At 43.7% G+C, this 72,089-nt stretch overlaps 1 long non-coding RNA gene and 1 pseudogene across 1 annotated transcript; one reads left to right on the top strand and one right to left on the bottom strand.

The window, feature by feature from the left end:
• Positions 1 to 28,254: 28,254 nt before the first annotated feature.
• Positions 28,255 to 44,812, bottom strand: LOC123142331 (LRR receptor-like serine/threonine-protein kinase FLS2; annotated as a pseudogene).
• Positions 44,813 to 69,154: 24,342 nt separating this feature from the next.
• Positions 69,155 to 71,720, top strand: LOC123140796 (uncharacterized). Its single transcript, XR_006470068.1, has 4 exons — positions 69,155 to 69,550; positions 69,703 to 69,848; positions 70,330 to 70,383; positions 71,566 to 71,720. It is a non-coding gene; the product is annotated as an uncharacterized lncRNA (long non-coding RNA).
• The last annotated feature ends 369 nt before the right edge of the window (positions 71,721 to 72,089 follow it).

The following is a 72,089-nucleotide window of genomic DNA, read 5'->3' as shown; positions in this document are numbered from 1 at the left end:
TCTACTAGTGGAAGTACATATCTGGTAGCTTACGATTGTTCAAAAAACTAAGACCATGATCGTTCCTAAATGTGAGATTTCATTGTGAATTTTTTGGTACGATTGATTCTTTTGTTCTACTTCAGCTCACTCTTAAATATTGGCAATCCGTGTCCAGAGCCCTTCGTTGGCAACTCACTGATGTAGACACTCACGTGGATGCAGCCGCTCAGCCCCAGATTGATTTTTCTGTTAGGATTCTCGGTATGTATTTAGTTCGAAAGCATCAATATTATTCAGTTTACTTTACTTGAATGTTATTTATGTAAGTGTTTGAGCCAGAACATCTTATGTGGGTGTCTTCTCGTGATATTTGTACCTTACAAAGATTCTGTGTTGATTCTTGAATTTTACCGGGGGCTTTCCTATTTTTACCATTTGATTATTACCATTGTTGTGTGTCACATTTGTTGTAAGTTGAGGCTTAAAACATATATGGCTTGCCAATCACACCATGATTACAAGTATATATATGTTGTTTGCTGTTAGAAAAAATAAATTTGACGTCTATTGATCAGTGCATCACAGTAATGATTTCTCCTGTCACATGCCATTCCTTTATTAGCTTATTTGTTGCATTTGTATTTCACGTCACTTCCTAATTTACTTGTAACACAGATTAAATGTGCTTTGACAAATATAATCATATATCAAGGAAACATCCACGTCTAAGTTGTTCTAGATATATTTTATATTGGTTTATAGCTCGCTGATAATACCATTTTTTTAAATTATGATATAAGAAATCTTTGCCTTCTTGAACCACTATACAATGAAGTTTCCTTTTTGTTGGGATAGCATTATGACCAACTAATTCGATAGAAATTTTTACCCAGAGGATGCTAAACAAGGAAACAAAGTACACTTGCTAAATTTAATTACCTACGTCAAGGATATAGGGGGGGGGGGGGGGGGGGGGGATTCCTCTTATAGATCTCCTGCTTCTATTGCACTAAGCTTTTGGTCACCATTTGTTATCTTATTCCAGGATCCATGCTATGCATGCTCATACATTTTTCCTCCTGAGTCTAATTGGATGATATTACCGAGCCATACATGTTTTTTTTCCTGATGTTTATGACTTGGCAGTTCGGATTAGTTGTAATTACTACGAACATTGTTGTGCACGTAGTCATACCATGTATCTGTGAATCTTGATATTTTCTTTAATTACTGAATAATATATGTTTATGTTTATGCAAATGTAATGTGTTCTATGTGGCCATTTACTTACAAAGTTTCTTATAATTTTATTGTATAAATAGACAGGCGCAGCAACGCACGCAGTCAGTGATCTAGTACAGGCCACTCTGCTAGTGCAGTTCAGTATTACAAACCCAACCATCGGCATGAAACACAATAGAGCTGGAAACCAAAATCAGGTGCCGGGTCCATAATGACCAACGAGTAGCAAACCAAATAGCAGTTACATGCATACATCAGAAAAAGTTCATATGACAAGTATATAGACAAAAACACACACTTCTACAAGCTGCTAATAAATACTTTTTTGCCTTTATTTATTCATGGAGCACAGTAATAGAGTGCCACCGGCATTATTCAGTTTAGCACATCACTCAACCTGCAGTCGCCTTGGTGTTTATATGGCCTCAAATAACAACAACAAACACGTACACCTTGTCACATAGCTTGTCAAAGAGGCGAAAATAGGCATGTCTCCACACCCTTTTGAACAGGAAAGCACAGAACACAAGCCAGAGTCCGACCACAAAGCCAGACGTTAGCCCAATGTAGAAGAACATCACTGGGTCATAAGAATGTTCACTTCTCTGCTGATTCCCATGCTCTGGTCGACTGTTGCCTGAGCAATTCCTTTGAAGAGGAGGGCCGCAAAGCCGACTGTTGCCATCGTACATGGACGGATCTTCTGCGTACAGAGTGACCAGTTGACGGCCTGTTGGAATTCTTCCTGCAAGATTGTTGTATGACAAGTCCAAGGAGCTTAGATATGTCAAATCTGAGAGGCTTGTTGGGATTGCACCGGAGATATTGTTCCTTGACAAGTCGAGTGATTACAGTGATTTCATATCCCCAATCTTCACAGGAATTTTCTGGCTCAGGTGATTCCATGATAAATTCAAACTCAACAGTCCGTTCAGAGAAGTTATCTCATCTGGAATTTCACCAGTCAAGTGGTTGAGTGACAAATCAATGCTGACCATGTCAGTAACTGCAACATTGCTAAACTTCAGTTCTTGCTTCTTCATCACCACAGACAAAATATCCACTACCGGCAGCGTGCTAGCTATAATGCCTTCAATCCAAATCGAGTCAAGTCTCAGCAGATCACAGATGTTTCAGGGTCATACCTATTAATTTTGACAAGGACGATGGAATTGATCCTGATATATTGTTGCTCGCTGGATTGAATTGCTGAAGTAGTACAAGACTTGTGATGCTAGCCGGAATGCCCCCATAGAACATGTTATGGTTTCGTTGCAAAAATCGCAAGTTCACTAGGTTTCCGATCCATACTGGTAATGCTCCATCGAACTTGTTCATTGCAAGATCAAGGAAAATCAAATTTGAACAGTTTCGTAGCAATGGCGGGAAATTCCCGGAGAAGTTATTGTTACTTAAGTATAGGAATGTTAAGTATGGCATTGAAGGACACCTGGGAAATTCTCCCACAAACCTATTCTTGGACAAATCCAAGAAAATTAGGTTTTGCAACTCACAAATAGGTATAGAAACGTGACCAGTGATGTAATTGGAGGATAGACTTAGTACTGTAAGATCTGGAGCTCCAATATCTGATGGCAAAGGTCCTAACAACTTGTTCATGGACAAGTCCACTTGGAGGAGGCTTCTCAGCAATGTTGGTATCTGACCACTTAGTTGGTTCGAACCGAGGGTGACTGATTGCAAACTAGTACAATTCACTAATCCAGTTGGTACAGCTCCAGTAATGCTGTTATTATAAAGGTAAAGGGACTCCAAGCTGGTGAAGTGCCCCACCATATCTGGCAGCATTCCTGCCATATTGTTGTGATTTGAGCTCAAGAGCCGTAATTTGCTGGACGAACATGGTGGGAGTTTCGTTATGAAGCCTGTCACGTTCGCAGATGCAAGGCTCTCATCGAGCAATAGTGTATGTAAATCACATAGATTTTTCCAGTCCACCGTCATTGTGGCCGAATTACCATTGTTGTAAAATTCCAGGCTCTGGAGGGAAATCATAGCTCCTAGCGCATCAGGGAATGGACCATAAAGATAGGTTGAATGGAGTCCTAGGTGCTTGATGCTTGTTAGGTTCCAGAACCGACATGTTTCAATTCAATGGCCCAAATAGTTAAGGGAGAGATCAAGCTGCTCTAGTTTTGTGAGGTTTACGTGCGTAAGCGACTGGTTTGCATTTGGAATTGAGCAATTGACAAGAATAAGGGCCTTCAGAGATAGTATTGTGTTGGTCACGAGAAACACATCCACGCTGCTGAGATTTATATAACTCATGTCAACTTATTCCAGGAAATGGAGATGAGTTAACCATGAGATGTCTGAGATGTGTATATCTTGCATGGAACTGAGCTCAAGGTGTCGCAAGTTTGAAAGGTTTCCAAGCTGAGGCGGCAGTATACCCGACATGCTAGTTTCGGAGAGGTCGAGATACTCCAACTTTGAAAAGTTGAAAAACGACTTGCAGCCAAGACCTTGAATCTGTCCAAGTGAGGAGGAGTGAGGTGCCCCCCCCCCCCCCCCCCCCCCGCGGCCCCCGCGTCGTCCGCTTCGGGCGACTCGGGCGGCGACTAGGGTTTCCCCGTCGCGCCGCCGCTCCCTCTCCCCTCCCTCCCTCGCCGCCACCTGAGTTAGCCGCCGGATCCGCGCGTGCGGCCGCCCGTGAAGGTGGCGGCGAGGCCTCAGTCGCTCCTTTCCTCGAGGAGGACCTCGGATCTGGGGCGGCGGCCCTTCTTGGCGAGGCGGCGGCGCTTTCTCGGCCGGCGTCGTCTGCGGGTGTGCTCTGGCCGGCGGCCTCGACCACGTGGGTGGTGAGGTGTCGGCGGGTGGCGGCGGCGGCGCGGAGGTCTCCCCTCCTCGTCAGATCTGAGGGTGGCTCCTTTCCCCTGTCTTCCTCGTCCCCGCCGCTTCTCGCCTGCCTCCCTCCGAGCGCCGGTATGATGTGGGTGGGTGACTGGTGGTCTGGTTTTGGGCCGCGGGAAACCGTTGGCCGGCGTGGCCGGCCTGGCAGCAGCGACGTCCCCGACGCCGTCTCCTCCTTGGAGGTGCTGCAGAGGCCCTTCCCCTTTCCACCCCTGTTCCTCCTCCCGGGTGAAAGCCCAAAATCCGGCTTGGATTGGGCGGTGATGGCGCGCTGTGCGTCGTGTTCTTCCTTGGGGGCGCCGCCTGGGGAGGGTTGCGTTCAGGTGAGGGGTTCTAGGTCGGAGCTTGGGTGGCTTGGGTGGTCCGGTGACGGCGGTGTCACTAGGTTCGGCATGGCTGTAGGCGTTCGGCTGCCTGGCAATGCTTCTCGGTGGCCTGTCGGTTCTCTTGATGCCTCTGCTGCCTTCTTCAGTAGCTGCACCTGGTGGTTTTCCTGCAGCTCTCAGGCGTTCTAGGTTGTGGCGATGCGGCAGTCGCGGAGTGCTCGAATGTTCTAGTGGTGAAGTGCTGCGGCTGCTCCAGGTCCCGAAGCTGACACGTCCCCTGCTCTAGGGTGAGCGTCTCTCAAGTCCGCCGGGTACGGCGCCTTGCGAGCCATGGCGAGAGGGAAGGGTCCCTCTGCGGCGTGAGAGACGGCGGATGTGTGGTGGCTTCTACTTGGGTGTTGGTCGGGCTCTCTCACCACTCTCTGTTGCAAGCAGGTCCTCGTCGTGCTCGTGTGTGCCTCATCCCTAGTTGGCTGTTTGGCTGTAGTCTTCGGCTTGGACAAGCTTCGAGCTATGTTTTCCTGTATTCTTTTTGTGCTTGTGCGACCCGTTGAGTTGTAAGCCTCCTAGAGTGTCCCCTTGTATCGTTTGGTCGTGGGGGTTTGTGTGTGTCTGTTTTTCCTGGCCGGTTGATAGCTTTGTTAATTCAAAGCCGGGCTCTCTGCGAGCCTTCGTTCTAAAAAAAAAAGTTGAAAAATCGAGACACTCTACCAGAGAATTGTGTGCTATCTTATAGCGATCCACTCTGGAGCGAAACCGTATCAACATTCCCCCCCTCCGAAACTTTGAAAGGGCACCAAGGATGATGAAGAACCCCTCCTTGATCGTTACCCCCTCCGGCAGAGTGCCGAAAAAGGCCTCTAGATTGGATCCCGTGGTTCTGGAACTTGTGCCAACGAAAAAAGCATTTCATCGACTCCCCTTAGGGTTTTGGGATTTTAGAGTATTGATAGAGGCGGAGGTAGGTCAAAACGATGCCCGTGGGCCCCACTACCCACCAGGGCGCCGGGGGCCTCTGGCGTGCCTTGGTGCCTAGTGGGCCCCCCTTTCATCTTCTGGTTCCCTCTCGAAGCTTCCAGGGTCTCTTATTGCCAGAAAAAATCTCGAAAAAGTTTTACGGCATTTGGACTTCGTTTAGTACTCATATTCTGAAAGTAAAAAATAAGCAAAAAGATGGCAACTGGCACTAGGCACTAAGTTAATAGGTTAGTCCCAAAACATGATATAAAGTTGCTAGTAAATGTATATAAAACATCCAAGATTGATAATATAATAGCATCGAACAATAAAATATTATAAATAAGTTGGAGACGTATCAGCTATCGTTAGAAACAGAGAGCCATGCATGCATATACGAAGCATATATCTTTGTGTCACCTACAAAAAATGTTCAGAGCAACTTCAGTGCATGAAAACCTCGCTAGAAGGAAAAGTTTAGTGCATTTGAACAGGGCCGGCCGTAGGCCATGGCAAAAGGTGCGGCGGCCTAGGGGCCATCTTAATTAAGAGCGCAATATATCTACATACTTAAATAAAAAAATGATATTAGAACAAATAACCAACATAAACAGGGGGCATATGCCCCCCTCCTCAGGGCACTTCACCATGTTCTATTTGTTTAATAGTTATTTATAGTTGAGTATATTAAATCATTACTAGCTATGCCCGCACGGTGGCATCCCGCGCCCCATTGATATTTGGTGTTGAGATTTCATACGTGATACTTTGTCTTGATATTTCATACGTGAAAAGTGATGACTCTGTGTCGGTAACTTTTAGACTACTGGCCATCATTTCTTTGCTCAGACTTTCGGAATCGTTGATTAACTAGATTTATTTGTTCTATGAGACCATAGTTTTTTCACCTTTAAGTCTAACTAGTAGAGTGCCCCGCCCACATGCGCGGGCTAGCATTTTTAACCCTTCTATGTCATGTAATTTTGTATCATGCTATTGAACCAAAATAAGCGGTTGGGAAGTATGTAAGGTGTTCTTTTGAAATGACTCTTAATTGCATTTTTTAATATATAAGGGTCATGAGTAAATTAAAATGGAAATTCTATACAAACTCATTTGGATGGCTGAACGACAACTATTATATACTTCAATTAGATTTTTGGAAGTAAATAACAAATAGAAATAAAGATTTAGATACAAATTACTTATAGGTTAGTGAACCAATGTAACACATTTCCTTCGTTGCCTTCTAAAAATTTTGAAATCTTTTTATGTCGCCCTAATCTCTTAGTCATTGGTGGGTTGATGTCCCGCTTCTTCCATGGCTCCATGCGCTGCACAATTCAAGGGACACCAATAACTTACAATATAAGAAAAGTTTGTACTTTTACATAGAACTTACTATTTTCAACTATTGTTCCACAAACTCTTAGTTGCAATTGCATCATCTGTATTTACCTGTTGGTCAAAATTAAATCTCGAGTATGTGGTTATCTCATAGTGGAAGTACTACCTTCGTCGCTTTTTTGGGACGGAGGGAGTAGTTCCTACATTTCCTAAAAATATTCAAGTATGGGTAGCATGTTAATCTATGTATGTTTAGCATTGTATTTTCTCCTCTTTCCCTTATTACCTATATTCTTTCCTCTTTGTGCGTAGAAAAAATATCCATTATAATTTAAAGCGAAGGGAATAATTTAATATTAAATACACGACTTGTGAATAGAGGAACTACAATTTCATTATCTGCAGACTAAGGCATAGCCTAGTGGTGGGAAGGGGCTGATGCCTTCCCACCCACCCAGGTTCAAGGCATGGTACTTGCAATTTGGGTTTGTTGCACCAATTATACTGTAAGGGTTCCCTTACAGTCTTTCTGTCAAAAAAAAAACAATTTCATTATCTGATTGAAGAATTATAGACTAGATGAGATTATGCTTCTCTTAAGTTATATGGCACATCTGAAGAAATCCACATAAAGACCATGACCAGAAGCCTGGTTCTAGCAAGGCAATGATATAAATGACGATGTTTCATTTTGCATTAACCTTAAAGTACATTTGTGCATGATTGGAGAGTATACAATTATACATATATATTCTCATGGGAGTCCAGGTTAAGATGTCAAAATTTTGTCCCCCCTAACCAACCGATATTACGCATTTAAAAGCAAGTTCTCGCCAATTCCATGTGTTATTTCTAGTTTCATTGCCACTATGTAAGGGAAGAAATGTCGGTCCTTAACAATTCAATTATAAAATACATAATATATTATGTGTTACTAAGCGGTAATGAGGTGTGAATCTCAGGACCATGATGAAAAGTAATTGGAATTTGGAAAATACCAACAATGGTGCAATCTAAATTATGTCAAATTCATTAACGCTTCGTTTGGATGTCTCCATTGGAGAGCTCCGTATTGAATTGGCCTGAATTCCAAATCGGTGAGGAAACTGAAATGGGACGAATACGAATTCACCTGTTTGGTTGTCCAGCGAATTGGCCCTTGAAATGCCTCTGAGATTTCAATACAGAATCTTGTTCGGATGACAAACTTTGGAATTGCATAGCTACATTACCAGGTTATACCTTGTTCTACATCACTCAAAAATGAAATCTGATTATGAATGAATATATAGAAATAAAATAATTAAATATTCTAGAAATGCATCAGGAAACACAAATGGTGATACAATGACAACAATATTTTTTTACGATAACATAACACAAAATTCGAAACAATAACAAATAGCATGTACTCTCAAATATGGTCTCGTACATGACATAAATCACAACAATTTAGAACATAGGTCCAAATGCTTGACATAAACAGTGCATGGCAGTACATACATAGTTCCAAGTTCAACAAGGCAGTACATGCATAGTTCCAAGTTGAACATGACATAAAATAGATGGTTCAAAGTTCAACAGGACATAAAAGAATCAATCTTCAAGGCAACATTAGCAGCCATGTCTTCCTCATGGTAATGGGCAGCTCCTTCAGAGCTTGAAATAGGCGATCATTGAGTACTAACTTCCCGTAAACATCGAAGCATATCTTGCTCAGCTAAATCAGGTATCAACCTAAGTGCATCAAGTATTCCAGCGGGTGTGGTAACCTTTGGTAGGGGAATGGGCTCAGTTGTCTTGAAAGCATCAACTAAGTCCTTCTTCATATCTCCAAGCATGCAAAGAATAGCATCACCTGTTTGCTGCCTCTTTGGCACTACTTCTGGAGAGACTTCAATTGGTTCTTCTAATGGCTCTGCAGCAATCTCAGCACCTGCCTTCGCACCCTCGCCATTAGCATGATCTTTTGAATATACGATACATATGGACTCCCAGTTCTTGATTACTTTGGTCTTGTAAGACTTTATCTCCTTGCTTGCCTTGTTAGCCTGCACAATAAACACAAACTTGTGAAGCTACTGCCTTGTTATTCTACATATGCAAACTACATACAGAATGTGTATTCATGATGCATGGTTACCTCCACATATTTAGCCCAAACATCATCACTATCCATTGATAGCCTATTATTGGTCCAATCCCAGCCGGAACCACTTTGAGAAAGGATTTTGCTAACAACCTCATAGTGATGATCCAAAGTGCTCATCCTTCCACTTATGTTATCCTTTGTGATATCCTTATTGCACTTGTCCTTCACATTCCTTATGGCATGCGTGTACACATGTGGTTTCCATCCATTTTGGGCATGGTCACCCTTGTTGTGATGCTCAACTAAGACTTCAAGCAATGCATCATCCATCTCATCATCCCATGTGCAGTAATTCCTCCTCCTTGTACTTACTTCTTCGGCCATGGTTCTACAAAGAAATAAAAATTGTACATAATAGAAAAAACAAATACAATATTAAGTTTGAGAAATAGCGTGAAACATAATGTCATTCATTAGTTGCATAAAGATGATGCATATGCAAAATACCACATGCATCATCACATTAGCCAGTAGCTAGCTATACAAAAGAAGAACACTGCAGCTAGCTATACAAAAGAAGACCACCGCAACTAGCTATACAAAAGAAGACCACCACCGCAGCTAGCTATACAAAAGAAGACCACCGCCGCAGCTAGCTATACAAAAGAAGACCACCGCCACAGCTACATATCATACTCTCATCCTATTCCATATCTTGTTCTCCTTGCGCCACAAGGTACTCAGCAAACATATCATCAGCTAGTTGTTGCCTAAAGTTGGACCATTCAGTAGTGACTTGCACACTTCTAATGAAGTTGTCATCATCTGGATCATCATTTGGCGCATTTGCTAATTCACTATCCACTTCAGGCAATAACAAATCATCCATGACATGCTGCCTATCCCTTGCAAAGTTGTGCAACACACAGCAAGCACTAATAATTCTGCAATGATATTTTAGTCCATAGTAAGCAATTGTCATCTCACATAGTAATTTTATTTAACAACATATTTACTTTTTGTACCTAATCCTTTATGTCAAAGAAGGTTTGGGAACGCAAGATGGCCCATTTTTTCTTGAACAAGCCAAATGTTCGCTCCACTACATTCCTAGCACGAGAATGGCGCAAGTTATATAACTCTTTAGCTGCTTGAGGTTGTTGTGCACTTCCAGCCCATTCTTTTAGATGGTACCGAGTGGACCTGAATGGAGCTAGAAATCCTTCTCCATTGGTATAACCAACATCAACTAAATAATATTTCCCTATATCAATAAGTTAGTTAGCTAACAATCAAATCAAAGAAACTACATGCCAAGAGTAAGAGTCATACCCTTAGGTATAACAAAAGCATCTTGGCGGTTTGTCCTCATTGCATCACGCAAAACTCTCGAGTCTGAACCCGAACCCTCCCAGCCAGGTAACACATAAAGAAACTTCATGTTCCAATCAACAACACCTAGCATGTTAGTGGTAATGGCTTGCTTTCTGTTCCTATACCTTCCTTGGTCAGCCACATCAACAAGCATGTCAATATGACAACCATCTAGTGCTCCAAGTGCATTACCAAACCACTTTCATTTGTAATCATCGGGAGCTTGAGCGGTAGCGGAAGGTAGCTTAATGAACTCCCCATATAGAGAGAGTAGGGCTGTTAGGACAACAGAGAAGTGTGTACTAATGGTCCATAAAGAATGCTTGTAGGTGCCCCGCAACATCCTCATCTTGATACTATGGCCAACTACAAGTAAGAACATGGCAACTTTCTCTTCCACGGTCACATATACACTATCATGAAGGCCACATCTCTCCCGTAACATGGTGCAAAGGTCATGAAAGTTTCATTTTGTTAGACGCGATTGATCATAGCATGCCACTTCAGATCCATCATACATGGTTTTAAGCAAATTTCCTAAGCCTATGCGTGTCCTCATCATCATTAAAACTTCCCAGGTCCCTTGGTCCCCTATCCCTTTGTGTAACAAATGCTAATGCAAGAGCACATGTTTCAACAAACAATTTAGTCAAAACAATTCTTTTCCTCTTCCGTCTTTTATTTTCTTCATTTATCCACTCAATCAACTCCAATTGATCTGACATTGTGTTGTACAAATTACAATTCAATTGTCTAGTCGTAAGGCAATCATAGAGACATCACATACCCAAATGCATAGAAAAAACAGAGGGGATTCAGCCATATACCTTCAACAGGCCTGCAGATCGATGAACACTTCACAAATCTGCAGTGTTGAACAAAAAGAATTAGTCTTGGTGCAGCTGATTAGGGAAAAAAGATAAACAGACAGTTAAGGTTTCAGAGAGATAGACAGAGACTGCTGGTTCAGACTACAGAGAACAAAAAAATTGTGGGTTCAGGGGTTCAGAGAGATTTAGAATAGAGGGAAGCTATAGTGGGGGGGGGGTGCTGCTCTCGTGGATGTACAGGCAGGTGCCCGGGACGCAGCAGGCGGGGACTATGGAGGGAGCCGCGAGCATGGGAGGAGGTGACGTGACCCGGGAGGACGAGTCACAGCGACCCGGGATTGCGGAGGGAGCCGCGAGCTAGGAACCGACCGGAGACGGGGGAGAGAGGCGCGACCCACGAGCAAGTCGACCGGAGACGGGGATGAGGCCGCGACCTAGGAGGAGGACCTAACCGGAGATGGGAACGGAGCCGCGACCTAGGAGGAGGACGGAGGAGGGTGGCGCGACCTAGGAGATGCGGCGGACGAGGATGGACCAGGGGAGATGCGGCGGCGCCGGAGGTTGCTGCAGTAGGAGGGGGCCGGGGAGGGAACACACGTGAGCGCCGCCGCCAGCCTTGTCGACGCCACCGCCAGCCTTGTCGATGCCGCTGCCCTCTCATTCCTTCTCTCCTTATCTGTTCGGCAGGGGGGCGGGGGAAGAGGCTGAAGTGGTACGTTTTTGCAGGATTGAGCCATTTCAGAGCAATTCGCAGCGGGAGGCCTCCGTGTTGTGGGCGGGTACTTTGGGTGGAAGCGATTTCGCCCTAAATTTGGTTTCAATACGGAGTGCCAATTCAGTGTCCAACCAAACATGTGAATTGAAAGTTTACCAATACGAATTCAGATTCCAGCCTTCCAATGGAGACATCCAAACGCAGTGTGAATGTATGAAGTATGACTTTTTTTTTTTAAAACCCACCCCTATATTGATCAAATAACACGAGTCATACAATTGTTCATTACACAATTAGCCACGCAGGGCGGAACAGTATTACAAAGCACACCATTGGACCTGCTATCAAAACTAAATTTAGCTATCTCATGCGCCGTCATATTAGCCTGCCTGTCAATCTTAACAATCTTGAGATCCTTAATAAACTTAGCAGTGCTGATTGCTTCCTTTTTTAGATCCACCAAAGGAGACCTGTCAAAGGTTTCTTTTGCAAGAAAAGATGCAGCAAAAGAGCAGTCAGTTTCCAAAATAATTGGTTTGAGAAGAGTGATACCAATATATATCCCGGCTAGACACGCACGAAGTTCCGCTTCGTCCACTCCGGAGCACACACGAATAAAGTCCCATGATGAAACCAGGACTTCTCCCACATGATTCCTTGCGATAACCCCAACGCTAGCTGATCCTAAACTGTCCACGAAGCTAGTATCAACATTTATCTTAATATACTCTGGATCCGGAGGCTTCCAAAGAGCACGATCATTTTTTTACGGACTAACGAACTTCTCTGCACCAAACACCCCCTTACCCTTTTTGCTTAAATCCACTTGCACCTAATTGTTGGCAGTCGTGAATGTTTTCCAATAATTTTCCACGAAGATTACAGAGGCGGTCACAAATTCTTTCCCTTTTCCAAAAATCAGGTCATTCCTCGGGTGCCAAGCTCTCCAAAACATAAATAAAACTTGCTCATGAACCGGCGACCCCAGTTGATCAAGCAGGATGAGGAGCCAGTCCGGCCCCGTAAATCTGAACAACTCCTCACCCGGAATATTCCACACTTCCCCCAAGGCGATACGCATAGCACGCACCTTAGGACATGTCACAAGGGCATGGACAATACTCTCATCCTGAACACCACAAATAGTGCACAAACCCAAGACCGTTTGATGATGGTTTACCCTATTTACCTGTACAGCCAAACTGTTAGTCGCTGCTCCCAAGCAAAAATTCTAATTTTCTGCGGGACTTTAGCCTTCCAAATAACATCCCACATTCTTCTTTCCTTATTAACCGCACTGCTGGAAATTCCTGTCTCCTCGCTGCAATCCTTGAGACTTAACGCCAGCTTGTACGCACTTTTAACAGAGAACACACCACTTTTCTCATAGTGCCAAGCAACAAGATCCCCCTCCCCCACGGACTGAATGCGTAACTTTAAGATCTTCTCAGCATCATGGTGAAAAAATAGCTGCCTGATCAAATTTTCATCCCATGTTTTAGTCCCGCTCATGAATAATTCCGACACCCGTTTTAGTCTAGTACGCTTCTTTTTTGCTATAGCTTTTAGGCCCGAATTTCTTGGAAGCCAATTATCTCTCCAGATGTTAACATTGTTGCCATCGACCACTCTCCATATGACCCCTTTTTTAATAGTTCCAATCCATGCATAATACCCTGCCAATTCACCGACGTGGCTTGTGGGAAAACCGTATCCAGTATGTGACCATTGGGATAATATTTTGCCTTCAAAACCATAGCACACAACGAGTCCGAGTACACTAATAACCTCCAGGCTTGCTTAGCTAATAGTGCTTGATTAAATAACCTTAGATCATGAAACCCCATGCCGCCCTGACTTTTTGGTCTTGTTAGTTTATCTCAAGCTAGCCAATGTGTTTTCCTTCTATCCTCTTCGTCTCCCCACCAGAAATTTCGCATAATCAGAGCAAGTTCATCACATAATGAGACTGGAAATTTAGAAAGTCCCATGGCATACACTGGGAGCGCTTGCAGAACACCCTTAATTTGAGATTCCTTGATACCACTAGAAGCATACTTTTCAATCCAATCTGACACTCTTTTTAACGCCTTATCCTTGGTCGCCTGAAATTTCCCAACCTTCATTCTACCCTCAGGCACCGGTAATCCAAGGTACTTATCCTCAAAACCTTCAGCGGTAATATTGAGAATAACCATCATAGACACCTGATCCTCCATACTGCACTTTTTATCAAATTTAATGGAGCACTTATCTGGACTCAGAAGCTTACATACATGTAATCTTGAAATATCCTAGACATAATACCAGCAGCCCGTGCATTGCTGCACTATTTTTTATTGGATAATAAAGACCTGATACTCTAGGTAAGGTTATTCTAACTCTTGTTAGGTACAAAACTCATACAAAGAAGTGTAAATAATTTATAGAACATGGGTACCTGATCTGAATACAGAATAATTTCCTTATGCATGCTCATGTGTACATGTTATAATGGTGTTAGACTTGCCAAAACGGAAAGGCTGAATAGCTATTTGAACTATTATTTCTTACTCGTGTTAAGATTTTTGATGGTACACAGTGGACAGACCAAAAATATCCAATTGATTCCGAGAACCACAATGCACCGTGAAAAAGAGAGGAAGTATAAACGTATCATAGCTAATCTACAAACGAAATCTGCATCCAATTAAGCATCCTTGCAAAGCCTCCACTGCCTTCATGCTGAGGAGATCTAGAACACGACGACTTGAGAAGCTTTGCGGGGTGCAGAACCAATGTCTTGTGGTGGTGTCAGACTTCAGTGGCTAGATGTTCAGCATGGCGAGGGAGGAAACACCAGCAACTCTCATAAGAAGAGATCAGATGCTGTATACATCCATGCCCATCGTGAGTAAAAAAATCAATGTAGTAGTACTGATGTATAGTGTAATGGATTATATTACATCACGTTTATTGATGGATTTCTTGACTAAGGGTCTACAGAACCTGAGGTCGGATATTTTTATGTGGTAAATCTACTATTTAAAGGCAACTAAAATCCATAGGCATGGCTTTGTTTTATATAATAATATATATTCCTGCATACGGGTTTTGATAGGGAATTTATCTAATAACAAAGATGAAATCTCTGACAAACATAAATGAATTATGGAAAATAAAGCATTGTATGTATCTGTAACACCATTTGCAACAAAAGCATTTTTTCAGTTCAAACATGTAATAAGAGCATGATATATTTGATCTCTGCTTCCTCTACATAAAGAACATTGAAAAGTCGTAATGTCAATGAGAGAAAGGAGCAGTACCTTTATTTTTTTACTATGGATCTTTTAAGCCCATATATACATTTTTATAAATACGAAATAAACTACACTTCCGCTTCGGTATAACCCCCTTAAACACAAGAAGGGTTGAGATTAATCCATACCCTTTCATAATAAAGGGCATGATGGTCCTATTTCAAATAAGCTTCGGCCGCCTATCCGGGCTTTTTTTTGAAGGGTAAACGCTCCGCTTTATGCAAGTATTAAAGTTCGGGATTTCATTCGCAATTACATCTAGAATAGATTCTGGAGGAACCACACGCCACACATTACAAATTTCGTCCCCTACCCCTACGCGTGCTAGCTTATGTGCAGCATTATTCGCCGAGCGTCGCACCCACGTTACCTTCGCATCTTCAAAAGACCTGACCATTTCCTTCAACTCCGCAATCCAAGGGCTAACCGCGCTCAGGTTTCTGGCAGGTTCATTGATCGTCTTCATCACCGTCTGACGGTCTAGCTCAAGGTGCACCTTGCTGACATTACAATCTCTAGCCACTTGCAACACTCTCTTACATGCAAGGATTTCAACTGCCTCCGGATTAGCAACATGAGGGAAATAATGGCAGGCTCCAGCAATGAACCCCGCGTTCTGATCCCGTAAAACCACTCCCCCGCCTCCCTTGTCCCCAAACTTTGACGTGGCTCCATCCGCATTGATCTTCACCCAGCCCGCCTCCAGAGGTTCCCACCTTTGATGAACGATCGTTTATGGTGGACTAGGTGCTACAACATGTACTTCCCTCCATTCCTTCACATGCATCATTACAGTCGTCATTATTTCTGTTAGCACTAATTTTGATTCAATGTATCCGCATATTTAGTTTTGCTATTTGCATGTAGTCTTAGACGGTCTAGGGAGTAGCTAGCCGGCAAGGTTTCAGCGGAGGCGCGCGGAGGCGAGATGCCGGGCTGCCGTGCGATACGGCGAGCACGGCGAGATGCCGATGGCAGTGTGAAGCTGCAATGCTGCGCGAGGCGGCAAGGTCGTGCGATGCGGCGAGTATGGTGAGATGCCGATGGCCGCGCGAAGCCGTGATGCTGTGCGATGCAGCATAGTCGTGTGAAGTGACATGACACGTGAGGTGCTGGAGCAGACCGGCCGGCTAGATGGATCAGTTGGAGTTAAACGGATAGGTGTATTAGTTAGTTGGTCAGTACCTTGGTACGTGCATGTTAGTTAGTTGAACGGCTGGATTTTGAGGCCGTTGAGAATGCTACGCACGGGCTAGGCATAGGCATGCATGTAGGTAGTGTGTTAGTGCATGGAGACCTTGCTGTTAGTGGAGAGTGTGGTTGTGGGTGTGTGCGTGCGTGGCCCTTTATAAGAGATGTAAACTGTACTGTGTTTCTTTGAGCCAAGATAATAGAAAGAGAAGAAAAGGCCGGCAGTGTGAGGCTCCGGCCACCAAATTTCTTGCGCCTCCATTGTTGTATATGTGAGCTGTGAGAGGCAGCCACCGAGGTAGAAGAAGAAGAAGCGGCGCTGCGGGAGGCGGCGCCAACAATTTCATGTGGGGCTGCAATCCGTTTTTCATCTCTAGCCTCATTTCTTGCCAACCATAGCCTGTACACTGCTTGGATAAACAACTCCCTCTCCTCTTCTGCAGCACCAGCGAACCATCCTAATAGCCAGTTCGACAACTCACTCTGGGATCTAGTAGTCTTTGGTGGGTTAGCCACCATAGCTCCTGTTTCCGAGCGCAACAGCTGCCAAAAGAGTGCTGAGTGTGGGCACGTCCAGAATCGATGGAGTATCGTCTCCTCCTGCCCGCGCGCCACACAAAATACCCCTGGTTTAATTCTTCATCGATGGAGTTCCGAGCCAACAGCCAATCCATTTCTTAGCATTCTCCAGACATGCACTTTAGTTTTCCCCGGTGCCGAGGTGTCCCACATCGCCATGAAACCTTTGTGTTTGTTGGTACGTCGAGGGTTCAGGCCGTCCGGACCTCATCTTATTCATGGACATTCTCAAGTGATAAGCCGATCTCACCGTGAACACACCGTTTTTAGTAAAATTCCATGCCAGGTAGTCCGCAGAATTTGGTCCACCCACCGCAATCCTCTTTATATCCTGTGCATCATCCTGTGCAAATATTGCATCTACCCGAGCAGCATCCCAGTCCTTTCCACTGGGGAGCAGGAGGTCTCTGACTTTCGTAATACCCCATACAAATTCCTGACCGAGCGGCTTCATGCTTCCAGCTCTCGGGATCCAATTGTCGTGGTGAATATTTACCCTTGATCCATCTCCTATGCGCCACACCAGTCCTTCTCTCAGCAAGTCTTTGCCATGAAGAATACTCCGGAACATGAACGAGCCCGTTGATGGACAAGTGGCCGAGAGGATTGAGTCCTCCTGAAAATATCGTGCTTTGAGTACTCGAGCACATAGAGAACCAGAGACTTGAAGAATTCTCCAAGCCTGTTTCGCTAGGAGAGCTTGGTTAAATGCCTCAGGGTCACGGAAACCGAGCCCCCCCCTCTTTTTTGGCAGCACACATCTTCTCCCAAGCGACCCAATGCACCTTACGTTCACCATTCATTGCACCCCACCAGAATTTAGACGAGATTGAAGTAAGATTCCGGCACATCTTCTTTGTGAGGTGAAAACAACTCATGGTAAAAGTAGGTGTTGCTGGGAGGCCCGATTTTATGAGAACCTCTCTTGCCTTCTTGGACAGCCCCTGTCCTTTTCATCCGCTAACCTTGCCCTTCGAACATTCCGTCACATATTTGAACGTACCGTCTTTTGACCTCCTAACCAGTGTTGGTAAGCCTAGGTATCTCTATAAGATGTCTTTTAGGGTCTCCATATTCTGCCGTGTACCCTCCAGGAACACAATGCTATCGTCTGCGAACAGAAGGTGGGTCACATGGGGGCCAGTGCTCCCGAAAGACACCCCCTTGAAGCTACCCTCCTGTTGTGCCTTCTTCAAAAGAGCAGAGAAGCCCTCCACACAAAAGAGAAAGAGATATGGGGAGAGGGGATCCCCCTGCCGAAGGCCTCGTGAAGGTACAAATCTCCTCGACAGCCCTCCATTCAAATTACTGAGAAAGTTGCAGAAGTAACACATCTCATTATCATAGCAATCCACTCTGGAGCGAAACTGTATCTAGCTAGCATCTATTCGAGAAATATCCACTCCACTCTGTCATATGCCTTCATCATATCCAACTTTACCGCACAAAAAGCTTTCCTCCTTTTTCTGGTTCTTATTGCATGAACGCACTCATACGCCACAAGAACATTATCAGTGATTAATCTCCCTGGCACAAACGCACTTTGCTCCTCTGATATAAGAACCGGCAAAATTCCTTTTAGTCGATTGACCAACACCTTTGTTGCTATCTTATACAGCACATTACATAGGCTAATAGGATGAAACTGCGTCAGTAGTTCTGGAGCATTAACCTTTGGGATCATAACTATAATTGTGTCGTTAAAATTTGCGGTGTCATCTCTCCTTGAAGGAAACTCCGCACCACCCTACAGACATCCTCACGTAACAGAGGCCAGTGCCTATGGTAGAACAGCGTTGGGAGTCCATCCGGTCCTGGCGCTTTTGTTGGACCCATCTGAAACAAAGCCACCTCTATTTCTTCATCTGTGATCGCTGCGGTGAGGCTTGCATTCATGTTTTCAGTCACCGAGGCCTCCACATGCTGAAGAAGATCTTGTGCCCCTATTGATCCTTCCGAGGAGAATAGATTTTCATAGAAAGCAGCAGCCAAATCCCTCATCTCTTCGTTCACCATGCAACGCGACCCGTCCTGGCGCTGGAGCACTCTAACTGTGTTCTTTCTCTTACGATGTGATGCTCTATTTTGGAAGTATTTTGTGTTCTGGTCGCCTGCCTGCAGCCAATCGACTCTGGATCTCTGCCTATAGAACACTTCCTCTCTCTCATAAATCTCACGCAGTTGCTCCTCAATCTCCTTAATTTCTTGTTGATAGCCACTATGTACAGCACGCTCTTTCGCCTCCGTCAGCTGGGTTTTCAGTCTCGCGATCTGCCTTCGTATCGAGCCAAACACTTCTCGCGCCCATCTCCTCATGCTGCCCATAGTGGCTCCCAATCTTTGGCAAACTCCGGCCAAGTTGTTGTCGCCCGTGGCCGACGTCTCCCACGCTTCCTTCACCATCTCGTCACATTTGTCATGCCTCGTCCATGCCTCTTCGAACCGGAATGGTCTCTCCCCTCTATGATCTGAGCCTAGAGCCGTCTCCAAAGCCCGGACCAGTAAAGCTTGGTGATCCGATTCTTCAGTCATAATATTTTCCACCGAGGTCTCCGGGAATAGCTCCAGAAAACCATCATTGCATGTTGACCGATCCAGTCTCACTTGCACGTTCTCATCCCCCTCTCTCTTATTCTCCCAAGTGTATTGGTACCCCGAGTAGCCCAAGTCCGCAAGGCCACAGTCAGCCAAACAGTCACGAAAATCTTCCATCTGTAAAAAACTCCTTGGATTGCCCCCTCGTTGGTCGGACTGGAACATAGCTTCATTATAGTCACCAATGCAAATCCATGGTAGATTGTCCTGAGCACGAAGATAGCGAATTGCATCCCAGGACTTCTTTCTCTGCTCTCTGCATGACTCTCCGTAGAAACCAGTGAATCTACAGATCTTCCCTTCCCACACCAACTTTGCATCAATGAAATATTGGCTCCAGGGCCAAACAGTGACACTAACATTATCTCTCCACCACAAAGTGATACGTCTCCAATGTATCTATAATTTTTTATTGTTCCATGCTATATTATATTCTGTTTTGGACATTATTGGGCTTGATTATACACTTTTATATTATTTTTGGGACTAACCTATTAACCGAAGGCCAAGCCCAGAATTGCTATTTTTTGCCTATTTCAGAGTTTCGCAGAAAAAGAATATCAAACGGAGTCCAAACGGAATGAAACCTTCGGGAACGTGATTTTCGGAACGAACGTGATCCAGAGGACTTGGACCCTACGTCAAGAAATCAACCAGGAAGGCACGAGGTAGGGGGGCGCGCCTACCCCCCGGGCGTGCCCTCCACCCTCGTGGGGCCCACGTTGCTCCACCGACGTACTTTTTCCTCCTATATATACCTACGTACCCCCAAACTACCAGATACGGAGCCAAAAAACTAATTCCACCGCCGCAACCTTCTGTACCCGTGAGATCCCATCTTGGGGCCTTTTCCGGAGCTCCGCCGGAGGGGGCATCGATCACGGAGGGCTTCTACATCAACACCATAGCCTCTCCGATGATGTGTGAGCAGTTTACCTCGGACCTTCGGGTCCATAGTTATTAGCTAGATGGCTTCTTCTCTCTTTTTGGATCTCAATACAATGTTCTCCCCCTCTCTTGTGGAGATCTATTCGATGTAATCTTCTTTTGCGGTGTGTCTGTTGAGACCGATGAATTGTGGGTTTATAATCAAGTTTATCTATGAACAATATTTGAATCTTCTCTGAATTCTTTTATGTATGATTGGTTATCTTTGCAAGTCTCTTCGAATTACCAGTTTGGTTTGGCCTACTAGATTGATCTTTTTTGCAATGGGAGAAGTGCTTAGCTTTGGGTTCAATCTTGCGGTGTCCTTTCCCAGTGACAGTAGGGGCAGCAAGGCACGTATTGTATTGTTGCCATCGAGGATAACAAGATGGGGTTTATATCATATTGCATGAATCTATCCCTCTACATCATGTCATCTTACTTAAAGTGTTACTCTGTTCTTTTGAACTTAATACTCTAGATGCATGCTGGATAGCGGTCGATGCGTGGAGTAATAGTAGTAGATGCAGGCAGGAGTCGGTCTACTTGTTGCGGACGTGATGCCTATATACATGATCATAACTAGATATTCTCATAACTATGCTCAATTCTGTCAATTTCTCAACAGTAATTTTTTTACCCACCGTAATACTTATGCTCTTGAGAGAAGCCACTAGTGAAACCTATGGCCCCCCGGTCTATTTTCCATCATATTTAATCTCCCGACAACAGGCTATTTCTTTCGCCATTTTTATTTTGCTTTCTTTACTTTGCATCTTTATCATAAAAATATCAAAAATAATATCTTATCATATCTATCAGATCTCACTCTCGTAAGTGACCGCGAAGGGATTGACAACCCCTTAGTGCGTTGGTTGCGAGGATTTATTTGTTTGTGTAGGTGCGAGGGACTCGTGCGTGGCCTCCTACTGGATTGATACCTTGGTTCTCAAAAACTGAGGGAAATACTTATGCTACTTTACTGCATCACCCTTTCCTCTTCAAGGGAAAACCAACGCATTGCTCAAGAGGTAGCAAGAAGGATTTCTAGCGTCGTTGCCGAGGAGTCTACGCAAAAGTCAACATACCAATTTTGTGTTGTGAAGTTTTCAAGTTTTGGGTAAAAGATTTGATGGATTATGGAACAAGGAGTGGCAAGAGCCTATGCTTGGGGATGCCCATAGCACCCCAAGATAATCTAAGGATACCTAAAAGCCAAAGCTTGGGGATGCCCCGGAAGGCATCCCCTCTTTTTGTCTACTTCCATCGATAACTTTACTTGGAACTATATTTTTATTCACCACATGATATGTGTTTTGCTTGGAGCGTCTTGTATTAGTTGAGTCTTTGTTTGTTAGTTTGCCACAATCATCCTTGCTGTACACACCCTTTGGGAGAGACACACATGATTCAGAAATTGTTAGAATACTCTATGTGCTTCACTTATATCTTTTGAGTTATATAGTTTTTGCACTAGTTCTTCACTTATATCTTTTAGAGCACGGTGGTGCATTTGTTTTATAGAAACTATTGTTCTCTCATGCTTCACTTAGATTATTTTGAGAGTCCTACAAAACAGCATGGTAATTTGCTTCAATTATGATAGGCATTTAAGATTAATAAAAAATATATTCTTATGAGTGTGTTGAATACTATGAGAAGTTAGATACTTGATAATTGTTTTGAGATATGGAGATGGTGATATTAGAGTCATGCTAGTTGAGTAGTTTTGAATTTGAGAAATACTTGTGTTAAATTTTGTGATTCCCGTAGCATGCACGTATGGTGAACCGTTATGTGATGAAGTCGGAGCATGATTTATTTATTGATTGTCTTCCTTATGAGTGGCGGTCGGGGACGAGCGATGGTCTTCTCCTACCAATCTATCCCCCTAGGAGCATGCGCGTAATACTTTGCTTTGATAACTTGTAGTTTTTTGCAATAAATATATGAGTTCTTTATGACTAATGTTGAGTCCATGGATTATACACATTTTTCTTCCTTCCACCATTGCTAGCCTCTCTAATACCGCACACTTTTCGCAGGTATCATACACCCACCATATACCTTCCTCAAAACAGCCACCATACCTACCTATCATGGCATTTCCATAGCCATTCCGAGATATATTGCCATGCAACTTACCACCGTTCCGTTTATTATGACACGCTCCATCATTGTCAAATTGCTTCGCATGATCATGTAGTTGACATCGTATTTGTGGCAAAGCCACCGTTCATAATTCTTTCATACATGTCACTCTTGATTCATTGCATATCCCGATACACCGCCGGAGGCATTCACATAGAGTCATATTTTGTTCTAAGTATTGAGTTGTAATTGTTGAAGTTGTAAGTAAATAGAAGTGTCATGATCATCATTTTTAGAGCATTGTCCCAAGTGAGGAAAGGATGATGGAGACTATGACTCCTCCATAAGTCGGGATGAGACTCCGGACTAAATAAAATAAAATAAAAAAGAGGCCATAAAAAAAATAAGAGGAAAGGCCCAAATAAAAAAATATGAGAGAAAAAGAGAGAAGGGACAATGTTACTATCCTTTTACCACACTTGTGCTTCAAAGTAGCACCATGATCTTCATGATAGAGAGTCTCCTATGATATCACTTTCATATACTAGTGGGAAATTTTCATTATAGAACTTGGCTTGTATATTCCAATGATGGGCTTCCTCAAAATGCCCTAGGTCTTCGTGAGCAAGCGAGTTGGATGCGTCCGTTGCATGGCAATCCCTACTCACTCACATTGATATCTATTAATGGGTATCTCCATAGCCCGTTGATACGCCTAGTTGATGTGAGACTATCTTCTCCTTTTTTGTATTCTCCACAACCACCATTCTATTGCACATATAGTGCTATGTCCATGGCTCACGCTCATGTATTGCGTGAAGATTGAAAAAGTTTGAGAACATCAAAATTATGAAACAATTGCTTGGCTTGTCATCGGGGTTGTGCATGATTTAAATACTTTGTGTGGTGAAGATGGAGCATAGCCAGACTATATGATTTTGTAGGGATAACTTTCTTTGGCCATGTTATTTTGAGAAGACATAATTGCTTAGTTAGTATGCTTGAAGTATTATTATTTTTATGTCAATATTAAACTTTTGTCTTGAATCTTTCGGATCTGAATATTCATACCACAATTAAGAGAATTACATTGAAATTATGCCAAGTAGCATTCCACATCAAAAAATCTGTTTTTATCATTTATCTACTCGAGGACGAGCAGGAATTTAGCTTGGGGATGCTTGATACGTCTCCAACGTATCTATAATTTTTTTATTGTTCCATGCCATATTATATTCTGTTTTGGACATTATTGGGCTTCATTATACACTTTTATATTATTTTTGGGACTAACCTATTAACCGAAGGCCCAGCCCAGAATTGCTATTTTTTTTGCCTATTTCAGAGTTTCGCAGAAAAAGAATATCAAACGGAGTCCAAACGGAGTGAAACCTTCGGGAACGTGATTTTTGGAACGAACGTGATCCAGAGGACTTGGACCCTACGTCAAGAAATCAACCAGGAAGGCACGAGGTAGGGGGGCGCGCCTACCCCCTGGGCGCACCCTCCACCCTCGTGGGGCCCATGTTGGTCCACCGACGTACTTCTTCCTCCTATATATACCTACGTACCCCCAAACTACCAGATACGGAGCCAAAAACCTAATTCCACCGCCGCAACCTTCTGTACCCGTGAGATCCCATCTTGGGGCCTTTTCCGGAGCTCCGCCGGAGGGGGCATCGATCACGGATGGCTTCTACATCAACACCATAGCCTCTCCGATGATGTGTGAGTAGTTTACCTCAGACCTTCGGGCCCATAGTTATTAGCTAGATAGCTTCTTCTCTCTTTTTGGATCTCAATACAATGTTCTCCCCCTCTTTTGTGGAGATGTATGCGATGTAATCTTCTTTTGCGGTGTGTTTGTTGAGACCGATGAATTGTGGGTTGATGATCAAGTTTATCTATGAACAATATTTGAATCTTCTCTGAATTCTTTTATGTATGATTGGTTATCTTTGCAAGTCTCTTCGAATTATCAGTTTGGTTTGGCCTACTAGATTGATCTTTCTTGCAATGGGAGAAGTGCTTAGCTTTGGGTTCAATTTTGCGGTGTCCTTTCCCAGTGACAGTAGGGGCAGCAAGGCACGTATTGTATTGTTGCCATCGAGGATAACAAGATGGGGTTTATATCATATTGCATGAATCTATCCCTCTACATCATGTCATCTTACTTAAAGCGTTACTCTGTTCTTTTGAACTTAATACTCTAGATGCATGCTGGATAGCGGTCGATGTGTGGAGTAATAGTAGTAGATGCAGGCAGGAGTCGGTCTACTTGTTGCGGACATGATGCCTATATACATGATCATACCTAGATATTCTCATAACTATGCTCAATTCTGTCAATTGCTCAACAGTAATTTGTTTACCCACCGTAATACTTATGCTCTCGAGAGAAGCCACTAGTGAAACCTATGGCCCCCGGGTCTATTTTCCATCATATTTAATCTCCCGACAACAAGCTTTTTCTGTCGCCGTTTTTATTTTGCTTTCTTTACTTTGCATCTTTATCATAAAAATACCAAAAATATTATCTTATCATATCTATCAGATCTCCCTCTCATAAGTGACCGCGAAGGGATTGACAACCCCTTAGTGCGTTGGTTGCGAGTATTTTTGTGGAGGTGCGAGGGACTCGTGCGTGGCCTCCTACTGGATTGATACCTTGGTTTTCAAAAACTAAGGGAAATACTTACGCTACTTTACTGCATCACCCTTTCCTCTTCAAGGAAAAACCAACGCAGTGCTCAAGAGGTAGCACAAAGCCAAGCCTCCACTTTGACCCACACAATCAACAGCTACACCATTCCTGAACCCTAAACTCCATTTGATTTTCTCCATAGCACTTGCCCTCTTCTTCGTCTCACATAGAACTACCACCGATGGGTTGTAGGACCTAATCAGGTATCGAAGCTCGCCAACTGTCGAGTCCAACCCCAATCCTCGACAGTTCCAGGTAAAGAGATTCATTGATCTCGGCGGCCCTGAGCACCAGGGTCCGTCGCTGAAGTCTTGTGCTCTGAGATGCGGTTAAACACTGAATTAGTCTTTTGCCTCGTATCACGGATAAAACCATCACCATCCCCCTGCCTGTCAAGTTCGCCCTTGGGTACCCACACCTGTGCTGGGCGCCTCTTCCTACTATCATATGCCATTCTGTCATAAGAATCATTTCAATATCTCCCCCCCCCATTCTTCCCTCGGCCTACGTACATAGTAGCCCCGGCGCCTCTCACGGGTTTCATGCATATCGGGTTTCCCAGTGGATAAACCCGACCCGCCCCGCCTGCATGCGCCCCTCGCTGGTAGTGCACCTTGTCCTTTCCCTTCCTTTCTCTTTCTATCTGCCGGTCATCCTCTGCTGGCTATTTTCCATGAGCTTGTTCCTGAGGTCCTGCTCGCGAAGCTCCTCTAGGTCATCACACAGATCATGTTCCTTGTTGTTCACATGCCTTCCACTATCCTTCTTGGGGCTGTTTACTTCATCTCTAAGGATACGGCTGCCTCCGCCAGTGCGGGAGTCAGACGTACGCGAGAATTCAGAGTTTAAGTTGCGCTTAGTGGGCATCTCTCGCACCTTCGGATGACCATAGTGTCTGGCATACGCCTCAACAATGTGGGCGCTGCTCATACTGTTGTTGCTGCTTCCTGCTGCATCCATCGATCCCTCCCTATTTGATGTGTTCCTTCCTGGTGATGCTCTTAGCCATCCACCCCATTGCTGTGAAGAGTCAACGGGTGGATCACACCCTCCATTGTTATGCACCAGCCTACCACATTCAAAACAAAAGTGTAGTACTTTTTCATAATGGAAATCAAACCACGTTTTCTCCTCATCCTCTTTTTTCTTCCTCAAATAAAATCCATGCACCAGTGGTTCCCTCACAGGGATCTTTGCTCTGACCCGCAAGTGTTGTCCTCTTCCAAAACCCTGTTTGTCCACATCTACTCTCACAATCTCCCCCAACCAATTACCTAGGGCACGACCAAATGCTTCAGTTCTCTTATCGGGCGGCAGATCCGTAACCCTAACCCATACATCAATTTTGTCGAAAACCATCTCAGACGGTCTCTTATCACCCTCATAATCCTTCATGATGAGAGTACTGAAGTCAAATTTCCATGGCCCGTTCTGCAGCACATGTCTCCAATCTCCCTCGCTGCCAAAGTGAACATCAAATATATTCGGGCCAATCTCAGCAAACTTTGCCTCACGATGAAATCCCCACGCCCTCGGCATGGTTTTCTCAACAACACTCATCTTCGTCGGCCTGGGAGAGCATACCTTACCCACAGCAGACCACCGGTGAAGTTTGCGAACAGGAGGGTTTGGATCTTCAAACACAAAACCTTCTACCTCCTTGTCCATCAACACCATGCCTCCTAACCTTGCTGAAAGACTCGCGGCCGGATCCGGGGTTTTGCTCTCAACAAGGGACTTGGAGGATCCCCCGCTAGCAGACCCACCATCCTTCTTCGCCTGCGTCGATGTCGCCTTCGTCGAAGGGGTGGTCATGGATTTGCCAGATGCCGCCGCCTCCTTCCGATCTGTAGTCCCTGCCATAGCACCGCTCCACGACAGAGATCACAAACTCGCAGGCCCGAGTCCGGTAGAGCGCCGTCGCCGTCCCGATCTCGTCCCGATTCTAACCACCCCCGAGCAGCAAGACCCTAACCCTAGCATAGTCGCACAATCGCCCTGGCGATCGCTTCCTACCCCTTAGCGTTTCGTGTCGTGGTGGACCCCATACAAGCTTGCTACGATATGTTGTACATGTTCGGCACGTTTTGTAATGGAAAGCTTGGTCCATGTAAACAGAAAAACTGCTATAAAACAGTTACACTCATCATGGGCTTCTCATGGTGCGTTTTGGGCTCACAACATCAACGTGTTTTCCCACATTGGGCCTGCCACTCTCGCACGGGTGCCACTAGTCCAACGCAAGAGCCCCTCAAAAAAAAAAACGCAAAGATTGTCTAAAAAAACAAGTCCAACGCAATCCCAATGAGGAGCCTCCACCTCCGTCGTCGGCGGCGGCGCCGCTGGACGATGAGACGAGGACCTGCTCCCCGAGATCCTCCCTCCTTCGCCTACCCCCGCAGCCCTCCTCCGTCCCCCGCGCCTCCTCCGTCTGCAAGTTCTGGCGCAGCCTCGCCTCCGACCCCGGCTTCTCTTGGTGTGGGAACCCGTCACCAGCAACCAGCACCGCCTGGAGTCTGGACATGCCCTCGGGGTTCTAGATGGAGAAAAGCTCGACGGTGCGGCGGTGCTTCGTGCTTCCGGAGACATCAGCGATACAAGATACACAAGCCATCGCCTCTGTTTGCTCGTGGGTAAGCGCTTTCCTGATGCACACCCTATGCCAAGATTAGACAGTCGCTTGAAACAAACAAATTTGTTTTTGCTAAAGTTGTACACTTCCAAACAGCATTTTAGAATGCATCTTTTAAGACAATTGAGATCTATTAGAATTAGCCAGCTGAGAATTAGCAAAATAACCAGAAAATTCGTATGCTTAACGCGCTCAAATACAATATATCAAGATGCTCAAAAGTGTACAGGCCACTCTGCTAGTGCAGTTCAGTATTACAAACCATCAACTGTCGACATGAAACAAAACAGAGTTGCAAAACAAAATCACGTGCCGGGTTCGTCATCACCAACGAGTACAAAGCAATAACAGTTACTTGCATCAGAAAAAAAAGTTCATATCACAATTATATAGACAGAAACACACACTTGTACAAGCTGCTAAATACTTCTTCACGTTATATCCATGGAGCAGAGCAATAGAGTGCCACCGGCATTACTCGATTAGCACATCACTCAACTTGCAGTCGCCTTGGTGTTTATCCGGCCCCAAGTAACAACAACAAACTCGTACAACTTGTCACATAGCTCGTCGAAGATGCGAAAATAGGCATATCTCCATGCCCTTTTGAACAGGAAAGCACAGAACACAAGCCATAGTCCGACCACAAAGCCAGACATTAGCCCAATGTAGAAGAACATCACTGGGTCATAAGCACTTACACTTTTCTGCTGATTCCTATGCCCTGGTGGACTGTTGCCTAGGCAATTCCTTTGAAGATGAAGCCCGCAAAGGCGACTGTTGCCATCGTACATGGACGGATCTTCTGCGTACAGAGTGTCCAGTTGACGGCCTGTTGGAATTCTTCCTGCAAGATTGTTGTATGACAAGTCCAAGGAGCTTAGATATGTCAAATCTGAGAGGCTCGTTGGGACTTCATCGGAGATATTGTTCCTTGACAAGTCAAGCGATTCCAGTGATTTCATATCCCCAATCTTCGAAGGAATTTTCTGGCTCAGGTGATTCCATGATAAATTCAAACTCAACAGTCCGTTTAGAGAAGTTATCTCATCTGGAATTTCACCGGTCAAGTAGTTGAGAGATAAATCAATGCTGACCATGTCAATGACTGCATCACCGCTAAACTTAAGTTCTTGCTGCTTCATCACCACAAGCAAAATATCCACAAGCAGCGGCAGTGAACTAGTGCCTTCAAACCACCGTGATTCAAGTCTCGGCGGATGTTTCAGGGTCATAGCTATTAATTTTGACAAGGCCGATGGAATTGATCCTGATATATTGTTGCTCGCTAAACTGAATTGTTGAAGTAGTACAAGACTTGTGATGTTAGCTGGAATATCCCCATGGAACATGTTATGGTTTAGCTGCAGAAACCGCAAGTTCACTAGGTCTCCGATCCATACTGGTAGTGCTCCATCGAACTTGTTCATTGCAAGATCAAGGAAAGTCAATTGTGAGCATTTTTGGAGCAATGGCGGGAAATTTCCGGAGAAGTTATTGTTACTTAAGTATAGGAATGCCAAGTTTGGCATTGAAGAACACCTGGGAAATTCTCCCACAAACCTATTCCGGGACAAATCCAAGAAAACTAGGTTTTGCAACTTGCAAATATGTCTAGGAACGTGACCAGTGATGTAATTGGAGGATAGACTTAGTACTGTAAGGTCTGGAGCTACAAAATCTGATGGCAAAGGTCCTGACAAGCTGTTCATGGATAAGTCCACATTAGTGAGGCTTCTCGGCAATGTTGGTATCTGCCCACTTAGTTGGTTCAAACTTAGAGAAACTGATTGCAAACTAGTACAATTCACTAACCCAGTTGGTATAGCTCCAGTAATGCCGTTATTATAAAGGTAAAGGTACTCCAGGTTGGTGAAGTGCCCCACCATATTTGGCAGCATTCCTGCCATATTGTTGTGATTTGAGCTCAACATCTGCAATTTGCTGGACGAACATTGTGGCAGTTTCATTACAAAGTCTGTCAGGTTCCCAGATGCAAGACTCCCATCGAGCTTTAGGAACTCTAAATCACATAGATTTTTCAAGTCCACCGTCATTGTGGCTGAATTACCATTGTTGGTAAATTCCAGCCGCTGGAGAGAAATCATACCTCCTAGCACATCAGGGAATGGACCATAAAGATAGGTTGAATCGAGTGTTAGTTCCTTGATGCTTGTTAGGTTCCAGAACCAACATGTTTCAATTCGGTGGCCCAAATAGTTACTGGAGAGATCAAGCTGCTCTAGTTTTGTGAGGTTTACGTGCGTAAGCAACTGGTTGGCATTTGGAAGTGAGCAATTGACAAGAATAAGGGCCTTCAGAGATGGGATTTTGTTGGCCACGAGGAACATTTCCGCACTGCTGAGATTCATATAACTCATGTCAACATATTCCAGGAAATGGAGATGAGTTAACCATGAGATATCTGATATGTGTATATCTTGCATGGAACTGAGCTCAAGGTCTCGCAGGTTTGAAAGGTTTCCAAGCTGAGGTGGCAGTATACCCGACATGCTAGTGTCGGAGAGGCCGAGATACTCCAACTTTGGAAGGTTGAAAAACTGAGGAGGCAGTCTACCAGACAATGGTGTGCCACTGAGATCGAGAAGTCTCAAGTTTTTACAAGACGAGAACTCTGGAGCGCAACCATTAGACCCGTGCAGGGATGTGAATGAGAGATCCAGATACTCTAAATTTGAAAGGTTTGCAAACTGAGCAGGCAATCTACCAGAGAACTGTGTGTATGAGAGATCAAGGTACTCCAAATTTGAAAGGTTTGCAAGCTAAGCATGCAATCTACCGACGACACTACAGTTAACACCGGATTCAGTGGCTCCAAGTCCAACCAGCGGAAGAAACCATACAAAAGAAACAATCAGGGGCCATCCAGCCTTGACCACGTACTCAATCGCCCGTGCCAGATACATGGCACCCCAGAAAAACTAGCCAATCATATCAACATAGACTGTTGGGTTTTTAAACAGGCCGGCAAATTAAATGCCGAGAACAGGAAAAAGGGATCACAAAGCAAGGATGACGACGAGCAGGGGCGGAGCTCTTTGGGCTGAGCCTGTGGCATAGGCTACAGGGTCTGGAAAAAAATTAGTGCTAAATATCAGGTATTTGGCCCGGTGCATCAAGGTGGGCTAGGAACAGTGGTACAGGACCCGCTTTGAACCAGATGCACGAGGGTGCTCCGCTACCGCAGCCCACGTCTCACGTATACACGCTCGCAGGCCTTGCCTTGACGCATGCACGAAGCCTTTCTCTGAAATAACAAAAAAGTGCACGCACGAAGCCAGCTATTCATCCCGCGTCTTCCACTCGAAAAAAAACAAATCCCATCTCCTCATCTCCTGTTCTGCCCCGAGCGCGGCGACGATACGATCAATCAGATTCAAATCAATCAGTTCCGAAAGATTTGAGACAGCACGGATCCGTTCCTGATAGATCCGAACGTACGCGCTGCAACATCCAGTGCTAACGATTTGAAGCAGTCGGCAGCACGGATCTGTTCCTAATCGATCCGAACGTACACGCAACAGCGGCCGCCTTGCCTGACTCTTAATGCTGCAGCGACCACGTGCCGCATCGTAAATTTCTCTTCCTCTTATAGCAATGTGCTTTTATTTATTTATTTTGTCTAGATTACAGTCATCTCTTGGTTCGAATTTAACTCTTTTCTCTGTTGTTTGTCCTAAATATTTTTTAGGTTGCGACAATTGTATGTGTGAAATTATGGTTAGCGGATGAAACCTTATTATATTATATTTAATTCTTTGTGTTTGGGCAAAACGTCCGGCATTAGCTAATGTTTTTACTTGTAATTACATATACTTCATTGGCTTCACAATTTTTGACATCTCATTTGTAAATTTTATTTGTTAAATGCAGATAATTGACAATTTCTTCTAAAAAGAAATGCACCATTACAAGATGCTCCAGAAGGCATGAATTGGGAGGAGGAGATTCAATGTGATCCTGGCAAAAGGAGATTGATAGAGTATTAAGTGATGATGTTATTTGTTATGTGGAGAAAGAAGAAACGGAAAATGTCATCAATGATCACGTGGTTGGGTATTTCATGGCTTGGAGGACTAGATTATACTAAAGGTAATTTTTAAAATTTTAGCAAATTTAAGTACTTTGATTTGTGCATTTTATTATGTTCTACTTGAAAATTTGATTCTAGTTTTTATATTTTATTTAGATTAATGAACCTTGATATGTGATGATGTGTTTTAATTTGAGAATGCTAGACCTTTTCAAGTAATTTTATCATTTGTTTAGCATTATATTAAGCAGTTTGACTATTGCATTTTGTTTTTATAAATAGACTTCTATTATGTTTAGTAATCCGTATTACAAGCTATGAAATGCAACATCCATGCTTGAAACTTTTCCCCATGGTTAAGTGGTGCATCAGGGTAAGATTAGCTCCAGCTCCGCCCCTGACGACGAGGAGCCCCGGCAACCGAACACAGGGGGACAAAAGAAGTTTCCCCCTCAAGTGAAAACAGTAAACATGATATATGTTACACACATCCCCAAAAAGGAGCGGAAACACGCACTAAGGGACGTCTATGCAATAGAGCCAGTCACCCCTAAATTCAATCCATGGTCATCATGCCCGACCACTTTTGATCGTCGGGATCATCCGACCAATATCCGGCATGGCGGATCAGCCGCCCTAGTCCTGGACCGAATCATTGACGGATTCCACCTTACGAGAGTCCTCATGGACGGTGGTAGCAGCTGAAGGAAATATGCCCTAGAGGCAATAATAAAGTTATTATTTATTTCCTTATATCATGATAAATGTTTATTATTCATGCTAGAATTGTATTAACCGGAAACATAATACATGTGTGAATACATAGACAAACAGAGTGTCACTAGTATGCCTCTACTTGACTAGCTCGTTGATCAAAGATGGTTATGTTTCCTAGCCATAGACAGAGTTGTCATTTGATTAACGGGATCACATCATTAGGAGAATGATGTGATTGACTTGACCCATTCTGTCAGCTTAGCACTCGATCGTTTAGTATGTTGCTATTGCTTTCTTCATTACTTATACATGTTCCTATGACTATGAGATTATGCAACTCCCGTTTACCGGAGGAACACTTTGTGTGCTACCAAACGTCACAACGTAACTGGGTGATTATAAAGGTGCTCTACAGGTGTCTCCAAAGGTACTTGTTGGGTTGGCGTATATCGAGATTAGGATTTGTCACTCCGATTGTCGGAGAGGTATCTCTGGGCCCACTCAGTAATATACATCACTATAAGCCTTGCAAGCATTGTGACTAATGAGTTAGTTGCGGGATGATGTATTACGGAACGAGTAAAGAGACTTGCCGGTAACGAGATTCAACTAGGTATCGAGATACCGACGATCGAATCTCGGGCAAGTAACATACCGATGACAAAGGGAACAACGTATGTTGTTATGCGGTCTGACCGATAAAGATCTTCGTAGAATATGTAGGAACCAATATGAGCATCCAGGTTCCGCTATTGGTTATTGACCGGAGAGGTGTCTTGGTCATGTCTACATAGTTCTCGAACCCGTAGGGTCCGCACGCTTAACGTTACGATGACAGTTATATTATGAGTTTATATGTTTTGATGTACCGAAGGTCGTTCGGAGTCCCGGATGTGATCACGGACATGACGAGGAGTCTCGAAATGGTCAAGACATAAAGATTGATATATTGGAAGCCTATGTTTGGACATCGGAAGTGTTCCGGGTGAAATCGGGATTTTTTCGGAGTACCGGGAGGTTACGGGAACCCCCCGGTAACTTAATGGGCCTTAGTGGGCCTAGGTGGAAGAGAGGAGAGGAGGCCAGGGCAGGGCCGCGCGCCCCTCCCCCCCAGTCTGAATAGGACAAGGAGAGGGGGGCGGCGCCCCCCTTCCTCCCCTCCACCTTTTCCCCCTTCCTCTCCTAGTCCAACATGGAAAAGGGGGGGAGTCCTATACTCCCGGTAGGAGTAGGACTCCTCCTGGCGCGCCTCTCCTCCCTTGGCCGGCGGCCTCCCCCTTGCTCCTTTATATACGGGGGCAGGGGGCACCTCTCTAGACACAATTGATCAACGATCTTTTAGCCGTGTGCGGTGCCCCCCTCCACCATATTACACCTCGATAATATCATAGCGGTGCTTAGGCGAGGCCCTGCGTCGGTAGAACATCAACATTGTCACCACGCCGTCGTGCTGACGAAACTCTCCCTCAACACTCGGCTGGATCGGAGTTCGAGGGACGTCATCGAGCTGAACGTGTGCTGAACTCGGAGGTGTCGTGCGTTCGGTACTTGATCGGTCGGATCGTGAAGACGTACGACTACATCAACCGCGTTGTGTTAACGCTTCCGCTTTCGGTCTACGAGGGTACGTGGACAACACTCTCCCCTCTCGTTGCTATGCATCACCATGATCTTGCGTGTGCGTAGGAAATTTTTGAAATTACTACGTTCCCCAACAGTGGCATCCGAGCCTGGTTTTATGCGTTGATGTTATATGCAGGAGTAGAACACAAGTGAGTTGTGGGCGATATAAGTCATACTGCTTACCAGCATGTCATACTTTGGTTCGGCGGTATTGTGAGATGAAGCGGCCCGGACCGACATTACGCGTACGCTTACGCGAGACTGGTTTCACCGTTGCGAGCATTCGTTGCTTAAAGGTGACTGGCGGGTGTCTGTCTCTCTCACTTTAGTTGAACCGAGTGTGGCTACGCCCGGTCCTTGCGAAGGTTAAAACAACACCAACTTGACAAACTATCGTTGTGGTTTTGATGCGTAGGTAAGAACGGTTCTTGCTAAGCCCGTAGCAGCCCCGTAAAACTTGCAACAACAAAGTAGAGGACGTCTAAATTGTTTTTGCAGGGCATGTTGTGATGTGATATGGTCAAGACATGATGCTATATTTTATTGTATGAGATGATCATGTTTTGTAACCGAGTTATCGGCAACTGGCAGGAGCCATATGGTTGTCGCTTTATTGTATGCAATGCAATCGCCATGTAATTGTTTTACTTTATCACTAAGCGGTAGCGATAGTCGTAAAAGAAATAGTTGGCGAGACGACAACGATGCTACGATGGAGATCAAGGTGTCGCGCCGGTGACGATGGTGATCATGATGGTGCTTCGGAGATGGAGATCACAAGCACAAGATGATGATGGCCATATCATATCACTTATATTGATTGCATGTGATGTTTATCTTTTATGCATCTTATCTTGCTTTGATTGACGGTAGCATTATAAGATGATCTCTCACTAAAATTTCAAGATAAAAGTGTTCTCCCTGAGTATGCACCGTTGCGAAAGTTCTTCGTGCTGAGACACCACGTGATGATCGGGTGTGATAGGCTCTACGTTCAAATACAACGGGTGCAAAACAGTTGCACACACGGAATACTCAGGTTAAACTTGACGAGCCTAGCATATGCAGATATGGCCTCGGAACAGTGAGACCGAAAGGTCGAGCGTGAATCATATAGTAGATATGATCAACATAGTGATGTTTACCATTGAAAACTACTCCATTTCACGTGATGATCGGTTATGGTTTAGTTGATTTGGATCACGTAATCACTTATATGATTAGAGAGATGTCTACCTAAGTGGGAGTTCTTAAATAATATGATTAATAGAACTTAAATTTATCATGAACTTAGTACCTGATAGTATCTTGCTTGTCTATGTTAATTGTAAATAGATGGCCCGTGCTGTTGTTCCGTTGAATTTTAATGCGTTCCTTGAGAAAGAAAAGTTGAAAGATGATCGTAGCAATTATACGGACTGGGTCCGTAACTTGAGGATTATCCTCATTGCTGCACAGAAAAATTACGTCCTGGAAGCACCGCTGGGTGCCAGGCCTGCTGCAAGAGCAACACCAGAAGTTATGAACGTCTGGCAGAGCAAAGCTGATGACTACTCGATAGTTCAGTGTGCCATGCTTTACGGCTTAGAACCGGGTCTTCAACGACGTTTTGAACGTCATGGAGCATATGAGATGTTCCAGGAGTTGAAGTTAATATTTCAAGCAAATGCCCGGATTGAGAGATATAAAGTCTCCAATAAGTTCTACAGCTGCAAGATGGAAGAGAATAGTTCTGTCAGTGAGCATATACTCAAAATGTCTGGGTATAATAATCACTTGATTCAACTGGGAGTTAATCTTCTGGATGATAGCGTCATTGACAGAATTCTTCAATCACTGCCACCAAGCTACAAGAGCTTCATGATGAACTATAACATGCAAGGGATGAATAAGAAAATTCCCGAGCTCTTCGCAATGCTAAAGGCAGCGGAGGTAGAAATCAAAAAGGAGCATCAAGTGTTGATGGTCAATAAGACCACTAGTTTCAAGAAAAAGGGCAAAGGGAAGAAGAAGGGGAACTTCAAGAAGAACAGCAAGCAAGTTGATGTTCGGGAGAAGAAACCCAAGTCTGGACCTAAGCCTGAGACTGAGTGCTTCTACTGCAAGCAGACTGGTCACTGGAAGCGGAACTGCCCCAAGTATTTGGCGGATAAGAAGGATGGCAAGGTGAACAAAGGTATATGTGATATACATGTTATTGATGTGTACCTTACTAATGCTCGCAGTAGCACCTGGGTATTTGATACTGGTTCTGTTGCTAATATTTGCAACTCGAAACAGGGGCTACGGATTAAGCGAAGATTGGTTAAGGACGAGGTGACGATGCGCGTGGGAAATGGTTCCAAAGTCGATGTGATCGCCGTCGGCACGCTACCTTTACATCTACCTCCGGGATTAGTATTAGACCTAAATAATTGTTATTTGGTGCCAGCGTTGAGCATGAACATTATATCTGGATCTTGTTTGATGCGAGACGGTTATTCGTTTAAATCAGAGAATAATGGTTGTTCTATTTATATGAGTAATATCTTTTATGGTCATGCACCCTTGAAGAGTGGTCTATTTTTAATGAATCTCGATAGTAGTGACACACATATTCATAATGTCGAAGCCAAAAGATGCAGAGTTGATAATGATAGTGCAACTTATTTGTGGCACTGCCGTTTAGGTCATATCGGTGTAAAGCGCATGAAGAAACTCCATAATGATGGACTTTTGGAATCACTTGATTATGAATCACTTGGTACTTGCGAACCGTGTCTCATGGGCAAGATGACTAAAACACCGTTCTCCGGAACTATGGAGAGAGCAACTGATTTGTTGGAAATCATTCATATAGATGTATGTGGTCCGATGAATATTGAGGCTCGTGGCGGATATCATTATTTTCTCACCTTCACAGATGATTTGAGCAGATATGGGTATATCTACTTAATGAAACATAAGTCTGAAACATTTGAAAAGTTCAAAGAATTTCAGAGCGAAGTTGAAGATCATCGTAACAAGAAAATAAAGTTTCTACGATCAGATCGTGGAGGAGAATATTTGAGTTACGAGTTTGGCCTACATTTGAAACAATGCGGAATAGTTTCGCAACTCACGCCACCCGGAACACCACAACGTAATGGTGTGTCCGAACGTCGTAATCGTACTTTACTAGATATGGTGTGATCTATGATGTCTCTTACTGATTTACCGCTATCATTTTGGGGTTATGCTTTAGAGACGGCTGCATTCACTCTAAATAGGGCACCATCAAAATCCGTTGAAACGACACCTTATGAACTATGGTTTGGCAAGAAACCAAAGTTGTCGTATCTTAAAGTTTGGGGTTGCGATGCTTATGTGAAGAAACTTCAACCTGATAAGCTCGAACCTAAATCGGAGAAATGTGTTTTCATAGGATACCCAAAGGAGACTGTTGGGTACACCTTCTATCACAGATCCGAAGGCAAGACATTCGTTGCTAAGAATGGATCCTTTCTAGAAAAGGAGTTTCTCTCGAAAGAAGTGAGTGGGAGGCAAGTAGAACTTGATGAGGTAACTGTACCTGCTCCCTTATTGGAAAGTAGATCATCATAGAAATCCGTTTCTACGACGCCTACACCAATTAGTGAGGAAGTTAATGATAATAATCATGAAACTTCAGATCAAGTTATTACTGAACCTCGTAGGTCAACCAGATTAAGATCCGCACCAGACTGGTACGGTAATCCTATTCTGGAGGTTATGTTACTAGACCATGACGAACCTACGAACTATGAAGAAGCGATGGTGAGCCCAGATTCCGCAAAATGGCTTGAGGCCATGAAATCCGAGATGGGATCCATGTATGAGAACAAAGTATGGACTTTGGTTGACTTGCCCGATGATCGGCAAGCCATTGAAAATAAATGGATCTTCAAGAAGACTGACGCTGACGGTAATGTTACTGTCTATAAAGCTCGACTTGTTGCGAAAGGTTTTCAACAAGTTCAAGGGATTGACTACGACGAAACTTTCTCACCCGTAGCGATGCTCGAGTCTGTCCGAATCATGTTCGCAATTGCTGCATTTTATGATTATGAAATTTGGCAAATGGATGTCAAAACTGCATTCCTGAATGGATTTCTGGAAGAAGAGTTGTATATGATGCAACCGGAAGGTTTTGTCGATCCAAAGGGAGCTAACAAAGTGTGCAAGCTCCAGCGATCCATTTATGGACTGGTGCAAGCCTCTCGGAGTTGGAATAAACGCTTTGATAGTGTGATCAAAGCATTTGGTTTTATACAGACTTTTGGAGAAGCCTGTATTTACAAGAAAGTGAGTGGGAGCTCAGTAGCATTTTTGATATTATATGTGGATGACATATTGCTGATTGGAAATGATATAGAATTTCTGGATAGCATAAAGGGATACTTGAATAAGAGTTTTTCAATGAAAGATATCGGTGAAGCTGCATATATATTAGGCATCCAGATCTATAGAAATAGATCAAGACGCTTAATTGGACTTTCACAAAGCACATACCTTGACAAAGTTTTGAAGAAGTTCAAAATGGATCAAGCAAAGAAAGGGTTCTTGCCTGTACTACAAGGTGTGAGATTGAGTAAGACTCAATGCCCGACCACTGCAGAAGATAGAGAGAAGATGAAATATGTTCCCTATGCTTCAGCCATAGGCTCTATCATGTATGCAATGCTGTGTACCAGACCTGATGTGTGCCTTGCTATAAGTTTAGCAGGGAGGTACCAAAGTAATCCAGGAGTGGATCACTGGACAGCGGTCAAGAACATCCTGAAATACCTGAAAAGGACTAAGGATATGTTTCTCGTTTATGGAGGTGACAAAGAGCTCATCGTAAATGGTTACGTTGATGCAAGCTTTGACACTGATCCGGATGATTCTAAATCGCAAACCGGATACGTGTGTACATTGAACGGTGGAGCTGTCAGTTGGTGCAGTTCTAAGCAAAGTGTCGTGGCGGGGTCTACGTGTGAAGCGGAGTACATAGCTGCTTCGGAAGTAGCGAATGAAGGAGTCTTGATGAAGGAGTTCATATCCGATCTAGGTGTCATACCTAGTGCATCGGGACCAATGAAAATCTTTTGTGACAATACTGGTGCAATTGCCTTAGCAAAGGAATCCAGATTTCACAAAAGAACCAAGCACATCAAAAGATGCTTCAATTCCATCCGGGATTTAGTCCAGGTGGGAGACATAGAAATTTGCAAGATACATACGGATCTGAATGTTGCAGAGCCGTTGACTAAGCCTCTTCCACGAGCAAAACATGATCAGCACCAAGACTCCATGGGTGTAAGAATCATTACTGTGTAATCTAGATTATTGACTCTAGTGCAAGTGGGAGACTGAAGGAAATATGCCCTAGGGGCAATAATAAAGTTATTATTTATTTCCTTATATCATGATAAATGTTTATTATTCATGCTAGAATTGTATTAACCGGAAACATAATACATGTGTGAATACATAGACAAACAGAGTGTCACTAGTATGCCTCTACTTGACTAGCTCGTTGATCAAAGATGGTTATGTTTCCTAGCCATAGACATGAGTTGTCATTTGATTAACGGGATCACATCATTAGGAGAATGATGTGATTGACTTGACCCATTCCGTTAGCTTAGCACTCGATCGTTTAGTATGTTGCTATTGCTTTCTTCATGACTTATACATGTTCCTATGACTATGAGATTATGCAACTCCCGTTTACCGGAGGAACACTTTGTGTGCTACCAAACGTCACAACGTAACTGGGTGATTATAAAGGTGCTCTACAGGTGTCTCCAAAGGTACTTGTTGGGTTGGCGTATTTCGAGATTAGGATTTGTCACTCCGATTGTCGGAGAGGTATCTCTGGGCCCACTCAGTAATACACATCACTATAAGCCTTGCAAGCATTGTGACTAATGAGTTAGTTGAGGGATGATGTATTACGGAACGAGTAAAGAGACTTGCCGGTAACAAGATTGAACTAGGTATCGAGATACCGACGATCGAATCTCGGGCAAGTAACATACCGATGACAAAGGGAACAACGTATGTTGTTATGCGGTCTGACCGATAAAGATCTTTGTAGAATATGTAGGAACCAATATGAGCATCCAGGTTCCGCTATTGGTTATTGACCGGAGAGGTGTCTCGGTCATGTCTACATAGTTCTCGAACCCGTAGGGTCCGCACGCTTAACGTTACGATGATAGTTATATTATGAGTTTATATGTTTTGATGTACCAAAGGTTGTTCGGAGTCCCGGATGTGATCACGGACATGACGAGGAGTCTCGAAATGGTCGAGACATAAAGATTGATATATTGGAAGCCTATGTTTGGACATCGGAAGTGTTCCGGGTGAAATCGGGATTTTTTCGGAGTACCGGGAGGTTACCGGAACCCCCTGGTAACTTAATGGACCTTAGTGCGCCTAGGTGGAAGAGAGCAGAGGAGGCCAGGGCAGGGCCGCGCGCCCCTCCCCTCCAGTCTGAGGGGCGACGCCCCCCCTTCCTTCCTCCCCTCCACCTTTTCCCCCTTCCTCTCCTAGTCCAACATGGAAAAGGGGGGGAGTCCTACTCCCGGTAGGAGTAGGACTCCTCCTGGCGCGCCTCTCCTCCCTTGGCCGGCGGCCTCCCCCTTGCTCCTTTATATACGGGGGCAGGGGGCACCTCTCTAGACACAATTGATCAACGATCTTTTAGCCGTGTGCGGTGCCCCCCTCCACCATATTACACCTCGATAATATCGTAGCGGTGCTTGGGCGAAGCCCTGCGTCGGTAGAACATCAACATTGTCACCACGCCGTCGTGCTGACGAAACTCTCCCTCAACACTCGGCTGGATCGGAGTTCGAGGGACGTCATCGAGCTGAACGTGTGCTGAACTCGGAGGTGCCGTGCGTTCGGTACTTGATCGGTCGGATCGTGAAGACGTACGACTACATCAACCGTGTTGTGTTAACGCTTTCGCTTTCGGTCTACGAGGGTACGTGGACAACACTCTCCCCTCTCGTTGCTATGCATCACCATGATCTTGCGTGTGCGTACGAAATTTTTGAAATTACTACGTTCCCCAACAGCAGCCTCAATCTGCTCTATCAAGACACAGTACGCAAAATGGGCATTAATCCATCAAGGACCAAGCCAACGAAGACTACCTTCAAAGGAGTCATACCAGGTGTAGAGGCCCGCTGTGCGGGCTCAATCACACTAGAGGTTGTCTTTGGATCCCCCGACAACTTCCGAAGCGAGGAGTTAATCTTCGACATCGTCCCATTTCGCAGTGGTTATCACGCACTGCTCGGACGAACGGCATTCGCTCGGTTCAATGCGGTGCCGCACTATGATTATCTTAAACTCAAGATGCCCGGTCCACGCGGCGTCATAACGGTCAACGGAAACACGGAACGCTCCCTCCGAACAGAGGAGGACACCGCCGCCCTAGCAGCAGAAGTACAAAGCGGCCTTCTCAAGCAGAACCCTAATCCGGTTGCCGAGCCCCGGGACATCGTAAAGAGGGTCCGGACTATGCTGCACCAGGACAGCGCGGCTCATCAAGAGCTCGACTAGCAATTTGGCCTCCGTCCCAGCCCCGATCAGGCAGTGGCATTCGTACCACGCGTTCATAATTACGCACTCAAAATTCCATGGGCATTGACGGAGGCACAGAAATCTTGTGATCCAAAGTTCGGCTTGACCGATCCCGGACACACATATACTTTTACTATTTTATTTTTCCTTTTCCAGGTTTGTTTTACATAGTCCTTCTTGGACGGCCTAATTATCAGTCCTGTAAAAGGATAAAAACACCAGGATGGCAAGAAGCACAAACGTATAGGGGAAGTTCTAGAAGCCACTCTACCTGCTGTCATGACCCACACGCAGCTCGCCTCTGGTAATGGCATGTTAAATAGCCGGTTGCTTATCACACTATTTGTATTAATGCGCTTTGCCGCATTAACCAAATTATAATGGAAACAGTTCGTGTCTCAAGTTTCAGGGCCCAAGATATCACCTCTACTTTCTTTTTGTTTTTCGTTAACAATTCATTTTCTAGCACCCGTACACTTTGGTACGTTTCATATTTGTCAGGGGCTCCCAGGCACCCCACAATACGGCAACAAAGTTCGAACACTTCTATAGTATAGTTCGGCACCCCGAATTTAGCATTATATGCATTGGCTCCGAATCATGTCTTTGGTCAATAGTTGGGTTGCCCGGCTCCTGTGCTTGCTACCTTACGTTCCGCTATATCGGCTAAGGTAGTAAAGGGAGAGCTACTGCGATTGTGCCCTGGTTTATCCAAAGGAGCACCTCAGTAGAGAAAGCCGAAAACTGACTGTCATGATGTGGCGAGAGCCGGTCAGCTGTTCGGAGGTTACAAATCGTTGGAGATTTCTCCCGCATTATGTGAAGGATCGGTACTTCCTGATCAGACGCTCATAGCACTCTGGTTCGAAAACTAGGGGCTGTGCCTATGTTTTATGGGACAATTGCATTTTTACCCCTAGTTGGTTCCTACCCACGGGTTTTGCCCTTACTTTTCGAGCTTGCTCAGTTTTGCCCTTACTTTTTCCGTCGAGGTCCCTCGAATGCCCTTTGACCGTTTGACCAAAACTTTGAAAATTCATAACTAATTCATATTAACTCAGAAAAATGCAAATAAGATATCAAAATGTTCAGATAAACATTACCTTTATGTGCATATCATTTGCATTCAGGACAAAAGCACCATTTAAACTACCTAAGATAATTAATGTTATTAACATTATTAAAAATAAAAAGGTATAAACAATATTTTTTTTCATGAATAAAAATTACATGCAAATGTAGGTGATGTTTTCTGAACATCCTGATATCTTATTTGCATTTTTCTGAGTTCGTATCAACTTGTTATGAATTTTCCAAATAATGGTCAAAGTTGCTAGAACATTCTTAACAGGATGATACGAACTGAGAAAAATGCAAATAAGATATCAGGATGTTCAGAAAACATCACCTACATTTGCATGTAATTTTTATTCATGAAAATATATTGTTTATACCTTTTTATTTTTAATAATGTTAATAACATTAATTACCTTAGGTAGTTTAAAGGGTGCTTTTGTCCTGAATGCAAATGATATGCACATAAAGGTAATGTTTATCTGAACATTTTGATATCTTATTTGCATTTTTCTGAGTTCATATGAATTAGTTATGAATTTTCAAAGTTTTGGTCAACCGGTGAAAGGGCATTCGAGGGACCTCGACGGAAAAAGTAAGGGCAAAACTGAGCAAGCTCGAAAAGTAAGGGCAAAACCCGTGGGTAGGAACCAACTAGGGGTAAAAATGCAATTGTCCCATGTTTTATTGTAAACTCCTATGGCTAAGTGAGGGCGTTTAAGCCGCATAGTCCGATTGCCTGGTTCGTTGCGCTAAACAACTCCTTCAAGGACCATACAATTGGATCAAGATTGTTTAGATTCCATCCCGAACACCCCCATACTACCTACGTGGGGGTAGAAGCCGACGATTGGCCAACCCTCAGATTCCATAAAACACGGCTGCACAGGAGGAAAAAATTAAAACATAACAAAAATTATATTACAAACTGACTTTGTTTCATCATACAAGGCAAAGACAACACGAGTGTATTCATTCGAAAATAATGTCCTGTCCACACTGCGCTGCTACAATGCGAGACCTCTCCAGGACATCCGCGAAATAGTGCTTGGGTGTGCGGTGCTCCTTGCCCTTTGGCGGCCCTCGGGCCCGCTCGACGGCGTTCATCTTCGCCCACCTCATCTTGCAACGGGCAAAGGCCATACGAGCACCCTCAATACAGGCCGATCGCTTGACGATATCCAGCCAAGGATAGGCGTCCACCATCCACCTCACGAGTCCGAAGTAGCTGCCGGGCATAGCTTCGGCTGGCCATAGCCAGATTATCAAACCCTTCATGGCTAGTTCGGCCACCCTATGCAGCTCCACCAGCTGTTTTAGTTGATCGGTGAAGGACACGGGATGCTCTGGCACAAGATATTGTGACCAGAATAGCTTCTCCATAGAACTCCCTTCTTCGGCTCGGAAGAACTGTACGGCGTCGGACACACTGCGCGGCAAATCAGCAAAAGCCCCTGGAGAACTCTGAATCCGGGTTAGTAAAAGATACTTCCTCTTCGCGTATTTGCTTTGCATACTGAATGCCTTACCCGCCGCAATCTTCCTCGCCTCCTGGACCTCTTGGAGGGCGCCCTGGGCCTCGTTCTGGGCCGTCTCCGCGCTCTGACGAGCCTTGAAGAGTTCGGCCTCTTTAGCTGACGCGTCACGCTTCAAGGTCTCACACTTCTTCACCGCGTCACGGAGCTCTTGTTGGACCTCGCCGACCCGGGCCTTGAGCTTCTTATGGGCAGCCTGCTCCTTGACGGCCTTCTCCTCGGCTTCGCCCAGGGCCTTTTTCAGGGCCTCGACCTCGGTCGTTGCCCCTATTTATATCAAGAGACTTCGGTCAATACATATCATCCCACTCTTTTCAAATACTTCCTGGGTTATTACATACCTTGATTCTCCTGGAGCTGCCTCTTCACCTGGCCGAGATCCTCAGCCTGCTCTAGTCTCCTCTTAAGTTCAGAGACTTCAACAACACGTGAGCTCGCGGCTAGCAGTGACGCCTGCAATCGCATTCCAGACAAATTTAGTTAGTTCCCTGCGATAAAGGAATGATCCCCTCTCCGGCTTTTCTTTCCGAACACCGGACAGTGTCTCAGGGGCTACTGTCTATATGGGGATGTTCTCTTTTTGCGTCGCTTACCTCAAAACCTGCCAGCAGGCTGCTGCAGGCTTCGGTTAGTCCGCTCTTGGCAGACTTAACCCTTTCAATCACCGTGCCCATAAGAACAAGATGCTCATCCACAATGGAAGCGCCTCGTAGCACTTCCAGCAGATCATCTGGTGCCCCTGGTTGGACAGGGGTCACCGGTGGAATAGGCATACCCCCCACTTTCGAAGGAGTTTGCGTGCCGGATTCTGGAGCCGTATTGGTCACTGGAATCAAGTCCGGTTGATGGCCGAACTGAGTACGGCCCTCCTCCCCAGTCTCCCGAGGGATTGGTTCCCCCTGGTCCGGCGACGGGGGCTTCGCCTTCGGGCGCTTCTCGAGACTCTCCCCGGCCTGAGAAGGTTCGTTGGGAGAGCACCTCGTCGTCCCCTTTGGCCTTGGGAGAGTAAGCGGCTGGCGGTGTCTCGCTGGCCATCTCCCTTGGGTCCAACGAACCTCTTGATGAGGATCGCTGGGAGCTGTCGTGAGCTGGACTATAATAGCATGATTGATCATACGACAAGGAGGAAAGGTTAGATCTATGGGCATGTACGAGTCTTAGCACTTACGATGCGGCCCGGGGCTTAGTGCGGGGGTGTCGCTCCGGACTGCTGCCAACGTCCCGCGCGGTGTTGACCACAAGGGCACTCTTCCCCTTCTTGGGCGTTCCCACCTCCAGATTCGTGGAAGCCGTCCTCTTCCTCTTTCCCTCCTCAGGGGGAGGGTTGTTCTCCTCCTCCTCCTCCTCTTCCTCGTCGTCGTCCTCAGGGATGGAGGAATGGGTCTCTTCGTCTTCGGACGTCTGGTCAGAAGCGCCCTTGCGACGGGGGGCGCTTTTGGCCCCCTTGGCCATCTTGTCCGGCGCCTTATAGGGTGCCGGCACCAGCATCTTCGCTAAATGCGGGATGACTCGTTCTTCAGGCAGCGGAGCCGGACACTGGATCCGCTTCGCCCTCTCCATCCAGTCCTGAAGAAGCAATGTTAAAAGCTCAGACATCATCCTCGAAACAGGCAAGTAGGGGATGCGTTAAAAATAACATACCTCACTAGCGAGATGGTTAATGTCGTGTCCGCGGTCTGAATCCATGGCCGGCGGCTTCTCGTTGCCCTTAAAGAGGAACTTCGAGGCGCCTTCGTGAGTGGTCTCGAAGATCCTCTTCAGAGTATGGTGCTTCTTCGGATTGAAATTCCATAGAGGGGGGCTTCGGCTTTGGCACGGAAGAATCCGGCGAACTAGCATCACCTGGATTATATCGACAAGTTTGACATCCTTTTCCACCATGCTTTGAATGCGCGTCTGCAGCGCTATCAGCTCGTCTGACGAACACAAGTTCGGGCTCTTCTCGACCCAGGAGGTGAGCCGCATTGGGGCACCGGGGTTGAATTCGGCAGCCGTGGTCCAGTTGGTGCCGTGGGGTTCTGTAATGTAGAACCATTGTTTCTGCCATTCCTTGACAGTCTCCACGAAAGTGCCTTTCGTCCAGGAGACATTGGATAGCTTACTCACCATGGCTCCTCCGCACTCCGCGTGCTGGCCATCCACCACCTTCGGCTTCACGTTGAAGACCTTGAGCCACAGCCCGAAGTGGGGTTGAATGCGGAGGAAGGCCTCACACACGACGATGAACGCCGAGATGTGATGAAAGAATTCGGAGATAGATCATGAAAGTCTATCCCGTAATAGTACATCACCCGCGGACGAAGGGGTGGGGAGGAAACCCAGGCCCGCGGAGGAAATGAGGGATTAATACCACCCTCTCATTGGGCTTCGGCGTGGGGACGATTTGCCCCTGGGCTGGAAGGCGGTGGCGATTTCCTTCGCCAAGTACCCGGCCGCCCGAAGCTCAGTGATATCCTTCTCCTTAACGGAGGAAACCATCCACTTGCCCTGACCTCCAGATCCGGACATGGTTGAGTGCTAGCTTGAGTGGGAAGAAGATGAGAACTTGGGCGCTAGAGCTCAAGATCGGAAGGGCGGAGAAAGAAAGAAGGCCTGGGAGAAGAAGGGAATCCTTATCCCCTTATAAAGACAGTGAATATTGAACGCCTCCCCATTTGCCTCGAAACTCGCCTATTCCCAAGGCCTGTGTAAACGGCACGGTTGGGTTACTGATAACCCATAAGTATAGGGGATTGCAACAGTTTTCGAGGGTAGAGTATTCAACCCAAATTTATTGATTCGACACAAGGGGAGCCAAAGAATATTCTCAAGTATTAGCAGTTGAGTTGTCAATTCAACCACACCTGGATAACTTAGTATCTGCATAAATATCATAAAGGCTATGTTTATTTTGTTTCAACTACATGTATGAACATGTGCCAAGTCAAGTCACTTGGATCATTCAAAGGAGGATACCACCCCATCATACCACATCACAACCATCTTAATAGCATGTTGGCGCGCAAGGTAAACCATTATAAACTCCTAGCTAATTAAGCATGGCATAAGCAACTATAATCTCTAATTGTCTTTGCAAACATGTTTATTCATAATAGGCTGAATCAGGAACGATGAACTAATCATATTTACAAAAACAAGAGAGGTCGAGTTCATACTAGCTTCTCCCATCTCAATTAGTCCATCATATATCGTCATAATTTCCTTTCACTTGCACGACCGAATGATGTGAATAATAATAATAATAATAATAGTGCACGTGCATTGGACTAAGCTGGAATCTGCGAGCATTCAATAAACAGGAGAAGACAAGGTAATATGGGCTCTTGGTTAAATCAACAATAATGCATATAAGAGCCACTTCAACAATTTCATTATGGTCTTCCCCTATCGACCCCCAAAGAAAAGAAAAGAAATAAAACTATTTACACGGGAAAGCTCCCAACAAGCAAAAGAAGAACAGGAAATTTGGGTTTTCTTTTTAATTATTACTACTACAGCAAGAAAAGTAAACTAGCTAAAATCTATTACTAATTTTTTGTTTTTTCTTAAGGTTTATTAAACACACAAGAAGAAGGCAAGAAAAAGGAAAATAAACTAGCATGGATATTATAATGAAAGAGTATGAGCACCGACAACTAGCAATGAGTGTGTAAACATGAATGTAATGTCGGTGAGAAATACGTACTCCACCAAGCTTAGGCTTTTGGCCTAAGTTGGTCTATTGCCACGGATGGCCTGGCAGATATCCATAGTTGTAGTTGGGGTCGTACTGAGAAGAAGCCTCGAATTTCCACTGGTTGGCAATTGCCTCCGGGTCCCACTGGTAATTAGACTGTCGTGGAGGATCAAATTGTGGTTCCGGCTCTGGCTCTGTGGCTGATGTAGGGTTCCGGCTCTGGCTCTGTGGCTGATGTAGGGTTCCGGTAGGCGTGAATGGCCGCCAACGGAACGAGATACTGGCCTGCAGAGAAATCAAACAAGGAAGGAGCAGGCAAGGTAATAGTCTCAGGGTGATGTTTATCAAAGAACAATTTGTATTTAAGCGCCCTTTCCCTATTCTTAACAATAAAATCATGCGCTACCATACTCTTATAATCTAAATAAACAGTAGGCAGCAATTTTTCTTCTTTTTCATAGTGCCTAATAGGTATGTTATAGTATGCAGCGAGGCGCGAAGCATAGACACCTCCAAAGATGGGGCCCTTTGTACGGTTCAGACTTAACCATTTGGCAATAATAGCGCCCATACTAACAGAGTCATCACGGAATAAAGCATGGAACAAAATAATAATATCAGGAACACTAAGGTCTCCACAGTTTCCGCGACCAATTAAGCAACGACTAGCAAATATTGCAAAGTAGCGTAAAACAGGAAAATGTATGCTAGTGATTCTTGCATCTGAAACCTTCCTAGTTTCCCCTACAGTAATAGTATCAATAAACCCATCCACATCTCTACGATGTGGTTCCTCTAAGCTACCCTCGAAAGGTATTTTGCAAACCCTGCAAAATTCATATAGTGACATCTTCTTAACCACATCATATAAATGAAACTCTACTGAAGGAGGTGATTCCTTAGGATAATAGTAGAATTTTTGCACAAAAGTATTGGTGAGTAAGAGATACTGTTCGCGTTGGTCGCGGAGGAAGTCGGTGAGGCCTGCATTCTCAGCCAATTCATAAAAGTCATCGTAAATCCCGGCTGCTCTCAAGAAATCATCGGAAGGCCATTCACACGGCCGAACCTCCGCTGTGCGAGGCAGATTATATTTGGGACTCTCTGCTTCTTCACTTTGCTTTTCCTTCGATCTTCGGCTCGATGAGCCCCTCAAAAATCTCTTCATTATTTTCTAAAAAAATTAGGAACTTCAAATAAAAGTGAACCAAGCTCAGCAAAATTGATAGCAACTACTCCTACAAGTGCCTAGAGCCTATATCATGCATTAGAACTATTTGGAACCATATAAATTTGACATGCAAGCTCAAGAACATGGTCACCTAGGCAGCACAAATTTGCAATGAATAAAGCACTAGAACAAAAACTAATTGGACCAATGGAGGAGTCACATACCAAGGAACAATCCCCCCAAGCAGTTTTGTGAGAGGTGCTTTGAGCAAGGAGATCGAAAATCGCAGCAAAACGAGCTACAACTCGTGCTTGAGCTGGATGGTGATTTTTTTGGGAGGAAGAAGAAGTGTGTGGGTGCAGGAATAAGTGGAGGGGAGCCACCGTGGGCCCATGAGGTAGGGGGCGCGCCCAGGGGGGTGGGCGCGCCCTGGACCCTCGTGGCCAGGTGCTTCCTCCCCCTGCTGTGTTCTCAGTGCCAAATATTCTCAAATATTCCAGAAAAAATCATATTAAATTGGCAGGGCATTTGGAGAATTTTTATTTTGGGGGTATTTTTATATTGCACGGATAAATCAGAAAACTGACAGAAAATACTATTTTTACTTTATTTCAACTAAATAACAAAAAGTAAAAGGAGGGTACAGAAGGTTGTGCTTTCTAACTTCATCCATCTCATGCTCATCAAAAGGAATCCACTAACAAGGTTGATCAGGTCTTGTTAACAAACTCATTCCGAATCGCATGAAACCGGAGAAATTTCGAATAACACTATGTTACCTCAACAGGGATATGCACGTCCCCAATAATAAGAATATCATATTTCTTCTTGACAGTAGGAAGAGGAAATTCAAAACCTCCAAAAATAATCGATGGAATTTTTCCAATAGAATTGATACTGTGGACTTGAGGTTGTTTCTCGGAAAGTGTACCGTATGCTCATTACCATTAACATGAAAAGTGACATTGCCTTTGGTGCAATCAATAACAGCCCCTGCAGTATTCAAAAAAGGTCTTCCAAGAATAATAGACATACTATCGTCCTCGGGAATATCAAGAATAACAAAGTCCGTTAAAATAGTAACGTTTGCAACCACAACAGGCACATCCTCACAAATACCGACAGGTATAGCAGTTGATTTATCAGCCATTTGCAAAGATATTTCAGTAGGTGTCAACTTATTCAAATCAAGTCTACGATATAAAGAGAGAGGCATAACACTAACATCGGCTCCAAGATCACATAAAGCAGTTTTAACATAGTTTCTTTTAATGGACCATGGTATAGTTGGTACTCCTAGATCTCCAAGTTTCTTTGGTATTCCACCCTTAAAAGTATAATTAGCAAGCATGGTGGAAATTTCAGCTTCTGTTATCTTTCTTTTATTAGTAACAATTTCTTTCATATACTTAGCATAAGGATTCATTTTGAGCATACCAGTCAAACGCATACGCAAGAAGATAGGTCTAATCATTTCAGCAAAGCGCTCAAAATCCTCATCATCCTTTTTCTTGGATGGTTTCGGAGGAAAAGGCATGGGTTTCTGAACCCATGGTTCCCTTTCTTTACCGTGTTTCCTAGCAACAAAGTCTCTCTTATCATAACATTGATTCTTTGATTGTGGGTTATCAAGATCAACAGTAGGTTCAATTTCTATATCATTATCATTGCTAGGTTGAGCATCAACATGAACATTATCATTAACATTATCACTAGGTTCATGTTCATTACCAGATTGTGTTTGAGCATCAGAAATAGAAATATCATTGGGATTCTCAGGTGTGTCAACAACATGTTCACTAGAAGCATGCAAAGTCCTATCATTTTTCTTTTTCTTCTTTTTAGAAGGACTAGGTGCATCAATATTATTTCTCTGAGAATCCTGCTCAATTCTCTTAGGATGGCCTTCAGGATACAAAGGTTCCTGAGTCATTTTACCAGTTCTAGTAGCCACTCTAACAGCAAAATCATTATTCTTATTATTCAGTCCATTGAGCAAATCATTCTGAGCTTTAAGTACTTGTTCTACTTGAGTGGTAACCATAGAAGCATGTTTACTAATGAGTTTAAGTTCACCTTTAACTCTAGACATATAATCACCCAAGTGTTCAATCGTATAAGCATTTTGTTTTAATTGTCTACCAAAATAAGCATTGAAGTTTTCTTGTTTGACAATAAAATTGTCAAACTCATCTAAGCATTGTCTAGCAGACTTATAGTGAGGAATATCACGTTCGTCAAATCTATAAAGACAATTTACCTTTACTACCTGTGTCATGTTATCAAGACCATGAGCTTCTTCAATAGGTAATGGATTAGGATCATATATTTCTTCAATAGGCGGTAAATTAAGACCATGTATTTCTTCAATAGGAGGTAAATTCTTAACATCTTCAGCTTTAATACCCTTTTCTTTCATAGATTTCTTTGCCTCTTGCATATCTTCAGGACTGAGAAATAGAACACCCCTCTTCTTCGGAGTTGGCTTAGGCGTTGGTTCAGGAATTGGCTCACGAAGTGTCCAATTATTTTCATTAATCAACATATTATTCAATAGAATTTTAGCTTCATCCGGTGTTCTTTCCCTGAAAACAGAACCAGCACAACTATCCAGGTGGTCTCTGGAAGCATCGGTTAGTCCATTATAAAAGATATCAAGTATTTCATTTTTCTTAAGAGGATGATCACGCAAAGCATTAAGTAATTGGAGAAGCCTCCCCCAAGCTTGTGGGAGACTCTCTTCTTCAATTTGCACAAAATTATATATTTCCCTTAAGGCAGCTTGTTTCTTATGAGCGGGGAAATATTTAGCAGAGAAGTAATAAATCATATCCTGGGGACTACGCACACAACCAGGATCAAGAGAATTAAACCATATCTTAGCATCACCCTTTAATGAGAACGGAAATATTTTAAGGATATAAAAGTAGCAAGTTCTCTCATCATTAGTGAACAGGGTGGCTATATCATTTAATTTAGTAAGATGTGCCACAACAGTTTCAGATTCATAGCCCTAAAAAGGATCAGATTCAACCAAAGTAATTATATCAGGATCAATAGAGAATTCATAATCCTTATCAGTAACAAAGATAGGTGAAGTAGCATAAGCAGGATCATATTTCATTCTAGCATTCAGAGTTTTTTGTTTAAGATTAGCTAATAATTTCTTAAGATCACTTCTATCATTGCAAGCAAGAAAGTCTCTGGTAGTTTCTTCATCCATAACATAGCCCTCAAGCACAACAGGCAATTCATATTTATTGGGAGAGCCTTCATCATCACTTTCATCAATATTATCAGTTTCAATAATTTCATTCTCTCTAGCCCTAGCAAGTTGTTCATCAAAAAATTCACCAAGTGGCACAGTAGTATCAAGCATAAGTATCATGCATATCAGAAGTGGCATCATCAATAACATGCGACATATCAGAATTAATAGCAGAAGCAGGTTTAGGTGTCGCAAGCTTACTCAAAAGAGAAGGTGAATCAAGTGCAGAGCTAGATGGCAGTTCCTTACCTCCCCTCGTAGTTGAGGGATAAATTTTTGTTTTTGCGTCTTTCAAGTTCTTCATAGTGACCAGCAGATATAAATCCCAAGTGACTCAAAGAATAGAACTATGCTCCCCGGCAACGGCGCCAGAAAATAGTCTTGATAACCCACAAGTATAGGGGATCGCAACAGTTTTCGAGGGTAGAGTATTCAACCCAAATTTATTGATTCGACAAAAGGGGAGCCAAAGAATATTCTCAAGTATTAGCAGTTGAGTTGTCAATTCAACCACACCCGGATAACTTAGTATCTGCAGCAAAGTATTTAGTAGCAAAGTAATATGAAAGTAACGGTACGGTAGCAAAAGTACTATTTTTGGGTTTTGTAGTGATTGTAACTGTAGCAACGAAAAAGTAAATAAGCGGAGAACAATATGTGAAAAGCTTGTAGGCATTGGATCGGTGATGGAGAATTATGCCGGATGCGGTTCATCATGTAACAATCATAACATAGGGTGACACAGAACTAGCTCCAATTCATCAATGTAATGTAGGCATGTATTCCGAATATAGTCATACGTGCTTATGGAAAAGAACTTGCATGACATCTTTTGTCCTACCCTCCCGTGGCAGTGGGGTCCTAGCGGAAACTAAGGGATATTAAGGCCTCCTTTTAATAGAGTACCGGACCAAAGCATTAACACATGGTGAATACATGAACTCCTCAAACTACGGTCATCACCGGGAGTGGTCCTGATTATTGTCACTTCGGGGTTGCCAGATCATAACACATAGTAGGTGACTATAGACTTGCAAGATAGGATCAAGAACTCACATATATTCATGAAAACATAATAGGTCTAGATCTGAAATCATGGCACTCGGGCCCTAGTGACAAGCATTAAGCATAGCAAAGTCATAGCAACATCAATCTCAGAACATAGTGGATACTAGGGATCAAACCCTAAAAAAACTAAGTCGATTACATGATAAATCTCATCCAACCCATCACCGTCCAGCAAGCCTACGATGGGATTACTCACGCACTGCGGTGAGCATCATGAAATTGGTGATGGAGGATGGTTGATGATGATGATGGCGACGGATTCCCCTCTCCGGAGCCCCGAACAGACTCTAGATCATCCCTCCCGATAGAGTTTAGGGCTTGGCGGCGGCTCCGTATCGTAAAACGCGATGAATCTTTCTCTCTGATTTTTTCTCCCCGAACACGAATATATAGAGTTGGAGTTGAGGTCGGTGGAGCTCCAGGGGGCTCACGAGGCAGGGGGTGATACGTCTCCAACGTATCTATAATTTATTAAGTATTCATGCTATTATATTATCTATCTTCGATGTTTAATGGGCTTTACTATGCACTTTTATATGTTTTTTGGGGACTAACCTATTAACCTAGAGCCCAGTGACAGTTTTTGTTTTTTCCTTGTTTTTGAGTTTAGCAGAAAAGGAATATCAAACAGAGTCCAAACGGAATGAAACCTTCGGAAAAGTTATTTTTGGAAAGAAAGCAATACGGGAGACTTGGAGTGCACGTCAGGGGATCAACGAGGAGAGCACGAGGCAGGGGGCGCGCCCACCCCCCTCGTGGGCCCCTCGTGGCTCCCCTTACCGACTTCTTTCGCCTATATATTCACATATACCCTAAAACCTTCGGGGAACAGAATAGATCAGGAGTTCCGCCGCCGCAATCCTCTGTAGCCACCAAAAACCAATCTGGACCCTGTTCCGGCACCCTGCCAGAGGGGGATCCCTCACCGGTGGCCATCTTCATCATCCCGGCGCTCTGCATGACGAGGAGGGAGTAGTTCACCCTCAGGGCTGAGGGTATGTACCAGTAGATATGTGTTTGATCTCTCTCTCGTGTTCTTGATTTGGCACGATCTTGATGTATCGCGAGCTTTGCTATTATAGTTGGATCTTATGATGTTTCTCCCCCTCTACTCTCTTGTAATGGATTGAGTTTTCCCTTTGAAGTTATCTTATCGGACTGAGTGTTTAATGATTTGAGAACACTTGATGTATGTCTTGCGTGGGATAACCGTGGTGACAATGGGTTATTCTATTGATTCACTTGATGTATGTTTTGGTGATCAACTTGCGGGTTCCGCCCATGAACCTATGCATAGGGGTTGGCACACGTTTTCGTCTTGACTCTCCGGTAGAAACTTTGGGGCACTCTTTGAGGTTCTATGTGTTGGTTGAATAGATGAATCTGTGATTGTGTGATGCATATCGTATAATCATACCCACGGATACTTGAGGTGACATTGGAGTATCTAGGTGACATTAGGGTTTTGGTTGATGTGTGTCTTAAGGTGTTATTTTACTACAAACTCTAGGGCTGTTTGTGACACTTATAGGAATAGCCCAACGGATTGATTGGAAAGAATAACTTTGAGGTGGTTTCGTACCCTACCATAATCTCTTCGTTTGTTCTCCGCTATTAGTGACTTTGGAGTGACTCTTTGTTGCATGTTGAGGGGTAGTTATATGATCCAATTATGTTATTATTGTTGAGAGAACTTGCACTAGTGAAAGTATGAACCCTAGGCCTTGTTTCCTAGCATTGCAATACCGTTTACGCTCACTTTTATCATTAGTTACCTTGCTGTTTTTATATTTTCAGATTACAAAACCTATATCTACCATCCATATTGCACTTGTATCACCATCTCTTCACCGAACTAGTGCACCTATACAATTTACCATTGTATTGGGTGTGTTGGGGACACAAGAGACTCTTTGTTATTTGGTTGCAGGATTGTTTGAGAGAGACCATCTTCATCCTACACCTCCCACGGATTGATAAACCTTAGGTCATCCACTTGAGGGAAATTTGTTGCTGTCCTACAAACCTATGCACTTGGAGGCCCAACAACGTCTACAAGAAGAAGGTTGCGTAGTAGACATCAGGGGGGCGCGCCCCCCACCCTCGTGGAAAGGGTGTGGGCCCCCTGGCCTTGATTCTTTCGCCAGTATTTTTTATTATTTCCAAAAATAATCTCCGTGGAGTTTCAGGTCATTCCGAGAACTTTTGTTTCTGCACATAAATAACACCATGGCAATTCTGCTGAAAATAGCGTCAGTCCGGGTTAGTTCCATACAAATCATGCAAGTTAGAGTCCAAAACAAGGGCAAAAGTGTTTGGAAAAGTAGATACGATGGAGACGAATCAGTTACCTACGCCCGTATTGAGGAGAATCCCGTAATAAGGGGACACGATCTCTGCCTTGACAAGATGTGCCAATGGCAACCGCGTCTCGAAACGTGGAACGGCAAAACAAAACGGTCCGAAATTATGACCAGATAGACGTGATGTCACGTTGTAAAAAGTTGTCAGCGGATTGGACCCGTGGAATATTATATTCTCTCTGCGGTTGTGTGTGGTGTGTTGCAGGTCCGGATACAATCATTGTGTCTGAAGACTGTCTTGGAGTTCGGAAAGAGGGGAACCCGCCTTGCAATGCCGAAAACAATCTGTGCGCCGGACTCCTCGTCATTGAAGCCAGGTTCAAGGGCTACTGAGGGAGTCCGGGACTAAGGGGTCCTCGGGTATCCGCCCTGTTAGCCATGGGCCGGACTGATGGGCTGTGAAGATAGGAAGACCGAAGAATGCACCCGTGTCCGGATGGGACTCTCCTTGGCGTGGAAGGCAAGCTTGGCGACTGGATATGTAGATTCCTTTCTTTGTAACCGACCTTGTGTAACCCTAGATCCTCCCGGTGTCTATAAAACCGGAGGGCTTAGTCTGGAAAGGAGAGATACTCATTACCATAGTCATACAGGCTAGACTTCTAGGGTTTAGCCATTACGATCTCGTGGTAGATCAACTCTTGTAATACTCATATTCATCAAGATCAATCAAGCAGGAAGTAGGGTATTACCTCCATAGAGAGGGCCCGAACCTGGGTAAACATCGTGTCCCCTGTCTCCTGTTACCATCGACCTTAGACGCACAGTTCGGGACCCCCTACCCGAGATCTGCCGGTTTTGACACCGACACTCCCCACCGCGTGGGAAACCACTGATGACTCTTCCCCGGCTCCTTGTCGTTCCCTTCCTAGGCCTCGCCGTCGTCCACCGCCCTGGTGCTCTCGGCGCGGCGTGGTCAACGTGGTCAACGAACGACATCCATCGGACGTGGACTGTACGTGGAGAGGCTGACAGCTGGGTCCACGGCCGCACATAAGGAAATGCCTCCTTATTACACGCAAAATAATGATTCCTCCACCTGACAGCTGGGACCCACCAGAAGGGCCTCCGTATTTCGCTTAAAAAACGTTCCCCCGGCTGACAGGTCAGACCCACCAGCTATATCTTCGCACGCAAGGAAGTGCCTCCTTATTACGCACAGAAAATGAATACCCCCCTGCTAGCTGGGACCCATCATAGTGGGAGGCTGACTTGTGGGCCTACTAAGTTGACGGGGACGGAGGGCTTTGTCAACTTAGTCAATATGAACGATTCTAGCTCCAGTGACCGTACGATGTCCATCCAACGGTGGTAGTGCTTCTTCAACCTCTGGTCTTCTCGCTCCAGCCGCCCAAACCAGCCGGTCGTGCCGCATGCTCCTGCTTCCCGTGGCCGGTGTGATGCCGCAGAGGCCTCACCGCCCCCTACTACTCCCACCGCTGGCCAGGCCCTACGGCGACGGTAGCCTCACACCGCGGCCGAACCAGTGAACCCTCGTACTCCTCTCAACGTGGGCATCCACTGTCGTGTCTTCCCCGGCTCCGCGTCGTCCCCTTCCTAGGCCTCGCCGTCGTCCACCACCCTGGTGCTCTCGGCACGGAGTGGTCAACGTGGTCAAGGAACGACTTCCATCGGAAGAGTACTGTACGTGGAGAGGCTGACAGCTGGGTCCACGGCCGCAGCAAGGAACTGCCTCCTTATTACATGGAAAATAATGATTCCTCCACTTGAGATCGGGGACCCACCGGACGGGCCACTGTATTTCGCAAAAAAAACGTTTCCCCCTGACTGCTGGGACCCACCAGCTACATCTTCGCACGCAAGGAAGTGCGTCCATATTACGGGAAAAAAATGATTCGCCCCCTGACTGCTGGGATCCACCAGCTACATCTTCGCACGCAAGGAAGTGCGTCCATATTACGGGCAAAAAAACGATTTGCCCCCTGACTGCTGGGACCCAGCAGCTACATCTTCGCATGCAAGGAAGTGCCTAACAGTCGGGACCCACCCGGTCGAAGCGTACGTAGCGTTGTCATTCTGGTCGCGAACGTGTACGTACATACTGGTCGGTGTAGAGGCGCGCACGTGTGGTAGTAGAGGCGCGCATGTAGCATGTACACGTACGTACAGCGGCCAGGGTGCAAGAAAGAAAATACGGCCACGTACGTATATACGGGCGGGGTCTCGAACGCCTACTCGCGCATACGTACGGCCAGGGCTCATGTACATGGCTGTGGCTGGGTCGGAACGGAGAAACTGCGTCGTCGTCGTGTTCATGGGGAGGCAACGGAATGCGTCGTGTTCATCGGGAGGCAACGGAACGCGTGCTATTCATCGGGAGCCAACCGGCTTGGACGGAACAGGCGATGGAAACTAGACCTGGCGTACCGCAGAACGGAGGAAACGGCCTTGTGTTCGACCGGCCACGGTGGAAACGGGATCCTGTTCATCGGGAGGGGTCTGGCGTACCGCAAAACGGAGGAAACGGACCTCCTACGGTCGAAACGGGGTCCTGTTGATCGGGAGGGGTGTGGCCTACCGCAAAACGGAGGAAACGGACTTGTGTTGGAGCGCTACGGTCGAAATGGGGGTCATGTTCATCGGGAGCGGTGTGGCGTACCACAAAACGGGACTCCACGGGATACTGTTCATCTCCACCGTCGACCTCCTCCAGCCTCCACGGGCTCCTGTTCATCCACCGTCGACCTCCTCCAGCCTCCACCTGCGACTATTCATCCACGGGCTCCAGTTCGTCCAGCCTCCACCGTGCGCTCCTCAACCAGCTACTGTTCAACCAGCCCTCTCCACGGGGGTCCTGTTCAACCACCCCTCCACGGGCTACTGTTCATCCAGCCCTCCACCGGCTACTGCTCAACCAGCCCTCCACCGGCTACTGCTCAACTAGCCCTCCACGGGGTCCTGTTCATCCAGCCCTCCACGGGGTCCTGTTCATCCACCGGCTCGATTGATCGGGGTACTATTCATCCAGCGGCAATGGCCTCTACTACCACGGGGTCCTGTTCATCCAACCCCCCACCAGGAACTGTTCATTCAGACCCCCTCAACAACGCTCACTGTTCATCCAGGGAAGGAGGCAACAGTGTTCGATCGGCTTCAGTTAGCAGCAATAGCGAAGGAATCACTCGGGTTCAGTTAACAGCAAGGGATCGATCGATCGCTCGGGTTCAGTAATGCGTAGCCTGCAGTGCGATCGCTCGGGTTCAGTTAGAGCCCAACGCCTCGCTCGGGTTCAGTTAGAGCACAACGCCTCGCACACATGCGCGTACGTACGAGACAAACGCGCATCGCTCGGCCCCCGACCACCCACCGTAACCGGGAACTCCTCCGATATTTTCCTAGCCCTCGCTTCTACCACGGTTTTCTCCATCATGGATGGCCCAAAGAATGTCATGCAGCTGCGTCTCCGGCCCGCCCAGGAAGAAAAGCCCATTTTCTGTCATGATTTCTTGTCATAGAAGTAGGACCCCACCACATCTATGATGATACCGGATTTTGTCACAATTATCGTCATAGAAGTGTCATAAGTATGACAGAAAAAAATTTCGTTCGGCCCAAAATGTCACGGATGTGTCTTTTTTTTGTAGTGGATAGTGGTGTCGATAAAATAAAATACGGACATGAGGGCATCATGATCATTCTTATAACAGCAACATATATAAATATTGTCATATGATTTCTTATGCTAAAGAAACAATCTATTCACAATGTCAAGTATGAATCAGAAACCTCATTGAAAACTAACAAACTATAATCTCGGTCATTGAAGCAATTGCAATTTATCATAACATCGGAAAGAGTCAATATAAGAGCTTTTCAGCAAGTCCACATACTCAACTATCATTTAGTATTTCACAATTGCTAACACTCACGCAATACTTATGGGTATGGAGTTTTAATTGGACATAGTGTTGCCTCCCAACCTTTTACCTCAAGGGTAATGTCAACAATAATAGTTCATGATAACTTACATCCAATTGGATATATATATATATATATATATATATATATATATATATCAGGATCTTTCCAACACAATGTGCTTGCCAAAGGATAATATAAAAAAGGAAAGGTGAAGATCCCCATGACACTTGTATAAGGCATGAAACAAGAATAAAGGATAGGCCCTTCGCAGAGGAAAGCAGAGGTTGTCATGTGCTTTTATGGTTGAATGCACAAAATCTTAATGCGAAAGAATGTCACTTTATATTGCCACTTGTGATATGGACCTTTATTACGCAGTCCGTCGCTTTTATTTCTTCCACATCACAAGATCGTATAAAGCTTATTTTCTCCACACTAATAAATCATACATATTTAGAGAGCAATTTTTATTGCATGCAACAATGACAACTTACTTGAAGGATCTTACTCAATCCATAGGTAGATATGGTGGACTCTCATGGCAAAACTGGGTTTAAGGGTATTCAGAAGCACAAGTAGTATCTCTACCTGGTGCAAAGAATTTGGCTAGCATGAGGGAGAAAGGCAAGCTCAACATGTTGGATGATCCATGACAATATACTTTATTTCGGATATAAGAAAACATAACCCATTATGTTGTCTTCCTTGTCCAACATCAAATTTTTAGCATGTCATATGTTAATGAGTGCTCACAATCATAAAAGATGTCCAAGATAGTATATTTATATGTGAGAACCTCTTTTTTTATTACTTCCTATTAATTGCAACGATGACCAAAACTATGTTTGTCAACTCTCAACAACTTGTATTCATCATACTCCTTATATGTGAAGTCATTACTCTCCATAAGATCAATATGATCTCTTTATTTCTTTTTATTCTTTCTTTTTCTTTTATTCCCTCAAGATCATAGCAAGGTAATCAAACCCTTAACTAAAAACTAATCTTTATTATATATAGCTCACGGACTCGATTACATAGAAGGATCATAAAGCAAAACTCAAAACTAGATCATACCAAAACTATTATTCTACTAGATCAAAATATTACTAAAAGGATCGAACTAAGAAAAACGGTAAAGATAGGAGTGTGATGGTGATACGATATCGGGGCACCTCCCCCAAGCTTCGCAGTTGCCAAGGGGAGTGCCCATACCCATGTGACTATGTCTCCTTCTTCGGAGGTGAAGCAGATGGTGATGACGATGACAATTGTGCCTTCAGCTTCTTCATATTGTAATTGAGAAGAGCAATTTCCTCCTTTAAATCATCGACCTCCGATTCCAGCTTCAAGATCTTGTCACATAAATCTCCTTTGCTTTTCTGCCGAAAACGAGAAGGAATAGATCGGTTGTTAGACAGTTTAGCCCTCTTAGGGAGACTAGACTTCTTGAACTTCACATGCATATCCCCGGGTTGAGGTAGAGGGACATCCTCCTCCTCCGAACTTGAATCATTGATCCTCATCAAATGATCATCCTCATATCATCCGTAGTTCGACCACAAGGAGATAGATCCCCATAGGTCTTTGGGTCAGCAATGAGATGTGAGACATAACTCTCTTCGTCGGAATCTTGGGATGACATCTTGCTCCAAATCTGCTACAGAAACAGCTCGAAACAAAAACAGAGGATATTTGCGTGATATGAGGGTCAAAACCTTCAGGAGATTATATAATGAATTTTTACCGACCAAAAGAAGTATCGTGCAAGAAAACGGAGTTCGGAGAGCACACGAGGTGCCCACGAGGCAGGGGGCACGCCCAGGGGGGTAGGGTGCACCCTCCTCCCTCGTGGACGCCTCGTGTCCTTCCCAGACTATGTATTTTTCCTATTTTCTTAAATATTCCAAAACGGGGAAAAACTGCCATTAGAATCGTTTTGGAGTCGGTTTACTTACCGTACCACATATCTATTCCGTTTCGGAGTCTGAAACGTTATGGAAAGTGTCCCTTATGTACTCCTCCAGGGTTACGGTGTCAATAACATTAGTTTCAATATTTATGGGATTACTTGAGATATAATGTTTGATTCTTTGACCGTTCACCACCTTCGGATTTGTGCCTTCGAAGTTGTTGATTTTTATGGCACCGGAACGATAGACCTCCTCGATAACGTAAGGGCCTTCCCATTTAGAGAGAAGTTTTCCTGCAAAAAATCTTAAAATAAGATTTGAATAGTAACACATAATCACCTACATTAAACTCATGCTTTTGTATCCTTTTTTCATGCCATCTTTTAACTTTTTCTTTAAACAGTTCGGCATTCTCATAGGCTTGAGTTCTCCATTCATCAAGTGAGCTAATGTCAAATAGCCTCTTCTCACCGGCAAGTTTGAAATCATAGTTGAGCTCCTTGATGGCCCAATAAGCCTTATGTTCTAGTTCGAGAGGTAAGTGACATGCTTTTCCATAAACCATTTTATACGAAGACATACCCATAGGATTTATATATGCAGTTCTATAGGCCCATAATGCATCATCAAGTTTCTTAGACCAATTCTTTCTAGATCTATTAACAGTCTATTGCAAAATTAATTTGATCTCTCTATTACTCAATTCTACTTGACCACTAGACTGTGGGTGGTATGGAGATGCAATTCTATGATTAACATCATATTTAGCAAGCATCTTACGAAAAGCACCATGAATAAAATGTGAACCGCCATTAGTCATTAAATATCTAGGAACTCCAAACCTCGGAAAAATAACTTCTTTAAGCATCTTAATAGAGGTGTTATGATCAGCACTACTAGTTGGAATAGCTTCTACCCACTTAGTAATGTAATCAACAGCAACTAAAATATGTGTATAGCCATTAGAGGAAGGAAACGGTCCCATATAATCAAAGCCCCAAACATCAAATGGTTCAATAACAAGTGAATAGTTCATAGGCATTTCTTGACGTCTACTAATATTACCAATTCTTTGGCATTCATCACAAGACAAGACAAACTTACGGGCGTCTTTGAAGAGAGTAGGCCAATAAAAACCGGATTGCAATACCTTATGTGCAGTTCTATCTCCAGCGTGGTGTCCTCCATAAGCCTCGGAGTGACACTTGCGTAGGATATGTTCCTGTTCATGCTCGGGTACACAACGTCTAATAACACCATCTACTCCTTCTTTATAAAGGTGTGGGTCATCCCAGAAGTAATGTCTTAAATCATAGAATAACTTTTTCTTTTGCTGGTATGTGAAACTAGGTGGTATAAATTTAGTAACAATGTAATTAGCATAATCAGCATACCATGGAGCAGTGCGATAAGCATTTATGGCAGCTAATTGTTCATCAGGAAAGCTATCATCAATAGGTAGTGGGTCATCAAGAACATTCTCTAACCTAGATAAGTTGTGTGCAACGGTGTTCTCGGCTCCCTTTCTATCTATAATATGCAAATCAAATTCTTGTAGCAAGAGAACCCATCTAATAAGTCGAGGTTTAGCATCTTTCTTTTCCATAAGATATTTAATAGGAGCATGATCGGTGTGAACAGTTACTTTAGAATCAACAATATAAGGTCTGAACTTATCACAAGCAAATACAACTGCTAAAAATTCTTTTTCAGTAGTAGCATAATGTCTCTGGGCACTGTCTAGAGTTTTATTAGCATATTGGATGACATTTAATTTCTTATCAACTCTTTGTCCTAGAACAGCACCTACAGCAAAATCACTAGCATCACACATAATTTCAAAGGGTAAATTCCAATCAGGTGGCTGAACAATAGGTGCAGAAATCAAGGCTCTCTTAAATATTTCAAATGCTTCTACACAATCATCATCAAAGATAAAAGGAACATCTTTTTGCAAGAGATTGGTCAGAGGCCTAAAATTTTTGAGAAGTCTTTAATGAACCTCCTATAAAAACCCGCATGACCAAGGAAACTTCTTATACCTTTGATGTCTTTAGGACACGGCATCTTTCAATAGCGTCAACTTTAGGTTATCAACTTCAATTCCTCTTTCAGAAATTTTATGCCCCAAGACAATACCTTCATTAACCATAAAGTGGCACTTCTCCCAATTCAAGACAAGATTAGTTTCTTCACATCTCTGCAAAACTTGATCAAGGTTGCTTAAGCAATCATCAAAAGAAGTTCCATATACGGAGAAATCATCCATGAAAACCTCAACAATATTTTCACAAAAATCAGAGAATATAGCCATCATGCATCTTTGAAAGGTAGCAGGTGCATTGCATAAACCAAAAGGCATACGTCTATAAGCAAAGGTACCGAAAGGGCAAGTAGAAGTGGTCTTTTCTTGATCCTCTTTTGACACAGGTATTTGAGAGAAACCAGAATAACCATCTAGAAAGCAAAAATGTGTATGTTTGGATAATCTTTCTAGCATTTGATCAATAAAAGGTAAAGGGTAATGATCCTTTTTAGTTGCTTTATTTAGTTTACGGAAATCAATTACCATTCTATAAACTGTAACAATTCTTTGTGGGATCAATTCATCTTTATCATTAGGAACAACTGTAATACCTCCCTTCTTAGGGACACAATGGACAGGATTTACCCACTGACTATCAACAACGGGATAAATTATACCTGCCTCCAGAAGCTTTAGTATTTCTTTTATTACCACTTCTTTCATCTTAGGATTTAACCTTCGTTGGTGATCAACAACCGGTTTAGTGTCTTTCTCCAATTTTATTTTGTGTTGGCATAGAGTGGGACTAATGCCCTTAAGATCATCAAGAGTATATCCAATAGCAGCACGGTGCTTCTTCAGAGTTTTCAATAATTTCTCTTCTTCCTTCTCTAAAAGGTTAGCACTAATAATAACAGGATATATCTTCTTTTCATCAAGATATGCATATTTAAGAGTATCTGGTAATGGTTTAAGCTCAAACACGGGATCACCTTTGGGTGGAGGAGGATCCCCCAGAATTTCAACAGGCAAGTTGTGTTTCAAAATAGGCCCATGTTTAAAGAATACTTCATCTATTTCCCTTCTTTCATTCATAAACATATCATTTTCATGGTCTAGCAAATATTGTTCTAAAGGATCATTAGGGGCACGGCAATAGAAGCAAGACCAATAATTTCATCTTTACTAGGCAATTCTTTATCGTGGGGTTGTCTACAAAATTTAGCAAAATTAAACTCATGCGACATATCCCCCAATCCAATAGTAACAACATCCATTTTGCAATCTATCTTAGCATTAACAGTATTCAAGAAGGGTCTACCAAATATAATGGGACAAAAGTCATCTTGTGGGGAACCAAGAACAAGAAAATCAGCAAGATATTTAACTTTCCCACACAATACTTCAACATCTCTAACAATCCCAACTGGTGGGGTAGTGTCTCTATTGGCAAGTTTAATTGTAACATCAATTTCTTCTATCTCAGCAGGTGCAATATCATGCATAATTTCTTTGTATAAGGAATGAGGTATTGCACTTGCACTAGCCCCCATATCACACAAGCCATGATAACAATGATCTCCTATTTTAACAGAAATAACAGGCATGCCTACAACAGGCATATGTTTATTTTTAGTATCAGGTCTAGCAATTCTAGCAGCTTCATCACAGAAGTAAATAACATGCCCATCAATGTTATCGGCCAAGAGATCTTTAACCATAGCAATACTAGGTTCAACTTTAATTTGCTCAGGGGGTGTAGGTGTTCTAGTATTACTCTTACGAACCACAGTTGAAGCTTTAGCATGATCCTTTATTCTAACAGGGAAAGGTGGTTTCTCAATTTAAGCAGTAGGAATGATAGGATCAATGTTATAAGTGATAGTCTTTTCTTCAACTTTAATAGGTTCAGCTACTTTTACCTCAATGGGAGGATGATATTTAAACCACTTCTCCTTAGGGAGATCAACAAGAGTAGCAAATGATTCACAGAAAGAAGCTACTATCTCAGAGTCAAGTCCATATTTAGTGCTAAATTCACGGAAAACATCAGTATCCATAAAAGATTTAACACAATCAAACTTAGGTGTTATAACTGACTCCTTACCTTCGTCGAGATCCCAATCTTCAGAGTTGCGTTTAATTCTTTCCAATAAATACCATCTGAATTCAATAGTCTTCATCATAAAAGAACCAGTACAAGAAGTATCGAGCATGGAGCGATTATTGAGAGAAAGCCGAGCATAAAAATTTTGAATAATAATTTCTCTTAAGAGCTCATGATTTGGGCATGAATATAACATTGACTTAAGCCTCCCCCATGCTTGAGCGATGCTTTCTCCTTCGCGAGGCCAAAAATTATATATATAATTACGATCACGATGAACAAGATGCATAGGATAAAACTTCTGATGAAATTCCAATTTCAATCGGTTGTAGTTCCATGATCCCATATCATCACATAGCCTAAACCATGTCAATGCCTTTCCCTTAAAAGATAAAGGGAAGACCTTCTTCTTGATAACATCCTCGGGCATACCTGCAAGCTTAAATAATCCACAAACTTCACATATTAGGTGTAAATCGGGATGTAATGTTCCATCACCTGTAAAAGGATTAGCTAGCAGTTTCTCTATCATACCCGAAGGAATTTCAAAGTAAACATTTTCAGTAGGTTCAGTAGGTTGAGGAGCAACTCTTTGCTCTACTGGTCGGGGTGAAGATACCCCAACAAGCCCCTCAAAGGATTACTTTCCATAGTAACAAGTGACAGTAAATTTTAGCACACTATATAAATTTTTCCTTACGAAATTCAACTTACCAAAGGCGCTTTACTCCGGCAACGGCGCCAGAAAAGAGTCTTGATGACCCACAAGTATAGGGGATCTATCGTAGTCCTTCCGATAAGTAAGAGTGTCGAACCCAACGAGGAGCAGAAGGAAATTACAAGCGGTTTTCAGTAAGGTATTCTCTGCAAGCAATGAAATTATCGGTAACAGATAGTTTTGTGATAAGGTAATTTATTACGGGTAACAAGTAACAAAAGTAAATAAGGTGTAGCAAGATGGCCCAATCCTTTTTGTAGCAAAGGAAAAGCCTGGACAAACTCTTATATAAAGGAAAGCGCTCCCGAGGACACATGGGAATTATCGTCAAGCTAGTTTTCATCACGCTCATATGATTCGCGTTCGTTACTTTGATAATTTGATATGTGGGTGGACCGGTGCTTGGGTACTACCCTTCCTTGGACAAGCATACCACTTATGATTAACCCCCATTGCATGCATCCGCAAGTACAAAAGAAGTATTAAGGTAAACTAACCATAGCATGAAACACATGGATCCAAATCAGCCCCTTACGAAGCAACGCAAAAACTAGGGTTTAAGCTTCTGTCACTCTAGCAACCCATCATCTACTTATTACTTCCCAATGCCTTCCCCTGGGCCCAAATAATGGTGAAGTGTCATGTAGTCGACGTTCACATAACACCACTAGAGGAAAGACAACATATGTCTCATCAAAATATCGAACGAATACCAAATTCACATGACTACTTATAGCAAGACTTCTCCCATGTCCTCAGGAACAAACGTAACTACTCACAAATCATATTCATGTTCATAATCAGAGGGGTATTAATATGCATAAAGGATCTGAGCATATGATCTTCCACCAAATAAACCAACTAGCATCAACTACAAGGAGTAACCAACACTACTAGCAACCTACAGGTACCAATCTGAGCTTTTGAGACAAAGATTGGATACAAGAGATGAACTAGGGTTTGAGATGAGATGGTGCTGGTGAAGATGTTGATGGAGATTGACCCCCTCCCTCTGAGAGGATTGATGGTGATGACGATGGTGATGATTTCCCCCTCCCGGAGGGATGTTTCCCCGGCAGAACAGCTCCGCCGGAGCCCTAGGTTGGTTCTGCCCAGGTTCCGCCTCGAGACAGTGGCGCTTCGTCCCGAAAGCTTCCTTCTGATTTTTTCCAGGGCGAAAGACTTCATATAGCAAAAGATGGGCACCGGAGGCCTGCCAGGGGGCCCACGAGATAGGGGGCGCGCCCAGGGGGTAGGGCGCACCCTCCACCCTCGTGGACAGGGTGTGGACCCCTCTGGTTGATTCTTTCGCCAGTATTTTTTTATTAATTCCAAAAAGTGCTCCCGTGAAGTTTCAGGACTTTTGGAGTTGTGCAGAATAGGTCTCTAGTATTTGCTCCTTTTCCAGCCCAGAATTCCAACTGCCGGCATTCTCCCTCTTCGTGTAAACCTTGTAAAATAAGAGAGAATATGCATAAGTATTGTGATATAATGTTTAGTAACAGCCCATAATCTATTATATATAAAAAGTGCTTGACGGGTTAATCGGAATAAAGATAAATAAGCTAGAAATTACCACAATAATTAGAAATATCTGGTCGTTGATTTGGTGGACCCATAACTTAAAAGACGGAATCTACGGATTAGATCTAAGAGCGCTTCTTCTCAAAAAGAAAAAAAACTACAGATTTCCTTAGCATGGGCGTGCGGTGGCTCAAGCCCAAAATAAAGATAGACTACGTGAAACCTAAAAAGAAAAAGAAAAAATAGATTGCGTGCAGTTCAAATCTATTATATATAAAAAGTGCTTGACGGGTTAATCAGAATAAAGATAAATAAGCTAGAAATTACCACAATAATTAGAAATATCTGGTCGTTGATTTGAAATTACCATAATAATTAGAAATATCTGGTCGTTGATTTGGTGGACTCATAACTTAAAAGACGGAATCTACGGATTAGATCTAAGAGCGCTTCTTCTCAAAAAGAAAAAAGAAAAAAACTACAGATTTCCTTAGCATGGGCGTGCTGTGGCTCAAGCCCAAAATAAAGATAGACTATGTGAAACCTAAAAAAAATTAAAAAATAGATTGCGTGCAGTTCAAAAAAAATACACATCTTATATCTACCTACATATACCATTAAGTTTAAATAAATAAGAAAAAAACTGCAGCTTTCCCTATCCTGTGCGTGCGGCGGCTCAATCCTAAAATAAAGATAGATTACGTGTACGTACACACCTTATGCCTACCTACTTGTGCCTTTAATTTTAAATAAATACTAGAAAATCTCAAGTGACTACATGTAAAATAGTTGACGGGCTAACCAGAAAAAAGAGAATTATGCTAGAAATTACCATAAAAACTAGAAACATCTAACCATTGACTTGATAGAGAGAGAGAAATTCACAATCGTCCGATCTAAGTAAAGGAAATTATTTACCCACCTTTGACATTACATATCCTACCAGGGGTTATTTCCCTTAGCGATCTATTAATTTCCTCAAAAAAAAATACCCATAGCTAATGTTGAGGGGAATAACCCACGTATGCCACAGCCCCTAAAAAACACGTATGCCCATGATAAGAGAACGATCCACCTTTTATTAACCACAGCTATGTCTACGGTGATGTTTCCAAAAAAAACGAAGCCCTAGGATGGCATGGCGATCTAATCCGAACTTCCAGCCTAGGGTTCAGGTCGTGTGCAGAATACGTTGTCAAGCCTGATCTGAACAACAACAACTGAGTCGTCAGACGGCAAGGCGATCTAATTAAGCCAAATTTCCAGCCTAGGGTTCAGGTTCTGTCCAGAATTCACCGTCAAGCCTGATCTGCAAGTTGTCACCTGGCGATATGTTTGTGCCAAACTCATCTTCACTCACGAGGTTCTGTTGCTACCCTCTAGGCTTATTTCCTGTGAGGAAACAAGCGGCCGCTAAGAGTAGATGATTCTACAGGCAGCTGATATGCACATACGGGGTCGCTGGTATATCCTAGAAGATGATGCAGGTTTGATTATTCGATCCTTTAATTAATACATCTACTTTGATAGTTAACTATGTATTGTTTCTCTAGATTTATTCACATCATTGTGCCAAAATTATCAGTACGTATGTGTGTTAAACATAGTTAATATCAGTTTTGACCTTTTTTGTTCACAGATGAATCTATATCAGTGAATTAAGTTTACAGCAACAAACTATTTCTGGAGGTAAATCCTTATACGGTCGCCATGACCAATCTGTAAGGATGCCAGCAGCCGCCGCCAAAATTCACTTATCCATAATCGGCTGCACAACATGCAAAGGTATTATATGGGGAGCATGTATGCATACAGTTCTGATTCCAGTCAGTCCAGGTGTCAATTTTATGTGTGTTTCATAATTTATATCTTGATATAACATGCAAAGGAAGTCACTATTTAGACAAGTATGAAGTTGAGCAGATGTTTTCATTGGTCATGCAGTAGGCACCTATAGAATCGGGTCGGTGTTTAGATTGGTGGATAGGTCAAGGTAGATAAGCGCAACTATAGTAAAGTTCTCCAGTCTTACATATTTAATTTAATGAATTGTCCAGCAAATTGAAAGTTTGAAATCATAAAGATTCTGATGACGTGGTGCGTATATACTCCAATGCTTGGTCGATCAACCATGTTGAAAAATACTTTTGTTGAATACTGTAGAGAATTGTTTCTTTCGCTTTACAAATGCTCAAATAGTAATTTTTTTGTGTGGCGATTGTTGGAAAATGAGATGACAAATACTGCTGTGGAATATTTTATTCAGGAGGAAGCCGAAAGAATGAGCGGTATTTGAAGTTTACAGGCCATGCCAATGTAGGTAGGTGCTCTCTGTCCTAATCCAATTATTTGGTCATATTTGTTCATTGTAAGCATGCAAATCGGATAGATGATTTTCACAATTACTTTTTTTGGATCATTCTTCGTTCATTAGTATGTCCCTTGGTATTTATGTCTAATTCCTCACCTTCTGATGATGTATTGGTTCTATAGCCAATATTTAGAATCCCCATGCACAAAGCTCGCCACCAAACTTGATGTGTCAATTGGATCGATCTACTACTTGTAGCTAGGAATGTGATACTCAAGTTCAGTTTTACTGCACCCATGTCCGTGGTTTCTCCATGAAAATCACGGGCGGACAGGGATAGAAAAAACTAGAGTTCTTGAAGCAGGATAAGAGGGAGATCACATGCCGGAGTGAGTATTCCGAGCATTGGCAACCGGCCTCAGTCATTTCACCCGAAATAGAGGATCATGCGACCCATCCAGAGATAAAACTGGTGAACAAGAGGTGATGTTCATCTTGATGGTGAGAAACCCTATTGGTAACTATGTGCTCACTTTCTTCGCAATCATTTGCCGCCACACGAGCAGAAATAATAGCAAGAGCCAAAAAATGTATTTGCTGATTACTTAGTAGTAAAGCATACAATTTTGGTTTGATGAGGTGCAGCTGTCAGAGAAGGCCGATGACAGTGCACCTCAACAGGCAAGTACATAGTATGTGACGAGCTTATTGTAGAAAAATTTGTTGGAGAAAACCAATTATGATTAGCCTAAAAAATCACAAGTACACATAGTTAAGTTAACCTTCTTGCACAGAAATCCACATGATGGTGGTCTGCTACATGCAACTGATCTCTTCTCGAAATTTGCATACCATCAAGCAAAGCAAGAGACCCCACTAGCAACCTGGAGTGTGATCAAAAAATCAATTTCGACACTTGAATTATGCAATTTAGTATTTATCTCCACCATACCTAGAAGTTAAATTATTTTTCTTCTGAAGCATGTAGTTATGACAGAACATATATTTTGTATTTTTATATGGTATCGAAAGGCACGAAACTATCAGTAGTAAATTTTCTCTCATGAATTTGTTTTGTCTTCTCTATAATTTCTCTTTTATGTATAATCTAAGTGTAAAGTTTTCTGTTGGGTCTAGACGTCTACCAGTTATGCCCTTCACAAGTACTCATTGTTTTCCATATGGTTTTAGGTTTCAAGTCCTGGGAGCACACTAGAGTCCAAAGTTTGGAACTAGCTATGAAGATCCTTGTCACTCAACGTGAACAATATTTCCTCTGGAACTCATTGGGAGAAAGCTATTTATCACGATATACTTGGCCTCCTCCACGAAGTTCATCACTAACATAGTATTCATGACATCATTTATGGTTGTTTATCATTAAAAAAGTTTGAATGAATTAAAAAAATTATTACTTTGCAGAAAAAGGATCCCCTTTTTTCCGAATCAGAGAAATAGATTATAAGAAGGCCAAGTCCTTATCTACCAAAAGATATCATCTGATTTTATAACAATTATTCCTATGACTAAGTACATTATTGAAAACTACTGTATATTTCACATAGCAATAAAAAGTCATATAACCTGTTAAAATAAAATAATCATTCACTATTGTTAACATATCATCGTCTTTCTATATGATCACAACATCATGTAATACGTACTAAAGAAAAATAAAATAAATTTTGGTATGCTCAAAAACATTCTCACGAAAA

Source organism: Triticum aestivum, chromosome 6D (genome assembly GCF_018294505.1).
Source record: "Triticum aestivum cultivar Chinese Spring chromosome 6D, IWGSC CS RefSeq v2.1, whole genome shotgun sequence".
Taxonomy (NCBI): Eukaryota; Viridiplantae; Streptophyta; class Magnoliopsida; order Poales; family Poaceae; genus Triticum; species Triticum aestivum.
Note: the sequence above shows the minus strand (reverse complement) of the source record. Positions and strands in the feature narration are given on the sequence as shown.